Source organism: Coturnix japonica, unplaced genomic scaffold (assembly GCF_054131305.1).
Source record: "Coturnix japonica strain WE unplaced genomic scaffold, WE-NBRP24 Scf098, whole genome shotgun sequence".
NCBI classification, from domain to species: Eukaryota; Metazoa; Chordata; class Aves; order Galliformes; family Phasianidae; genus Coturnix; species Coturnix japonica.
The window spans coordinates 527-72,615 of NW_028189001.1; the positions used below are offsets into that span (position 1 = coordinate 527).

The following is a 72,089-nucleotide window of genomic DNA, read 5'->3' on the forward strand; positions in this document are numbered from 1 at the left end:
CCGGGATGGTGGGGGAGCTCATCAATAGGGTATGGGGGGATATGGGGTCAGTATGGGGGGCTATGGGGGGATATGGGGGGAGATATGGGGGGATATGTGGGGATATGGGGTCAGTATGGGGAGATATGGGGGGATATGGGGTCAGTATGGGGGGCTATGGGGGCAGGATGGGCTCTATGGGGCACCAGAACCCAATGGGTCATGGACCGGGATGGTGGGGGAGCTCATCAATAGGGTATGGGGGATATGGGGGGATATAGGGGGAGATATGGGGGGGTATGGGGTCAGTATGGGGGGATATGGGGGATATGGGGGGGGATATGGGGGGATATGGGGTCAGTATGGGGGGCTATGGGGGCAGGATGGGCTCTATGGGGCACCAGAACCCAATGGGTCATGGACCGGGATGGTGGGGGAGCTCATCAATAGGGTATGGGGGGATATGGGGGATATAGGGGGAGATATGGGGGGATATGGGGTCAGTATGGGGGGATATGGGGGATATAAGGGGAGATATGGGGGAATATGGGGAGATATGGGGCAGTAGGGGGGGATATGGGGGGATATGGGGAGATATGGGGGGATATGGGGGGATATGGGGGCAGGACGGGCTCTATGGGGCACCAGAACCCAATGGGTCATGGACCGGGATGGTGGGGGAGCTCATCAATAGGGTACGGGGGGATATGGGGGGATATGGGGGGAGATATGGGGGGATATGGGGGGAGATGGGGGGATATGGGGGGATATGGGGCAATAGGGGTCTCTCTGCCCCACATCCCCCCTAACCCCCCCTTGCCCCCCAGAAGGCCTCCATTGGGATCCCATGGGGGTCTCTGCCCCATATGTGCCCCATATCTGCCCCATACCTGCCCCATATGTGCCCCACATCCCCCCTAACCCCCCCTTGCCCCCCAGAAGGCCTCCCATTGGGGTCTCTATTGGGGTCTCTGCCCCATATCTGCCCCATATGTGCCCCATATGTGCCCCATATGTGCCCCATATGTGCCCCACACCTGCCCCACATCCCCCCTAACCCCCCCTTGCCCCCCAGAAGGCCTCCATTGGGATCCCATGGGGGTCTCTGCCCCATATGTGCCCCATATGTGCCCCACACCTGCCCCACATCCCCCCTAACCCCCCCTTGCCCCCCAGAAGGCCTCCATTGGGGTCTCTATTGGGGTCCCATGGGGGTCTCTGCCCCACACCTGCCCCATATCCGCCCCATATGTGCCCCACACCTGCCCCACATCCCCCCTAACCCCCCCTTGCCCCCCAGAAGGCCTCCATTGGGGTCCCATTGGGGTCTCTATTGGGGTCTCTGCCCCATATCTGCCCCATACCTGCCCCATATCCCCCCTAACCCCCCCTTGCCCCCCAGAAGGCCTCCATTGGGATCCCATGGGGGTCTCTGCCCCATATGTGCCCCATATCTGCCCCATACCTGCCCCATACCTGCCCCACATCCCCCCTAACCCCCCCTTGCCCCCCAGAAGGCCTCCATTGGGATCCCATGGGGGTCTCTGCCCCACACCTGCCCCACACCTGCCCCATATGTGCCCCACACCCCCCTAGCCCCCCCTTGCCCCCCAGAAGGCCTCCATTGGGGTCTCTATTGGGGTCCCATAGGGGTCTCTGCCCCATATCTGCCCCATATCTCCATTGTGCTCTCCATTGGGATCCCATGGGGGTCTCTGCCCCATATGTGCCCCATATCTGCCCCATACCTGCCCCATATGTGCCCCATACCTGCCCCATATGTGCCCCATATGTGCCCCATACCTGCCCCATATGTGCCCCATACCTGCCCCATATCTGCCCCATATGTGCCCCATATCTGCCCCACACCTGCCCCATATGTGCCCCATATCTGCCCCATATGTGCCCCATATGTGCCCCATACCTGCCCCATATGTGCCCCATATCTGCCCCATATCTGCCCCATATGTGCCCCATATCTGCCCCACACCTGCCCCATATGTGCCCCATATCTGCCCCATATCTGCCCCCTAACCCCCCCTTGCCCCCCAGAAGGCCGACCTGGCGGTGGCCGCCTTCACCATCACGGCGGAGCGTGAGAAAGTCATTGACTTCTCCAAACCCTTCATGACGTTGGGGATCAGCATCTTGTACCGCGTGCACATGGTGAGTGTGGGGCGGGATGTGGGCGGGATGTGGGGCAGGATGTGGGGCAGGATGTGGGGTGGGATATGGGGGGATATGGGGCAGGATATGGGGGGATGTGGGGCGGGATGTGGGGTGGGATATGGGGGGATGTGGGGCAGGATATGGGGGGATGTGGGGCGGGATGTGGGGCGGGATATGGGGCGGGATATGGGGCGGGATGTGGGGCGGGATGTGGGGCGGGGTATGGGGGGATGTGGGGTGGGATATGGGGGATATGGGGCGGGATATGGGGGGATGTGGGGTGGGATGTGGGGGGATATGGGGGGATGTGTGGGGCGGGATGTGGGGCGGGATGTGGGGGGATATGGGGGGATGTGGGGCGGGATGTGGGGCGGGATGTGGGGTGGGATATGGGGGGATATGGGGCAGGATATGGGGGGATGTGGGGCGGGATGTGGGGCGGGATGTGGGGGGTTATGGGGCAGGATGTGGGGCGGGATGTGGGGTGGGATGTGGGGCAGGATATGGGGGGATGTGGGGTGGGATGTGTGGCGGGATGTGGGGCAGGATGTGGGGGGTTATGGGGCAGGATGTGGGGGGATGTGGGGCAGGATATGGGGGGATGTGGGGCAGGATGTGGGGCAGGATATGGGGGGATGTGGGGCGGGGTATGGGGGGATGTGGGGCAGGATGTGGGGCGGGATATGGGGGGTTATGGGGCAGGATATGGGGGGATGTGGGGCGGGATGTGGGGTGGGATGTGGGGGGTTATGGGGCAGGATATGGGGGGATGTGGGGCGGGATGTGGGGGGATATGGGGCAGGATATGGGGGGATGTGGGGCAGGATATGGGGGGATGTGGGGCAGGATGTGGGGGGATGTGGGGCGGGATGTGGGGCGGGATATGGGGGGATGTGGGGCAGGATGTGGGGGGATGTGGGGCAGGATATGGGGGGATGTGGGGCAGGATGTGGGGGGATGTGGGGCAGGATATGGGGGGATGTGGGGCGGGATGTGGGGCGGGATATGGGGGGATGTGGGGCAGGATATGGGGGGATGTGGGGCGGGATGTGGGGGGATATGGGGGGTTATGGGCTATGGGGTGGGCTATGGGGGGCTATGGGCTATGGGGTGGGCTATGGGGTGGGCTATGGGGGGTTATGGGCTATGGGGTGGGATATGGGGGGCTATGGGCTATGGGGTGGGCTATGGGGGGTTATTGTGGTCTATGGGACGGGCTATGGGGTGGGCTATGGGGGGTTATGGGCTATGGGGTGGGATATGGGGGGCTATGGGGGGCTATGGGGTGGGATATGGGGCGGGATATGGGGGGTTATTGTGGTCTATGGGGTGGGATATGGGGTGGGATATGGGGGGCTATGGGCTATGGGGCAGGATATGGGCTATGGGGTGGGCTATGGGGGGTTATTGTGGTCTATGGGGTGGGCTATGTGTGTTATGGGGTGGGTTATGGGGTTCTATGGTGTCTATGGGGTGGTTATAGGGTGGTCTATGGGGTGGGCTCTGACTGGGGGTCCTGGCAGGGCTATGTGTGTTATGGGGTGGGTTATGGGGTTCTATGGGGTTCTATGTGTGTTATGAGCTCTATGGGGTGGTTATGGGGTCTATGGGGTGGTTATGGGGTGGGCTCTGACTGGGGGTCCCGGCAGGGCCGCAAGCCGGGCTATTTCTCATTTTTAGACCCGTTATGGGGCTCTATGGGGCTCTATGGGGCTCTATGGGGTGGTTATGGGGCTCTATGGGGTGGTTATGGGGCTCTATGGGGTGGTTATGGGGCTCTATGGGGCTCTATGTGGTGGTTATGGGGCACTATGGGGCGCTATGGGGTGGTTATGGGGCTCTATGGGGCTCTATGGGGTGGTTATGAGGCGCTATGGGGCAGTTATGGGGCGCTATGGGTCTCTATGGGGCGCTATGGGGTCTATGGGGTGGGCTCTGACTGGGGGTCCCGGCAGGGCCGCAAGCCGGGCTATTTCTCGTTTTTAGACCCGTTATGGGGTGGTTATGGGGCTCTATGGGCTCTATGGGGCTCTATGGGGTGTCTATGGGGCTCTATGGGGCGCTATGGGGTGGTTATGGGGCGCTATGGGGCTCTATGGGGTGGTTATGGGGCTCTATGGGGTGGTTATGGGGCGCTATGGGGCGCTATGGGGTGGGCTCTGACTGGGGGTCCCGGCAGGGCCGCAAGCCGGGCTATTTCTTGTTTTTAGACGCGTTATGTGTGTTATGGGGTTGTTATGGGGCTCTATGGGGTGCTATGGGGCTCTATGGGGTGGTTATGGGGCTCTATGGGGTGGTTATGGGGCTCTATGGGGCGCTATGGGGCGCTATGGGGTGGTTATGGGGCTCTATGGGGCGCTATGGGGTGGTTATGGGGCGCTATGGGGCTCTATGGGGTGGTTATGGGGCTCTATGGGGTGGTTATGGGGCGCTATGGGGCGCTATGGGGTGGGCTCTGACTGGGGGTCCCGGCAGGGCCGCAAGCCGGGCTATTTCTTGTTTTTAGACCCGTTATGGGGTGGTTATGGGGCTCTATGGGGCTCTGTGGGGTGGTTATGGGGCTCTATGGGGTGGTTATGGGGCGCTATGGGGCGCTATGGGGCTCTATGGGGTGGTTATGGGGCTCTATGGGGTTGTTATGGGGCTCTATGGGGTGGTTATGGGGCTCTATGGGGCTCTATGGGGTGGTTATGGGGCTCTATGGGGCGCTATGGGGCTCTATGGGGCGCTATGGGGCGCTATGGGGTGGGCTCTGACTGGGGGTCCCGGCAGGGCCGCAAGCCGGGCTATTTCTTGTTTTTAGACCCGTTATGGGGTGGTTATGGGGTGGTTATGGGGCTCTATGGGGCTCTATGGGGTGGTTATGGGGCTCTATGGGGCTCTATGGGGTGGTTATGGGGCTCTATGGGGCTCTATGGGGTGGTTATGGGGCTCTATGGGGCTCTATGGGGCTCTATGGGGTGGTTATGGGCTCTATGGGGCTCTATGGGGCTCTATGGGGTGGTTATGGGGCTCTATGGGGCGCTATGGGGTGGTTATGGGGCTCTATGGGGCTCTATGGGGCTCTATGGGGCTCTATGGGGTGGTTATGGGGCTCTATGGGGCGCTATGGGGCGCTATGGGGCGCTATGGGGTGGGCTCTGACTGGGGGTCCCGGCAGGGCCGCAAGCCGGGCTATTTCTCGTTTTTAGACCCGTTATGGGGTGGTTATGGGGCGCTATGGGGCTCTATGGGGTGGTTATGGGGCTCTATGGGGCGCTATGGGGCACTATGGGGCTCTATGGGGCGCTATGGGGTGGTTATGGGGCTCTATGGGGCTCTATGGGGCTCTATGGGGCTCTGGTTATGGGGCGCTATGGGGCTCTATGGGGCACTATGGGGTGGCTATGGGGCTCTATGGGGCGCTATGGGGCTCTATGGGGTGGTTATGGGGCGCTATGGGGTGGGCTCTGACTGGGGGTCCCGGCAGGGCCGCAAGCCGGGCTATTTCTCGTTTTTAGACCTGTTATGGGGTGGTTATGGGGTTCTATGGGGCGCTATGGGGTGGTTATGGGGCTCTATGGGGCGCTATGGGGCTCTATGGGGTGGTTATGGGGCTCTATGGGGCGCTATGGAGTTCTATGGGGCTCTATGGGGTGGTTATGGGGCTCTATGGGGCGCTATGGGGCGCTATGGGGCGCTATGGGGTGGGCTCTGACTGGGGGTCCCGGCAGGGCCGCAAGCCGGGCTATTTCTCGTTTTTAGACCCGTTATGGGGCTCTATGGGGTGGTTATGGGGCTCTATGGGGCTCTATGGGGTGGTTATGGGGTTGTTATGGGGCGCTATGGGGCGCTATGGGGTGGGCTCTGACTGGGGGTCCCGGCAGGGCTGCAAGCCGGGCTATTTCTTGTTTTTAGACCCGTTATGGGGCTCTATGGGGCTCTATGGGGTGGTTATGGGGCTCTATGGGGCGCTATGGGGTGGTTATGGGGCGCTATGGGGCTCTATGGGGCGCTATGGGGTGGTTATGGGGCTCTATGGGGTGGTTATGGGGCGCTATGGGGCTCTATGGGGTGGTTATGGGGCTCTATGGGGCTCTATGGGGCTCTATGGGGCTCTATGGGGTGGTTATGGGGCTCTATGGGGCTCTATGGGGTGGTTATGGGGCTCTATGGGGTGGTTATGGGGCTCTATGGGGTGGCTATGGGGCGCTATGGGGCGCTATGGGGCGCTATGGGGTGGGCTCTGACTGGGGGTCCCGGCAGGGCCGCAAGCCGGGCTATTTCTCGTTTTTAGACCTGTTATGGGGTGGTTATGGGGCTCTATGGGGCTCTATGGGGTGGTTATGGGGCTCTATGGGGTGGTTATGGGGCTCTGTGGGGCTCTATGGGGTGGTTATGGGGCGCTATGGGGCGCTATGGGGTGGTTATGGGGCTCTATGGGGCTCTATGGGGTGGTTATGGGGCTCTATGGGGTGGTTATGGGGCTCTATGGGGCTCTATGGGGTGGTTATGGGGCTCTGTGGGGCTCTATGGGGTGGTTATGGGGCGCTATGGGGCGCTATGGGGTGGTTATGGGGCTCTATGGGGCTCTATGGGGTGGTTATGGGGCTCTATGGGGCTCTATGGGGCGCTATGGGGTGCTATGGGGTGGGCTCTGACTGGGGGTCCCGGCAGGGCCGCAAGCCAGGCTATTTCTCGTTTTTAGACCCGTTATGGGGTGGTTATGGGGCTCTATGGGGCTCTATGGGGTGGTTATGGGGCTCTATGGGGTGGTTATGGGGCTCTATGGGGCTCTATGTGGTGGTTATGGGGCTCTATGGGGCTCTATGGGGTGGTTATGGGGTGTTGTGGGGCTCTATGGGGCTCTATGGGGTGGTTATGGGGCTCTATGGGGCTCTATGGGGTGGTTATGGGGCGCTATGGGGTGGTTATGGGGCTCTATGGGGTGGTTATGGGGCTCTATGGGGCTCTATGGGGTGGTTATGGGGCTCTATGGGGTGGTTATGGGGCTCTATGGGGCTCTATGGGGCTCTATGGGGTGGTTATGGGGCTCTATGGGGTGGTTATGGGGTTCTATGGGGTGGTTATGGGGCGCTATGGGGCTCTATGGGGTGGTTATGGGGCTCTATGGGGCTCTATGGGGTGGTTATGGGGCGCTATGGGGCTCTATGGGGCTCTATGGGATGGTTATGGGGCTCTATGGGGCTCTATGGGGTGGTTATGGGGCGCTATGGGGCGCTATGGGGTGGGCTCTGACTGGGGGTCCCGGCAGGGCCGCAAGCCGGGCTATTTCTCGTTTTTAGACCCGTTATGGGGTGGTTATGGGGCTCTATGGGGCTCTATGGGGTGGTTATGGGGCTCTATGGGGCTCTATGGGGTGGTTATGGGGCTCTATGGGGCGCTATGGGGTGGTTATGGGGTTCTATGGGGCGCTATGGGGTGGTTATGGGGCTCTATGGGGCGCTATGGGGTGGTTATGGGGCTCTATGGGGTGGCTATGGGGCGCTATGGGGCTCTATGGGGTGGTTATGGGGCTCTATGGGGCGCTATGGGGCTCTATGGGGCTCTATGGGGCGCTATGGGGTGGTTATGGGGCTCTATGGGTTTCTATGGGGCGCTATGGGGTCTATGGGGTGGGCTCTGACTGGGGGTCCCGGCAGGGCCGCAAGCCGGGCTATTTCTCGTTTTTAGACCCGTTATGGGGTGGTTATGGGGCGCTATGGGGTGGTTATGGGTCTCTATGGGGCGCTATGGGGCGCTATGGGGCTCTATGGGGCGCTATGGGGTGGTTATGGGGCTCTATGGGGTGGTTATGGGGCGCTATGGGGCTCTATGGGGCGCTATGGGGCGCTATGGGGCGCTATGGGTGGTTATGGGGCGCTATGGGGCGCTATGGGGCGCTATGGGGTGGGCTCTGACTGGGGGTCCCGGCAGGGCCGCAAGCCGGGCTATTTCTCGTTTTTAGACCCGTTATGGGGTGGTTATGGGGCTCTATGGGGCTCTATGGGGCTCTATGGGGCGCTATGGGGCGCTATGGGGTCTATGGGGTGGGCTCTGACTGGGGGTCCCGGCAGGGCCGCAAGCCGGGCTATTTCTCGTTTTTAGACCCGTTATGGGGTGGTTGTGGGGCTCTATGGGGCGCTATGGGGCTCTATGGGGTGGTTATGGGGCGCTATGGGGCGCTATGGGGCGCTATGGGGCGCTATGGGGTCTATGGGGTGGGCTCTGACTGGGGGTCCCGGCAGGGCCGCAAGCCGGGCTATTTCTCGTTTTTAGACCCGTTATGGGGCTCTATGGGGCTCTATGGGGTTCTATAGGGTTCTATGGGGCTCTATGGGGTGGTTATGGGGCTCTATGGGGCGCTATGGGGCTCTATGGGTTTCTATGGGGTCTATGGGGTGGGCTCTGACTGGGGGTCCCGGCAGGGCCGCAAGCCGGGCTATTTCTCGTTTTTAGACCCATTATGGGGCTCTATGGGGCTCTATGGGGCGCTATGGGTTTCTATGGGGCTCTATGGGGTGTCTATGGGGCGCTATGGGGCTCTATGGGTTTCTATGGGTCTCTATGGGTCTCTATGGGGCGCTATGGGGTCTATGGGGTGGGCTCTGACTGGGGGTCCCGGCAGGGCCGCAAGCCGGGCTATTTCTCGTTTTTAGACCCGTTATGGGGCTCTATGGGGCTCTATGGGGTTCTATAGGGTTCTATGGGGCTCTATGGGGTGGTTATGGGGCGCTATGGGGCTCTATGGGGTGGTTATTGGGCTCTATGGGGTGGTTATGGGGCTCTATGGGGTGGTTATGGGGCTCTATGGGGCTCTATGGGGTGGTTATGGGGCTCTATGGGGCTCTATGGGGCTCTATGGGGTGGTTATGGGGCTCTATGGGGCGCTATGGGGCTCTATGGGGTGTCTATGGGTTTCTATGGGGCGCTATGGGGCGCTCTGGGGTCTATGGGGTGGGCTCTGACTGGGGGTCCCGGCAGGGCCGCAAGCCGGGCTATTTCTCGTTTTTAGACCCATTTTCTCCGGCCGTTTGGCTCTTCATGTTGTTGGCGTATCTGGCCGTCAGCTGCGTCCTCTTCCTCGCCGCCAGGTGGGGGGGGGTTTAATATGGGGGGGGGGTTTAACATGGGGGGGGGTTAATATGGGGGGGGGCATTAAAGTGGGGGGGGGACATTAATATGGGGAGGGAGTTTGATATGGGGGGGCAGGAAAATGGGGGGGGATTTAATATGGGGAGGGGGCAGATTTAATATGGGGGGGGTTAATATGGGGAGGGGACATTAATATGGGGGGGGCAGATTTAATATGGGGGGGCGGTTTAATATGGGGGGGGGGGACATTAATATAGGGAGGGGGATTTAATATGGGGGGGCTTAATATGGGGGGGGGGGATTTAATATGGGGGGGGACATTAAAATGGGGGGGGACATTAATATGGGGAGGGGGATTTAATATGGGGGGGGGTTAATATGGGGGGGGGATTTAATATGGGGGGGGGCATTAAAATGGGGAATGGGGATTTAATATGGGGGGGTTTAATATGGGGAGGGGGATTTAATATGGGGGGGGGCATTAAAATGGGGGGGCATTAAAATGGGGGGGTTTAATATGAGGGGGATTTAATATGGGGGGGGGGTTTAATATGGGGAGGGGGATTTAATATGGGGGGGTTTAATATGGGGAGGGGGATTTAATATGGGGAGGGGGCATTAATATGGGGAATGGGGATTTAATATGGGGGGTCTAATATGGGGGGGATTTAATATGGGGGGGGTTAATATGGGGAGGGGGCATTAATATGGGGGGGCAATAAAATGGGGAGGGGGGATTTAATATGGGGAGGCATTAATATGGGGGGGGACATTAATATGGGGGGGGCATTAAAATGGGGAATGGGGATTTAATATGGGGGGGGGATTTAATATGGGGAGGGGGCATTAAAGTGGTGGGGGGATTAAAATGGGGGGACAACTTAATATGGGGGGGGCATTAAAATGGGGAATGGGGATTTAATATGGGGGGGGTTTAATATGGGGGGGGCTGTAAAATGGGGGGGGGATTTAATATGGGGGGGGGGTTAATATGGAGGGCCTAGATAATATGGGGGGGATTCCTATGGCCAACAAGACCCTCATTGTCACCACCATCCTGGTCAGATATTGGGGGTCTTATGGGGGTCCTGGGGGTCTTATGGGTGTCCTGAGGGTCTATGGGGGTCCTGGGGGTCTTGTGGGGGTCTCATTGGGGTCCTGGGGAGTCTTATGGGGGTTTTATGGTCCCATTGCCCCCTATCACCCCCCTTAGCCCCCCATACTGAACCCATACCCCCCCCATATCCCCTGATATCCCCCCATATTCCTCCATTGACCCCCATTCTGACCCCATACCCCCCCATATCCCCCCATACTGACCCCATACCCTCCCATATATCCCCCATATCCCCCCCTTATCCCCCCATACCCCCCCATATCCCCCCATACTGACCCCATACCCCCCCATATACTCCCATATTATTCCCACCCTTATTATTTGTGCCCCCCCCCCATAGACCTATGAGTGGTACAACCCCCACCCCTATTTCTATCCCCCCAACCCCTTTATAACCCCATTATAACCCCATTATGACCCCATTATAACCCCATTATAACCCCATTATAACCCCCTATTTCTATTCCCCCCCCCATAGACTCAGCCCCTATGAGTGGTACAACCCCCCCCCTTTATAACCCCCTTTATAACCCCTATTTATGTCCCCCCCCCCATAGACTGAGCCCCTACGAGTGGTACAACCCCCCCCTTTATAACCCCTTTTATAACCCCCTTTATAACCCCCTATTTCTATCCCCCCCCCCATAGACTGAGCCCCTATGAGTGGTACAACCCCCCCCCCCCATTATAACCCCCTATTTGTTGTGCCCCCCCATAGACTGAGCCCCTATGAGTGGTACAACCCCCCCCCCCATTATAACCCCCTATTTGTTGTGCCCCCCCATGGACTCAGCCCCTACGAGTGGTACAACCCCCACCCATATTATTTATTGACCCCCCCCCTATTTATGTCCCCCCCCCCATAGACTCAGCCCCTATGAATGGTACAACCCCCCCATTATAACCCCCTCTATAACCCCCCGCTTTTTATGTCCCCCCCCCATAGATTGAGCCCCTATGAATGGTACAACCCCCCCCCCTTTATAACCCCCTTTATAACCCCATTATAACCCCTATTTCTATCCCCCCCCCATAGACTCAGCCCCTATGAGTGGTACAACCCCCCACTTTATAACCCCCTTTATAACCCCCCCCCTCTATTTATTTCTATCCCCCCCCCCCAGATTAAGCCCCTACGAGTGGTACAACCCCCACCCCATTATAACCCCTATATGTTGTATCCCCCCCATTATAACCCCTATTATTTGTCCCCCCCCCAGACTGAGCCCCTATGAGTGGTACAACCCCCACCCCTATTTCTATCCCCCCAACCCCTTTATAACCCCCTTTATAACCCCCATTATAACCCCCTATTATTTGTCCCCCCCCCCCAGATTAAGCCCCTATGAGTGGTACAACCCCCCCCCTTTATAACCCCTATATGTTGTATCCCCCCCCCATTATAACCCCTATATGTTGTATCCCCCCCCCTTTATAACCCCCTATTTCTTGTGCCCCCCCCCATAGACTCAGCCCCTATGAGTGGTACAACCCCCCCCCCTTTATAACCCCCTTTATAACCCCCCCCTCTATTTATTTCTATCCCCCCCCCATAGATTGAGCCCCTATGAATGGTACAACCCCCACCCCTATTTCTATCCCCCCAACCCCTTTATAACCCCATTATAACCCCATTATAACCCCTATATGTTCTATCCCCCCCCTTTATAACCCCCTATTTCTATCCCCCCCCCCATAGACTCAGCCCCTATGAATGGTACAACCCCCCCCATTATAACCCCTATTTCTATCCCCCCCCCAGATTAAGCCCCTACGAGTGGTACAACCCCCACCCGTGTCTCCGCGAGCGCCGGGAGCTGCTGCTGAATCAATACACGCTGGGGAACAGCCTGTGGTTCCCCGTGGGGGGGTTCATGCAGCAGGGGGCAGAGGTGATGCCCAGAGCCTTATCTACACGGTGTGTCAGTGGGGTCTGGTGAGTAATGGGGGGATATGGGGGGATATGGGGGGATATGGGGGCATATGGGGGGATATGGGGGGGTTCATGCAGCAGGGGGCCGAGGTCATGCCCAGGGCCTTATCTACACGGTGTGTCAGTGGGGTCTGGTGAGTGTATATGGGGTTATATGGGGTTATATGGGGTTATATGGGGGGATATGGGGGGATATGGGGGGGTTCATGCAGCAGGGGGCCGAGGTGATGCCCAGAGCCCTATCAACTAGATGTGTTAGTGGGGTATGGTGAGTAATGGGGGGATATGGGGGGATATGGGGGGATATGGGGTTATATGGGGGGATATGGGGGGATATGGGGTTATATGGGGGGATATGGGGTTATATGGGGGGATATGGGGGGGATATGGGGGGATATGGGGTTATATGGGGGGATATGGGAGGATATGGGGGGGATATGGGGGGATATGGGGTTATATGGGGTTATATGGGGGGATATGGGGTGGATATGGGGGGGTATGGGGGGGATATGGGGTTATATGGGGGGATATGGGGTTATATGGGGGGATATGGGGGGATATGGGGGGATATGGGGTTATATGGGGGGATATGGGGGGATATGGGGGGGTTCATGCAGCAGGGGGCCGAGGTCATGCCCAGGGCCCTATCTACACGGTATGTCAGTGGGGTCTGGTGAGTGTATATGGGGTTATATGGGGGGATATGGGGGGATATGGGGGGATATGGGGGGATATGGGGTTATATGGGGGGATATGGGGTTATATGGGGGGATATGGGGGGATATGGGGTTATATGGGGTTATATGGGGTTATATGGGGTGGATATGGGGTTATATGGGGGGATATGGGGGGATATGGGGGGGTTCATGCAGCAGGGGGCCGAGGTGATGCCAAGGGCCCTATCGACTAGATGTGTTAGTGGGGTATGGTGAGTAATGGGGAGATATAGGGTTATATGGGGGTTATATGGGGGGATATGGGGTTATATGGGGGGATATGGGGGGATATGGGGGGATATGGGGTTATATGGGGGGATATGGGGGGATATGGGGGGATATGGGGAGATATGGGGGGATATGGGGGGATATGGGGGGATATGGGGGGATATGGGGGGGTTCATGCAGCAGGGGGCCGAGGTCATGCCAAGGGCTCTATCAACTAGATGTGTTAGTGGGGTCTGGTGAGTGTATATGGGGAGATATAGGGTTATATGGGGGGATATGGGGGGATATGGGGTTATATGGGGGGATATGGGGGGATATGGGGTTATATGGGGGTTATATGGGGGGATATGGGGGGATATGGGGGGATATGGGGGGATATGGGGTTATATGGGGGTTATATGGGGGGATATGGGGGGATATGGGGGGATATGGGGGGGTTCATGCAGCAGGGGGCCGAGGTCATGCCCAGGGCTCTATCTACATGGTGTGTCAGTGGGGTCTGGTGAGTCTATGGGGAGATATGGGGGGATATGGGGGGATATGGGGTTATATGGGGTTATATGGGGGGCTATGGGGGGATATGGGGTTATATGGGGGGATATGGGGGGTATATGGGGGGATATGGGGTTATATGGGGGGATATGGGGTTATATGGGGGGATATGGGGGGATATGGGGGGATATGGGGGGGTTCATGCAGCAGGGGGCCGAGGTCATGCCCAGGGCCCTATCGACACGGTGTGTCAGTGGGGTCTGGTGAGTGTATATGGGGGGCAATGGGGGGATATGAGGGGTGTGGGGCTGTATGGGGCTGTGGGTCCCTATATGGGTCTCTATGGGTCTCTATGGGTCACAGTGGGTCTCTATGGGTCACAGTGGGTCTCTATGGGGCAGGTGGGCGTTCACGCTGATCATCATCTCGTCGTACACGGCCAACCTGGGTCACTATATGGATCTCTATGGGTCTCTATGTGTCCCTATGGGTCTCTATGTGTCCCTATGGGTCTCTATGGGTCACAGTGGGTCTCTATGGGGCAGGTGGGCGTTCACGCTGATCATCATCTCGTCGTACACGGCCAACCTGGGTCACTATATGTATCTCTATGGGTCTCTATGTGTCCCTATGGGTCTCTATGGGTCTCTATGTGTCCCTATGGGTCTCTATGGGTCTCTATGGGTCTCTATGGGTCTCTATGGGTCACAGTGGGTCTCTATGGGGCAGGTGGGCGTTCACGCTGATCATCATCTCGTCGTACACGGCCAACCTGGGTCACTATATGGGTCTCTATGGGTCTCTATGGATCTCTTTGGGTCTCTATGTGTCCCTATGGGTCTCTATGGGTCTCTGTGGGTTGCTATGGGTCACAGTGGGTCTCTATGGGTCACAGTGGGTCTCTATGGGGCAGGTGGGTGTTTATGCTGATCATCATCTCGTCGTACACGGCCAACCTGGGTCCCTATATGGGGCTGTATGGGGCTGTGGGTCCCTATATGGGTCCCTATATGGATCTCTATGGGTCGCTATGGGTCACAGTGGGTCTTTATGGGGCAGGTGGGCGTTCACGCTGATCATCATCTCGTCGTACACGGCCAACCTGGGTCACTATATGTATCTCTATGGGTCTCTATGTGTCCCTATGGGTCGCTATGGGTCTCTATGGGTCACAGTGGGTCTCTATGGGTCTCTATGGGGCAGGTGGGCGTTCACGCTGATCATCATCTCGTCGTACACGGCCAACCTGGGTCACTATATGGGTCTCTATGGGTCTCTATGTGTCCCTATGGATCTCTATGGGTCTCTATGGGTCTCTATGGGTCTCTATGGATCTCTATGTGTCCCTATGGATCTCTATGGGTCTCTATGGGTCTCTATGGATCTCTATGTGTCCCTATGGATCTCTATGGGTCTCTATGGGTCTCTATGGATCTCTATGTGTCCCTATGGATCTCTATTGATCTCTATGGGTCTCTATGTGTCCCTATGGGTCCCTATGGGTCACAGTGGGTCTCTATGGGTCTCTATGGGGCAGGTGGGCGTTCACGCTGATCATCATCTCGTCGTACACGGCCAACCTGGGTCACTATATGGGTCCCTATATGGGTCTCTATGGGTCTCTATGGATCTCTATGGGTCTCTATGTGTCCCTATGGGTCTCTATGGGTCACAGTGGGTCTCTATGGGTCTCTATGGGTCACAGTGGGTCTCTATGGGTCTCTATGGGTCTCTATGGGTCACAGTGGGTCTCTGAGGGTCTCTATGGGGCAGGTGGGCGTTCATGCTGATCATCATCTCGTCGTACACGGCCAATCTGGGTCCCTATATGGGGCTGTATGGGGCTGTGGGTCCCTATATGGGTCTCTATGTGTCCCTATGGGTCTCTATGGGTCACAGTGGGTCTCTATGGGTCTCTATGGGGCAGGTGGGCGTTCATGCTGATCATCATCTCGTCGTACACGGCCAATCTGGGTCCCTATATGGGGCTGTATGGGGCTGTGGGTCCCTATATGGGTCTCTATGTGTCCCTATGGGTCGCTATGGGTCACAGTGGGTCTCTATGGGTCTCTATGGGGCAGGTGGGCGTTCACGCTGATCATCATCTCGTCGTACACGGCCAACCTGGGTCCCTATATGGGGCTGTATGGGGCTGTGGGTCCCTATATGGGTCTCTATGGGTCTCTATGGATCTCTATGGGTCTCTATGTGTCCCTATGGGTCACAGTGGGTCTCTATGGGTCTCTATGGGGCAGGTGGGCGTTCACGCTGATCATCATCTCGTCGTACACGGCCAACCTGGGTCCCTATATGGGTCCCTATATGGGTCCCTATATGGGTCTCTATGGGTCTCTATGGATCTCTATGGGTCGCTATGGGTCACAGTGGGTCTCTATGGGTCTCTATGGGGCAGGTGGGCGTTCACGCTGATCATCATCTCATCGTACACGGCCAACCTGGGTCCCTATATGTATCTCTATGGGTCACTATGGATCTTTATGGGTCTCTATGTGTCGCTATGGGTCACAGTGGGTCTCTATGGGTCTCTGTGGGTCACAGTGGGTCTCTATGGGGCAGGTGGGCGTTCACGCTGATCATCATCTCGTCGTACACGGCCAACCTGGCGGCGTTCCTGACTGTTCAGCGCATGGAGGCTCCCATTGAGTCGGCCGATGACCTGGCGGATCAGACCGACATCGAGTACGGGACCATCCACGCGGGCTCCACCATGACCTTCTTCCAGGTACCGGCTGTGGGGCTTCTATGGGTCCCACCCGGTTCTATGGGTCCCACCCGGTTCTATGGGGCCCACCCGGTTCTATGGGGCAGGAGTGGGGCCGACACAACCCGACACAAACCGACCCAAAACAACCCAAAACAACTCAACCCAATTGGATTCAACCCAACTCAACTCAACCCAATTCAACTCAATTCAACTCAATTCAACCCAACTCAACCCATCCCAGCCCCACAACCCCACTGACCCCCAACCATCTCCCCATAGAACTCCCGCTACCAGATGTACCAGCCCCTAACCCTAACCCCAATACCCCTAATACCCCCAATACCCCCAATACCCCCAATACCCCCAATACCCCCCATAACCCCATATATAACCCCATATCTCCCCATATCTCCCCATAGAACTCCCGCTACCAGATGTACCAGCCCCTATCCCTAACCCCAATACCCCCAATACCCCCCATAACCCCATATATAACCCCATATATAACCCCATATCTCCCCATATCTCCCCAAAGAACTCCCGTTACCAGACGTACCAGCCCCTAACCCCACACAACCCCCTTAACCCTAACCCCAATACCCCAATACCCCCAATAACCCCATATATAACCCCATACCCCCCATATCTCCCCATAGAACTCCCGTTACCAGACGTACCAGCCCCTAACCTTAACCCCAATACCCCCAATACCCCCCATAACCCCAATACCCCCAATAACCCCAATACCCCCAATACCCCCCATAACCCCATATATCCCCCCATATCTCCCCATAGAACTCCCGTTACCAGACGTGCCAGCCCCTATCCCCAATACCCCCATAACCCCATATATAACCCCATATATAACCCCATATATAACCCCATATATAACCCCATATATAACCCCATACCCCCCATATCTCCCCATAGAACTCCCGCTACCAGACGTACCAGCCCCTAAACCCAATACCCCCATAACCCCAATACCCCCATAACCCCATATATAACCCCATATATAACCCCATATATAACCCCATATATAACCCCATATATAACCCCATATATAACCCCATATATCCCCCCATAACCCCCATATCTCCCCATAGAACTCCCGCTACCAGACGTACCAGCCCCTAACCCCAATACCCCCCATAACCCCATATATAACCCCATAACCCCATATATAACCCCATAACCCCATATATACCCCCATAACCCCAATACCCCCATAACCCCAATACCCCCCATAACCCCAATACCCCCCATAACCCCAATACCCCCCATAACCCCCAATACCCCCCATAACCCCAATACCCCCCATACCCCCAATACCCCCAATACCCCCAATACCCCCAATAACCCCAATACCCCCAATAACCCCAATACCCCAATACCCCCCATAACCCCAATACCCCCAATAACCCCAATACCCCCCATAACCCCAATAACCCCAATACCCCCATAAACCCAATACCCCCATAACCCCAATACCCCCAATACCCCCCATAACCCCATATATAACCCCAATACCCCCAATACCCCCCATAACCCCATATATAACCCAATACCCCCAATACCCCCCATAACCCCAATGCCCCCCATACCCCCAATAACCCCAATACCCCCCATAACCCCATATATAACCCCATATATAACCCCATATATAACCCCATATATAACCCCATATATCTCCCCATATCTCCCCATAGAACTCCCGTTACCAGACATACCAACCCAACCCATCCCAGCCCCACAACCCCACTGACCCCCAACCATCTCCCCATAGAACTCCCGCTACCAGATGTACCAGCCCCTATCCCTAACCCTAATACCCCCAATACCCCCATAACCCCATATATAACCCCATAACCCCATATATAACCCCATAACCCCATATATAACCCCATATATAACCCCATATATAACCCCATATATAACCCCCTATATAACCCCATATCCCCCCATATCTCCCCATATCTCCCCATAGAACTCCCGTTACCAGACGTACCAACCCAACCCCACACAACCCTCTTAACCCTAATCCCAATACCCCCAATACCCCCAATAACCCCAATAACCCCATATATAACCCCATATCTCCCCATAGAACTCCCGCTACCAGACGTACCAGCCCCTAACCCCAATACCCCCCGTAACCCCATATATAACCCCATAACCCTAATAGCCCCAATACCCCCAATAACCCCAATACCCCCATAACCCCAATACCCCAATACCCCCCATAACCCCAATACCCCCATAACCCCAATACCCCATATATAACCCCATATATAACCCCATATATAACCCCATATATAACCCCATAACCCCCATATCTCCCCATAGAACTCCCGCTACCAGACTTACCAGCCCCTAAACCCAGTACCCCCCATGACCCCATATATAACCCCATAACCCCAATAGCCCCAATACCCCCAATAACCCCATATATAACCCCATATCTCCCCATAACCCCATATATAACCCCATATCTCCCCATATCCCCCCATAGAACTCCTGTTACCAGACGTACCAGCCCCTATCCCCAATACCCCATATATAACCCCATATATAACCCCATAACCCCATATATAACCCCATATATACCCCCATAACCCCATATCTCCCCATAGAACTCCCGCTACCAGACGTACCAGCCCCTATCCCTAACCCTAATACCCTCAATACCCCCAATACCCCCAATACCCCCCAATACCCCATATATAACCCCATATATAACCCCATAACCCCCATATCCCCCCATAGAACTCCCGCTACCAGACGTACCAGCGCATGTGGAACTTCATGCATTCCAAGCAGCCGTCGGTGTTTGTCAAGAGCACGGAGGAAGGAATCGCGCGCGTCCTTAATTCCCGTTACGCCTTCCTGCTCGAGTCCACCATGAACGAGTTCCACCGCGCACACAACTGCAACCTGACCCAGATCGGGGGGCGGCTGGACACCAAGGGCTACGGCATCGGGATGCCATTGGGTATGGGGTCATATATGGGGTGTTCTATGGGGTTATGGGGCTGTTATGGGGCGGCTGGACACCAAGGGCTACGGCATCGGGATGCCATTGGGTATGGGGTGTTCTATGGGGTCCTATATGGGGTTATGGGGCTGTTATGGGGCTGTTATGGGGCGGCTGGACACCAAGGGCTACGGCATCGGGATGCCATTGGGTATGGGGTGTTCTATGGGGTCCTATAGGGGGTTATGGGGCTGTTATGGGGCTGTTATGGGGGATGCCATTGGGTATGGGGTGTTCTATGGGGTCCTATATGGGGTTATGGGGCTGCCATTGGGTATGGGGTGTTCTATGGGGTCCTATATGGGGTTATGGGGCTGCCATTGGGTATGGGGTCCTATAGGAGGTTATGGGGGTCCTATATGGGGTTATGGGGGTCCTATAGGAGGTTATGGGGGTCCTATATGGGGTTATGGGGCTGCCATTGGGTATGGGGTCCTATAGGAGGTTATGGGGTTATATATGGGGTTATGGGGCTGTTATGGGGCTGTTATGGGGGATGCCATTGGGTATGGGGTCCTATAGGAGGTTATGGGGGTCCTATATGGGGTTATGGGGCTGTTATGGGGGATGCCATTGGGTATGGGGTCCTATAGGAGGTTATGGGGGTCCTATATGGGGTTATGGGGCTGTTATGGGGGATGCCATTGGGTATGGGGTCCTATAGGGGGTTATGGGGGTCCTATAGGAGGTTATGGGGCTGTTATGGGGCTGTTATGGGGCTGTTATGGGGCTGTTATGGGGCGGCTGGACACCAAGGGCTACGGCATCGGGATGCCATTGGGTATGGGGTGTTCTATGGGGTCCTATATGGGGTTATGGGGCTGCCATTGGGTATGGGGTGTTCTATGGGGTCCTATATGGGGTTATGGGGCTGTTATGGGGCGGCTGGACACCAAGGGCTACGGCATCGGGATGCCATTGGGTATGGGGTGTTCTATGGGGTCCTATATGGGGTTATGGGGCTGCCATTGGGTATGGGGTCCTATAGGGGGTTATGGGGGTCCTATAGGAGGTTATGGGGGTCCTATATGGGGTTATGGGGGTCCTATAGGGGGTTATGGGGGTCCTATATGGGGTTATGGGGGTCCTATAGGAGGTTATGGGGGTCCTATATGGGGTTATGGGGCTGCCATTGGGTATGGGGTCCTATAGGGGGTTATGGGGTTATATATGGGGTTATGGGGTCCTATATGGGGTTATGGGGCTGTTATGGGGCGGCTGGACACCAAGGGCTACGGCATCGGGATGCCATTGGGTATGGGGTGTTCTATGGGGTCCTATATGGGGTTATGGGGCTGTTATGGGGCTGTTATGGGGCTGTTATGGGGCTGTTATGGGGCTGTTATGGGGCTGCTGGACACCAAGGGCTACGGCATCGGGATGCCATTGGGTATGGGGTGTTCTATGGGGTCCTATATGGGGTTATGGGGCTGTTATGGGGCTGTTATGGGGCTGTTATGGGGCTGTTATGGGGCTGTTATGGGGCTGCTGGACACCAAGGGCTACGGCATCGGGATGCCATTGGGTATGGGGTCCTATAGGAGGTTATGGGGTTATATATGGGGTTATGGGGGTCCTATAGGAGGTTATGGGGGTCCTATAGGAGGTTATGGGGGTCCTATATGGGGTTATGGGGCTGTTATGGGGCGGCTGGACACCAAGGGCTACGGCATCGGGATGCCATTGGGTATGGGGTGTTCTATGGGGTTATGGGGGTCCTATAGGAGGTTATGGGGTTATATATGGGGTTATGGGGGTCCTATAGGAGGTTATGGGGGTCCTATAGGAGGTTATGGGGGTCCTATATGGGGTTATGGGGCTGTTATGGGGCTGCTGGACACCAAGGGCTACGTCATCGGGATGCCATTGGGTATGGGGTGTTCTATGGGGTCCTATATAGGGTTATGGGGCTGCCATTGGGTATGGGGTCCTATAGGAGGTTATGGGGGTCCTATATGGGGTTATGGGGCTGCCATTGGGTCTAGGGTCCTATAGGAGGTTATGGGGGTCCTATATGGGGTTATGGGGGTCCTATAGGAGGTTATGGGGGTCCTATATGGGGTTATGGGGGTCCTATAGGAGGTTATGGGGTTATATATGGGGTTATGGGGGTCCTATAGGAGGTTATGGGGGTCCTATATGGGGTTATGGGGATGCCATTGGGTATGGGGTCCTATAGGAGGTTATGGGGGTCCTATATGGGGTTATGGAGCTGTTATGGGGCGGCTGGACACCAAGGGCTACGGGATCGGGATGCCATTGGGTATGGGGTCCTATAGGAGGTTATGGGGGTCCTATATGGGGTTATAGGGCTGTTATGGGGCTGTTATGGGGGATGCCATTGGGTATGGGGTCCTATAGGAGGTTATGGGGTTATATATGGGGTTATGGGGGTCCTATAGGAGGTTATGGGGGTCCTATATGGGGTTATGGGGGTCCTATAGGAGGTTATGGGGGTCCTATATGGGGTTATGGGGCTGCCATTGGGTCTGGGGTCCTATAGGAGGTTATGGGGGTCCTATATGGGGTTATGGGGGTCCTATAGGAGGTTATGGGGGTCCTATATGGGGTTATGGGGCTGTTATGGGGCTGTTATGGGGGATGCCATTGGGTATGGGGTCCTATAGGAGGTTATGGGGTTATATATGGGGTTATGGGGGTCCTATAGGAGGTTATGGGGCTGTTATGGGGGATGCCATTGGGTATGGGGTCCTATAGGAGGTTATGGGGTTATATATGGGGTTATGGGGGTCCTATATGGGGTTATGGGGCTGTTATGGGGGATGCCATTGGGTATGGGGTCCTATAGGAGGTTATGGGGGTCCTATATGGGGTTATGGGGGTCCTATAGGAGGTTATGGGGGTCCTATATGGGGTTATGGGGGTCCTATAGGAGGTTATGGGGGTCCTATATGGGGTTATGGGGCTGTTATGGGGCGGCTGGACACCAAGGGCTACGGCATCGGGATGCCATTGGGTATGGGGTGTTCTATGGGGTCCTATATAGGGTTATGGGGCTGCCATTGGGTATGGGGTCCTATAGGGGGTTATGGGGGTCCTATATGGGGTTATGGGGCTGCCATTGGGTATGGGGTCCTATAGGAGGTTATGGGGGTCCTATATGGGGTTATGGGACTGTTATGGGGCTGTTATGGGGGATGCCATTGGGTATGGGGTCCTATAGGGGGTTATGGGGTTATATATGGGGTTATGGGGGTCCTATAGGAGGTTATGGGGCTGCCATTGGGTATGGGGTCATATAGGAGGTTATGGGGTTATATATGGGGTTATGGGGCTGTTATGGGGCTGTTATGGGGCGGCTGGACACCAAGGGCTACGGCATCGGGATGCCATTGGGTATGGGGTGTTCTATGGGGTCCTATATAGGGTTATGGGGCTGCCATTGGGTATGGGGTCCTATAGGAGGTTATGGGGTTATATATGGGGTTATGGGGGTCCTATAGGAGGTTATGGGGGTCCTATATGGGGTTATGGGGGTCCTATAGGAGGTTATGGGGGTCCTATATGGGGTTATGGGGGTCCTATAGGAGGTTATGGGGGTCCTATATGGGGTTATGGGGCTGTTATGGGGCTGCTGGACACCAAGGGCTACGGCATCGGGATGCCATTGGGTATGGGGTGTTCTATGGGGTCCTATATGGGGTTATAGGGCTGTTATGGGGCTGTTATGGGGGATGCCATTGGGTATGGGGTGTTCTATGGGGTGTTCTATGGGGTTATGGGGCTGTTATGGGGCTGCTGGACACCAAGGGCTACGGCATCGGGATGCCATTGGGTATGGGGTGTTCTATGGGGTCCTATATGGGGTTATGGGGCTGTTATGGGGCTGTTATGGGGCTGCTGGACACCAAGGGCTACGGGATCGGGATGCCATTGGGTATGGGGTGTTCTATGGGGTCCTATATGGGGTTATGGGGCTGCCATTGGGTATGGGGTCCTATAGGAGGTTATGGGGGTCCTATATGGGGTTATGGGGCTGCCATTGGGTCTGGGGTCCTATAGGAGGTTATGGGGGTCCTATATGGGGTTATGGGGGTCCTATAGGAGGTTATGGGGGTCCTATATGGGGATATGGGGCTGTTATGGGGGATGCCATTGGGTATGGGGTCCTATAGGAGGTTATGGGGGTCCTATATGGGGTTATGGGGGTCCTATAGGAGGTTATGGGGGTCCTATATGGGGATATGGGGCTGTTATGGGGGATGCCATTGGGTATGGGGTCCTATAGGAGGTTATGGGGTCCTATATGGGGTTATGGGGGTCCTATAGGAGGTTATGGGGGTCCTATATGGGGTTATGGGGCTGTTATGGGGCTGTTATGGGGGATGCCATTGGGTATGGGGTCCTATAGGAGGTTATGGGGGTCCTATATGGGGATATGGGGCTGTTATGGGGCTGTTATGGGGGATGCCATTGGGTATGGGGTCCTATAGGAGGTTATGGGGTTATATATGGGGTTATGGGGCTGTTATGGGGCTGTTATGGGGGATGCCATTGGGTATGGGGTCCTATAGGAGGTTATGGGGGTCCTATATGGGGTTATGGGGCTGTTATGGGGCTGTTATGGGGGATGCCATTGGGTATGGGGTCCTATAGGAGGTTATGGGGGTCCTATATGGGGTTATGGGGCTGTTATGGGGCTGTTATGGGGGATGCCATTGGGTATGGGGTCCTATAGGAGGTTATGGGGGTCCTATATGGGGTTATGGGGCTGTTATGGGGCTGTTATGGGGGATGCCATTGGGTATGGGGTCCTATAGGAGGTTATGGGGGTCCTATATGGGGTTATGGGGCTGTTATGGGGCTGTTATGGGTGATGCCATTGGGTATGGGGTCCTATAGGGGGTTATGGGGTTATATATGGGGTTATGGGGCTGTTATGGGGCTGTTATGGGGGATGCCATTGGGTATGGGGTCCTATAGGAGGTTATGGGGGTCCTATATGGGGTTATGGGGCTGTTATGGGGCTGTTATGGGGGATGCCATTGGGTATGGGGTCCTATAGGAGGTTATGGGGGTCCTATATGGGGTTATGGGGCTGTTATGGGGCTGTTATGGGGGATGCCATTGGGTATGGGGTCCTATAGGAGGTTATGGGTGTCCTATATGGGGTTATGGGGCTGTTATGGGGCTGTTATGGGGCTGCTGGACACCAAGGGCTACGGGATCGGGATGCCATTGGGTATGGGGTCCTATAGGGGGTTATGGGGTTATATATGGGGTTATGGGGCTGTTATGGGGCTGTTATGGGGGATGCCATTGGGTATGGGGTCCTATAGGAGGTTATGGGGGTCCTATATGGGGTTATGGGGTTGTTATGGGGCTGCTGGACACTGAGGGCTGCTATGGGGCGGTGCTATGGGGCGCTATGGGTCCAATGCTGCCCCATATATTACAGGGTCTCCGTTCCGGGATGAGATCACGTTGGCCATCCTACAACTGCAGGAGAACAACAGGCTGGAAATCCTAAAAAGGAAATGGTGGGAGGGGGGAAAGTGCCCCAAGGAGGAGGATCGGAGGGCGAAAGGTGGGATATGGGGGATATGGGGGGATATGGGGGGGATATGGGGGATATAGGGGGGATATGGGGGATATGGGGGGATATGGGGGGATATAGGGGGGATATGGGGGGATATAGGGGGGATATGGGGGGATATAGGGGGGATATGGGGGGATATAGGGGGGATATGGGGGGGATATGGGGGGGATATGGGGGGATATAGGGGGGATATGGGGGGATATAGGGGGGATATGGGGGGATATAGGGGGATATGGGGGGGATATGGGGGGATATAGGGGGGATATTGGGGGATATGGGGGGATATAGGGGGATATGGGGGATATAGGGGGATATGGGGGGGATATGGGGCAGGGGGGTCTCTATGGGGGGATATATGGGGGATTTGGGGGGATATGGGGGGATATGTGGGGATATGGGGGGATATAGGGGGGATATGGGGGGATATGGGGGGGATATGGGGAGATATGGGGGGGATATGGGGGGATATGGGGGGGATATGGGGGGATATACTGGGATATAGGGGGCTATGGGGGGATATAGGGGGGGTATGGGGGGGATATGGAGGGATATAGGGGGGATATGAGGGGATATGGGGGATATAGGGGGGATACGGGGGGATATGGGGGGGATACGGGGGAATATGGGGGGATATGGGGGATATAGGGGGGATATGGGGGGATATAGGGGGGATATGGGGGGATATAGGGGGGATATGGGGGCATATAGGGGGGATATAGGGGGAATATGGGGGGATATACAGGGGATATGGGTGGATATGGGGCAGGGTGGGCTCTATGGGGGGCTATGTGGGGGTTATGGGGGGATATAGGGGTGATATGGGGGGATATAGGGGGGATATGGGAGCAATATGGGGGGCTGTGTGGTGGGGGAGTCTATGGGGGTTTTATAGGGGATGTGGGGGGTCTATAGGTGGGGGGTCTATGGGGGGCCATTATGGGGCTGCTATGGGGCTGCTATGGGGCCGCTATGGGGTTGCTATGGGGCAGTGGGACCCACACATTGCCCCCTTCTATAGGGCTGGGCATGGAGAACATCGGGGGCATCTTCGTGGTGCTGGTTATGGGGCCGTTGTTATAGGGCCGCTATGGGGCCGCTATGGGGCCGCTATGGGGCCGCTATGGGGCAGTGGGACCCACACATTGCCCCCTATAGGGCTGGGTATGGAGAACATCGGGGGCATCTTCGTGGTGCTGGTTATGGGGCCATTGTTATAGGGCCATTATGGGGCTGCTATGGGGCCGCTATGGGGCCGCTATGGGGCCGCTGTGGGGCTGCTATGGGGCTGCTATGGGGCAGTGGGACCCACACATTGCCCCCTTCTATAGGGCTGGGCATGGAGAACATCGGGGGCATCTTCGTGGTGCTGGTTATGGGGCCGTTGTTATAGGGCCATTATGGGGCCGCTATGGGGCTGCTATGGGGCCGCTATGGGGCTGCTATGGGGCCGCTATGGGGCAGTGGGACCCACACATTGCTCCCTATAGGGCTGGGCATGGAGAACATCAGGGGCATCTTCGTGGTGCTGGTTATGGGGCCGTTGTTATAGGGCCATTATGGGGCTGCTATGGGGCGGTGGGACCCACATTATGGGGTCGCTATGGGGCAGTGGGACCCACACATTGCCCCATTCTATAGGGCTGGGCATGGAGAACATCGGGGGCATCTTCGTGGTGCTGGTTATGGGGCTGGTGCTGGCGGTTCTGGTGGCGCTGATCGAGTTCGTGTGGGCCAGCAGGAGGTCGGCGGAGAGAGAGCAGGTCAGTGGGGGGACATGGGGGGCAATGGGGGGCTACATCCCCTATATACCCCCATATACCCCCTATAACCCCATATCCCCCCCATATCCCCCCATATCCCCCTATATCCCCCCATATCCCCCCTATATATATACCTCATATCCCCTCATATCCCCCCATATCCCCCTATATCCCCCTAATCCCCCCATATCCCCCCATATCCCCCCATAACCCCCATATCCCCCCATAACCCCCATATCCCCCCATATCCCCCCCATATCCCCCCATATCTCCCCTATATCCCCCCCATATCCCCCCTATATCCCCCCCTATATGCCCACATATCCCCCCATATCCCCCATATATCCCCCCATATCCCCCCATATCCCCCCTATATCCCCCAATATCCCCCCATATCCCCCCATATCCCCATATCCCCCCTATATCCCCCCTATATCCCACCATATCCCCCCCATATCCCCCCCATATAACCCCATATCCCCCCATATACCCCATATCCCCCCCATATCCCCCCATATCCCCCCATATTCCCCCCATATCCCCCTATATCCCCCCATATCCCCCCATATCCCCCCCATATCCCCCATATACCCCCATATCCCCCCCATATCCCCCCATATCCCCCCTATATCCCCCATATCCCCCTATATCCCTATCCCCCCCTATATCCCCCCATATCTCCCCCATATCCCCCCATATCCCCCCTATATCCCCCTATATCCCCCCATATCCCCCCATATCCCCCCATATCCCCCATATTCCCCCCATATCCCCCATATCCCCCATATCCCCCCTATATCCCCCATATACCCCATATACCCCCATACCCCCCATATCCCCCCCATACCCCCCCATAGCCCCCCTTTATCCCCCCATATCCCCCCATATTCCCCCCATATCCCCCCATATCCCCCCATTTCCCCCCATATCCGCCCCATATCCCCCCCATATCCCCCCATATCCTTCCTATATACCCCATATAACCCCATATCCCCCCCATATCCCCCCATATCCCCCCATATAACCCCATATCCCCCCATATAACCCCATATAAATCTCCCCATAGCTGTCCCTATGCTCTGAGCTGCTCCGTGAGCTTCACCCCCCCATATCCCCCCATATCCCCCATAATCCCCCCTATATCCCCCCATATCCCCCCCATATCCCCCCTATATCCCCCCTATATCCCCCATATCCCCCATATCCCCCCATATCCCCCCATATAACCCATATGTCCCCATAGCTGTCCCTATGCTCTGAGCTCCTCCGTGAGCTTCACCCTCCCCATATCCCCCCCATATCCCCCCATATACCCCATATCTCCCCTATATCCCCCTATATCCCCCTATATCCCTATATCCCCCCATATCCCCCCATACCCCCCCATATCCCCCCATATCCCCCTATATACCCCATATCCCCCCTATATCCCCCCATATACCCCCTATATCCCCCCATATCCCCCCATATCCCCCCATATCCCCCATATCCCCCCATATAACCCCATATCCCCCTATATCCCCCCATATAACCCCATATCCCCCCATATCCCCCATATCCCCCCTATATACCCCATATCCCCCATATCCCCCCATATCCCCCATATAACCCCCTATAATCTCCCCATAGCTGTCCCTATGCTCTGAGCTGCTCCGCGAGCTCCGTGGGGCAGTTTCATGTCGTCGCCCCCCCCGGAACCGTCGTCGTCGTCGCCCCCCCCGGACCCACCAACAACACGGATCCATCCCCCCCCCCCCCCCCCACTCCCACACCCCCCTTATCCCCCCCCCAAATGAGATTCAGCAACGGGAAGCTTTATTCCGGGACCCCCGATTTGGGGGGGGGGGGGGGGGGCGGGCAACACGGGGGGGGGGGGGGCTACAACCACGACAATGGGGGGAGGGGGGGGGGTCGTTGGGGGGGTGGTGCCCCCCCCTCAATGTACCCACGTCCGCGTGTGTCCCGAGTGTCGTCGGATCCAGGCGCTACGTGGAGCCCCCCCCCCAAATACGGACCCCCCCACACGCAACAGGGACGAGGTGGAGCCCCCCCCACAAATACAACGGCGGCCACAACGGGGGAGGGGGGGGGGGCGACAGAGTGACCCCCCCCCCTTCCCCTTCTCCTCTTCCCCTATCCAAAGGACCCCCCCCCCCCTTTATTATGGACCCCCCCCCTTTATTATGGATCCCCCCCCTTTATTATGGACCCCCCCTCTCTTTATTATGGACCCCCCCTTTATTATGGACCCCCCCCCTTTATTATGGACCCCCCACCTTTATTATGGACCCCCCCTTTATTATGGACCCCCCCCTTTATTATGGACCCCCCCCTTTATTATGGACCCCCCCCCCTTTATTATGGACCCCCCCCCTTTATTATGGACCCCCCCCCTTTATTATGGCCCCTCCCTCTTTATTATGGACCCCCCCTTTATTATGGACCCCCCCCCCTTTATTATGGACCCCCCCCATCCAAAAGACCCTCCCCCCTTTCAAAGAGACCCCCCCTTATTATGCCCCCCCCTTTCAAAGGGACCCCCCCCCCTTATTATGGCCGCCCCCCCCCCCCCCCCATTGGCCCCTGTTTGTACGCCGTGCGTATGGTGGGTGGGGGGAGGGGGGGAAGGAGGAAATGGGGGGGGCACAAATATGGGGGGAGATGGGGGGGGATCAAATATGGGGGGGCAAAGGGGGCAAAGGGGGGGGAATTATGGGGTGGGGGGGCAACGAAGGGGGCAGAAAGAGGGGGTTCAAAAGTGGGGGGCACAAAAAAGGGGGGGGCACAAAAGTGGGGACACTGTGCCCCCCCCCCATCCAAAATGGACTCTACCCCCCTCACCATATATGGACTGTGCCCCCCAATCCAATATGGCCGCCTCCAATTCAATATGGCCACCAATATGGCCGCCAAGCCCCAATATGGACTGTACCCCCAATCCAATATGGCCGCCAATCCAACATGGCCGCCCTCAATCCAATATGGCCGCCCAATCCAACATGGCCGCCTATCCAAGATGGCCGCCAATCCAATATGGCTGCCAATCCAATATGGCCGCCAATCCAAGATGGACCCCAATCCAACATGGCTGCCAATCCAAGATGGACCCCAATCCAACATGGCCGCCCAATCCAACATGGCCGCCCAATCCAACATGGCTGCCATTCCAAGATGGCCGCCATTCTAAGACGGCCGCCCCCAATCCAAGATGGCCGCCGATCCAAGATGGCCGCCGATCCAAGATGGCCGCCCCAAATCCAATATGGCAGCCCAATCCAAGATGGCCACCAATCCAAGATGGCCGACCAATCCAATCCAAGATGGCCGCCAATCCAAGATGGCCACCAATCCAATATGGCTGCCAATCCAAGATGGCCGCCGATCCAAGATGGCTGCCAATCCAATATGGACCCCAATCCAAGATGGCCGCCCCCAATCCAACATGGCCGCCAATCCAATATGGCCACCAATCCAATATGGCCGCCCAATCCAACATGGCCGTCAATCCAAGATGGCCGCCAATCCAACATGGCTGCCAATCCAATATGGACCCCAATCCAACATGGCCGCCCAATCCAACATGGCCGCCGATCCAACATTGCCGCCCAATCCAAGATGGCCGCCCTCAATCCAAGATGGCCGCCGATCCAAGATGGCCGCCGATCCAAGATGGCCGCCATTCCAACATGGCCGCCCTCAATCCAAGATGGTCGCCGATCCAAGATGGCCGCCGCCCCCCCACCCCCGCGCTGTGCCTTTATTGGGGGGGGCTGTGGGACCCCTCCCCAAATCCCGACACTGCGAATTGGGGGGGGGGGGTCCTTTATACGGGGGGGTCCTTTGTATGGGGGGGGTCCGCGGTGCTCCCGATTTTGGGCTGTTTTGCCCCATTATTTTCTTTTATTTATTCCTTTTTTTTTTTAACCCCCCCCCCCCTTAAAAAAAAAATAAAGAAAAAAAACCCGGATGGAATTTTACAAGCGATGCAAATGAGATGCAAACGAGCCGCCCCTTCCAACCAATGGGAGAACAGGGGGAGGGGGGGGGGGGCGTGGCGTCGCGAGTGGGCGGGGCTTCCCCTCAAGGTCACTTCCATATAAGGACACGCCCCCGTGACGTCACTGCGGGGACTCCCCCCCATTGCGGCATCCCGAGGACCCGCAGCACGTTGCTATGGCGACCGCCGGCCCGTTCCCATGGAGACCCTGCAGCCAATCAGCGTGGACCCCCCTTTATCCCGTTGCTATGGAGCCCCGTTGCCATGGCAACGGGCGCAGGGATGCTGCGGCGGGGAATGACTGCAGAGAAACGGGGGGGGGAAATGGGGGAGGGGGGGGAGGGGGATGGGGGTCATTAAGGGGACGTTAATTAATGGGGGGGGTCATTAAGGGGTGTGTTAATTAAGGTCATTGGGGGGGTCGTTAAGGGGGGGGTCATTAAGGGGGTGTGTTAATTAAGGACATTGGGGGGGTCATTGGGTGGGCCCTTAATGGGGGGGTCATTAAGGGGGTCATTAAGGGGGTGTGTTAATTAAGGTCATTGGGGGGGTTATTAAGGGGGGGGTCATTAAGGGGATGTGTTAATTAAGGTCATTAAGGGGGGGGTCATTAAGGGGGTGTATTAATTAAAGCCTTAAAGGGGGGGTCATTGGGTGGGCCCTTAATGGGGGGAGGTCATTAAGGGGGGGTCATTAAGGGGGTGTATTAATTAAGGCCATTAAGGGGGAGGTTCATTAAGGGGGGGGTCATTAAGTGGGGGCACTAATTAAGGTCATTAAGGGGGAGGTTCATTAAGGGGGGGGTCATTAAGGGGGGGCACTAATTAAGGCCATTAAGGGGGGGTTCATTAAGGGGGGGTCATCAAGGGGGGACACTAATTAAGGCCACTAAGGGGGGGTCCTTAAGGGGGGGGTCATTAAGGGGGTGTATTAATTAAGGTCATTAAGGGGGGGTCATTATGGGGGTCATTAAGGGGGGGCACTAATTAAGGCCATTAAGGGGGGTCCTTAAGGGGGGGGTCATTAAGGGGGTGTATTAATTAAAGGCATGAAGGGGAGGGGTCATTAAGGGGGGGGTCATTAAGGGGGTGTATTAATTAAGGTCATTAAGGGGGGGTCATTATGGGGGTCATTAAGGGGAGGCACTAATTAAGGTCATTAAGGGGGGGTCATTAAGTTGCTGCATTGCAGGGGGGGCTAATTAACATGGGATCCTCCTGTATTGGGGGGGGGGGGGGGCACTAATTAGCATCAATTAACGGGGGGCTCACTGTTGGGGTGGGGAAGGTCATTAAGAGGGGGGGCGTTAATTAGTAGTAATTAAAGCGGGGGGGTCATTAAGAGGGGCCTCCCGTTAAGGATATGGGGGGTTATTGGGGGGGGTGGTATTAATTAGTGGTGATTAAGATGGGGGGCTCATTAAGGGGGGGGTCTCATTAAGGGGGTGGTCTAATTAAGGGGGGGGGTCTAATTAAGTTGGAGGGTTATTGGGGTCGTTAATTGGGGGTGTTGATGAAGGGGGTCTCATTAAGGGGGGGGTCTAATTAAGGGTGGGGTTCTAATTAAGCGGGGGGGGTCTCATTAAGGGGGGGGGGTCTCATTAAGGGGGGTGTCTCATTAAGGGGGGGGGTCTAATTAAGGGGGAGGGTCATTGGGGTCGTTAATTAAGGGGGGGGTCGCTAATTGGGGGTGTTAATGAAGGGGGTCTCATTAAGGGGGTCTCATTAAGGGGGTCTAATTAAGGGGGGGATCTCATTAAGGGGGGGTCTCATTAAGGGAGGGGGTCTCATTAAGGGGGGGTATAATTAAGGGGGGGTCTCATTAAGGGGGTCTCATTAAGGGGGTCTCATGAAGGGGTTCTCATTAAGGGGGTCTCATTAAGAAGGGGGTCTCATTAAGAGGGTCTAATTAAGGGCCATTAATTAAGGGGTGGGGGGGCACAAAAGACACCCCCCCCCCCCCAACGAGGAGAATCCGCAGTAAAAGGGGCGTGGCTTCACCGGGCGCGGTGGGCGTGGCCAAGCTCGGAGTCTCTCTCCTATTGGTCAGTTCCATCCCCGAAGCTCCGCCCACTCTGTTAGCCCTGAGCTCCGAGCTCCGATCCGGGCTCAGAACCGAGACGGGACCGAACCGAACCGGAGCCGAATAGGAACGAACCGGAACCGACAGAGCCCATAAAGGGAGCGGGGGGAACCCCGAGGGGAGCCGCAAACATGGGGGTATGTGAGCAATGGGGGGGGGAGTGTGGAAATGGGTGTGTAAATGGGGAATGAGTGTGGAAATGAGTGTGTAAATGGGGGGAAATGGGGTTTGAATGGGGGAATGAGTGTGGAAATGGGGAGATGAGTGTGTAAATGGGGATAAATGGGGTTTAAATGGGGGAATGAGTGTGTAAATGGGTGTAAATGGGGAGATGAGTGTGGAAATGGGTGTGTAAATGGGGTTTAAATGGGGGAATGAGTGTGGAAATGGGGGTAAATGAGTGTAAATGGGGTTTAAATGGGGGTAAATGGGGTTTAAATGGGGGTGAGTGTGTAAATGAGTGTGGAAATGGGGGTAAATAGGTGTAAATGGGGTTTAAATGGGGTTTAAATGGGGGTAAGTGGGGTTTAAATGGGGAATGAGTGTGTAAATGGTGTGTAAATGGATTTAAATGGGGGAATGAGTGTGTAAATGGGGTTTAAATGGGGTTTAAATGGGGTTTAAATGGGGTTTAAATGGGGGTGAATGTGTAAATGGTGTGTAAATGGGGGTGTATGAGGTCTAAATGGGGAGATGAGTGTGTAAATGGGTGTGTAAATGGGTTTAAATATGGTTTAAATGGGGTTTAAGTGGGGGTATGTGTGCAAATGGGGGTGTAAATGGTGTAAATGGGGTCTAAATGGGGTGGAAATGGGGTTTAAATGGGGAATGAGTGTGTAAATGGCGTGTAAATGGGAGTGTATGGGGTTTAAATGGGGTTTAAATGGGGGAATGAGTGTGTAAATGGGGGTGTATGGGGTCTAAATGGGTGTAAATGGGGTCTAAATGGGGAGATGAGTGTGTAAATGGGGTTTAAGTGGGAGTGTATGGGGTTTAAATGGGGGTATGTGTGCAAATGGGGGAATGAGTGTGTAAATGGAGTTTAAATGGGGGGATATGGGGGGTGAGCGTGCAAATGGGGGGTGTGAATGGGGAGTAAATGGGGTGTGAATGGGATGGAGGGGGATGAGTGTGCAAATGGGGGGAGAAAGTGTGAAAGGGGCGTGCAAGGATGGTGCAAATCAATGGGGGGTGTGTGTGTGTGTGCAATGAGTGTACAAGGAGCTGGCGGGGCCGCAGTGCGGCATGAGCGTGCAAGGGGACTGCAGAGGGCTGCGCACTGCGACACCATGCGTGTGCAAGGGGGGAACATAGGGACCCCATTGAGTGTGTAAGGGGGGAATATAGAGACCCCATTGAGTGTGCAAGGGGGGAACATAAGGCCCCCATTGAGTGTGCAAGGGGGAACATAGGGACCCCATTGAGTGTGTAAGGGGGGAACATAGAGACCCCATTGAGTGTGCAAGGGGGAACATAGGGACCCCATTGAGTGTGTAAGGGGGGACACATAGAGACCCCATTGAGTGTGTAAGGGGGGACATAGGGACCCCATTGAGTGTGCAAGGGGTGTGCACATAGAGCCCCCATTAGAGCCCCCATTGCACGTGCAAGGGGCGTGCAAGGAGCTCACAGGGCTCATTGGTGCACTGGGCGTGCACTGGGCGTGCAATGGGCGTGCAATGGGCGTGCAAGGCGCAGTGCGGCGCTGTGCAATGGGGGGGTGTTGCATAATCCCCCCCCCCCCTCGTGTCGCACGCGGCCCCGCGTGTGTCCCCGTGTCCTTGTGCAAATCCTCGTGCAAATCCTAGTGCCCCATAGCCCCTATATGTGTGTGACCCCATATATGTGTGTCCTTGTGCCCTTGTAATTGTGCAAGCCCTATAGATGTCCCCCTATATCCGTGTCCTTGTGCAAACCCTATAGATGTCCCCCCATATCTGTGTCCTTGTGCAAATCCTCGTGCAAATCCTAGTGCCCCATAGCCCCTATATGTGTGTGTGACCCCATATATGTGGGTCCTTGTGGCCGTGCAGACCCTATAGATGTCCCCCTATATCAATGTCCTTGTGCAAACCCTATAGATGTCCCCCTATATCTGTGTCCTCGTGCAAATCCTCGTGCAAATCCTTGTGCCCCATAGCCCCTATGTGTGTCTGTGTGTCCCTATATGTGTGTGTGATCCCATATGTGGGTCCTTGTGGCCATGCAGACCCTATAGATGTCCCCCTATATCCATGTCCTATAGATGTCCCCCTATATCTGTGTCCTCGTGCAAATCCTCGTGCAAATCCTAGTGCCCCATAGCCCCTATATGTGTGTGTGACCCCATATGTGTGTGCCCTTGTAATTGTGCAAGCCCTATAGATGTCCCCTTATATCAATGTCCTTGTGCAAACCCTATAGATGTCCCCCTATATCCGTGTCCTCGTGCAAATCCTCGTGCAAATCCTAGTGCCCCCATAAGTGCCCATATACATCCTATAATCCCATAGATGGCCCCATAGGGGACCCCATAACCCCATAGATGGCCCCATAGGGGACCCCATAACCCCATAGATGGCCCCATAGGGGACATTATGGCCTTGGCTCTATAGGGGACCCTATAACCCCATAGATGGCCCCATAGGGGATCCTATAACCCCATAGATGGCCCCATAGGGGACCTTGTGGCCTTGGCCCTATAGGGGACCCTATAACCCCATAGATGGCCTCATAGGGGACCCTATAACCCCATAGATGGCCCCATAGGGGACCCTATAACCCCATAGATGGCCCCATAGGGGACCCTATAATCCCATACATTGCCCCATAGGGGACCTTGTGGCCTTGGCCCCATAGGGGACCCTATAACCCCATAGATGGCCCCATAGGGGACCTTGTGGCCTTGGCCCCATAGGGGACCCTATAACCCCATAGATGGCCTCATAGGGGACCCTATAACCCCATAGATGGCCCCATAGGGGACCTTGTGGCCTTGGCCCTATAGGGGACCCTATAACCCCATAGATGGCCTCATAGGGGACCCTATAACCCCATAGATGGCCCCATAGGGGACCCTATAACCCCATAGATGGCCCCATAGGGGACCCTATAATCCCATACATTGCCCCATAGGGGACCTTGTGGCCTTGGCCCCATAGGGGACCCTATAACCCCATAGATGGCCCCATAGGGGACCTTGTGGCCTTGGCCCCATAGGGGACCCTATAACCCCATAGATGGCCCCATAGGGGACCCTATAACCCCATAGATGGCCCCATAGGGGACATTATGGCCTTGGCCCCATAGGGGACCTTATAACCCCATAGATGGCCCCATAGGGGACCTTATGGCCTTGGCCCCATAGGGGATCCTATAACCCCATAGATGGCCCCATAAGGGACCCTATAACCCCATAGATGGCCCCATAGGGGACCTTATGGCCTTGGCCCCATAGGAGACCCCATAACCCCATAGATGGCCCCATAGGAGACCCTATAACCCCATAGATGGCCCCATATGTGTCCCCACCCCTATATGTGCTCCCCATAGTGTCCCCATAATGTCCCTATAGGAATCCCCTATATTGTCCCCCCCCATAATACCCCATATGGGGGTCCCTATAATGCCCCTCCCCCCCCACTGATCCTATATGGGATCCCCTATTACCCCCCCCATAATACCCCATATGGGGGTCCCTATTATATCCCCCCATTATTATAGGATCCCCCCCATTATTATAGGGTCCCCCCCATATTATAGGATCCCCCCCATATTATAGGGTCCCCCCCATATTATAGGATCCCCCCATATTATAGGGTCCCCCCCCATATTATAGGATCCCCCCATATTATAGGATCCCCCCCATATTATAGGGTCCCCCCCATATTATAGGATCCCCCCATATTATAGGATCCCCCCCACATTATAGGATCCCCCCATATTATAGGATCCCCCCCCATATTATAGGATCCCCCCATATTATAGGATCCCCCCCATTATTATAGGGTCCCCCCCATATTATAGGATCCCCCCCATATTATAGGGTCCCCCCCATATTATAGGATCCCCCCCATATTATAGGGTCCCCCCCATATTATAGGATCCCCCCCATATTATAGGGTCCCCATCATTATTATAGGACCCCCCCCCATATTATAGGATCCCCCCCATATAAACCCCAAAGCTCTTTGCTATGGGGCAGCCCCCCCACCCCATATAAACCCCAAAGCTCTTTGCTATGGGGCAGACCCCCACCCCATATAAACCCCAAAGCTCTTTGCTATAGGGCAGCCCCCCCACCCCATATAAACCCCAAAGCTCTTTGCTATGGGGCAGCCCCCCCACCCCATATAAACCCCAAAGCCGTTTCCTATGGGGCAGCCCCCCCACCCCATATAAACCCCAAAGCTCTTTGCTATGGGGCAGCCCCCCCACCCCATATAAACCCCAAAGCTCTTTGCTATGGGGCAGCCCCCCCACCCCATATAAACCCCAAAGCTCTTTGCTATGGGGCAGCCCCCCCACCCCATATAAACCCCAAAGCTCTTTGCTATAGGGCAGCCCCCCCACCCCATATAAACCCCAAAGCTCTTTGCTATGGGGCAGCCCCCCCACCCCATATAAACCCCAAAGCTGTTTCCTATGGGGCGGCCCCATATCCCCCCCCCCGACCCCATTAATCCGGATTATCTATAGGGGATTTATGGGGGGGGGGGCAGCAGATGGCGATGGGGGAGGGGCGGCCTATGGGGGGGGGGATGGGGGGATTTTGGGGTCATTTAGGGGTTTTTTGGGGGGGGGGATTTGGGGTCTTTTTGGGGCCGGTTTTGGGGCTTTTTAGGGTGATTTTAATGGGGTTTTGGGGTCGTTTTGGGGCCATTTTGTCCCTTTTAAGTCAATTTCAATGGGGATTTGGGGTCCTTTATGGGGTTTTGGGGTCCTTTATGGGGTCCTTTATGGGGTTTTGGGGGTGGTTATGGGGTTTTGGGGCCATTTTGTCCCTTTTAGGTCAATTTGAATGGGGTTTTGGGGCCCTTTATGGGTTTTTGGGGTCCTTTATGGGGCCCTTTATGGGGTTTTGGGGTCCTTTATGGGGTCCTTTATGGGGCCCTTTATGGGGTTTTGGGGTCCTTTATGGGGTCCTTTATGGGGTTTTGGGGTCATTTTGGTGCCATTTTGTCCCTTTTAGGTCAATTTTAATGGGGTTTTGGTGCCATTTTGTCCCTTTTAGGTCAATTTTAATGGGGTTTTGGGGCCATTTTGTCCCTTTTAGGTCAATTTTAACGGGGTTTTGGGGTCCTTTATGGGTTTATGGGGCCATTTTGTCCCTTTTAGGTCAATTTTAATGGGGTTTTGGGGCCCTTTATGGGGCCCTTTATGGGGTTTGGGGGTCCTTTATGGGTTTTTGGGGTCCCTTATGGGGCCCTTTATGGGGTTTTGAGGCCCTTTATGGGGTTTTGGGGTCATTTTGGCGCCATTTTGTCCCTTTTAGGTCAATTTTAATGGGGTTTTGGTGCTTTTAGGTCAATTTTAATGGGGTTTTGGGGCCTTTTATGGGGTTTTGGGGTCCTTTATGGGGCCCTTTATGGGGTTTTGGGGCCCTTTATGGGGTTTTGGGGTCCTTTATGGTGTTTGGGGGTTCTTTATGGGGCCCTTTATGGGGTTTTGGGGTCCTTTGGGGTCCTTTATGGGGTCCTTTATGGGGTCCTTTATGGGGTTTTGGGGTCCTTTATGGGGCCCTTTATGGGGTCTGGGGGTGGTTATGGGGTTTTGGGGTCCTTTATGGGGTTTTGGGGCCCTTTGGGGTCCTTTATGGGGTCCTTTATGGGGCCCTTTATGGGGTTTTGGGGTCCTTTATGGGGTCCTTTATGGGATTTTGGGGCCATTTTGGTGCCATTTTGTCCCTTTTAGGTCAATTTTAATGGGGTTTTGGGGTCCTTTATGGGGTTTTGGGGTCCTTTATGGGGTCCTTTATGGGGTTTGGGGGTCCTTTATGGGGTCCTTTATGGGGTCCATTATGGGGTTTTGGGGGTGGTTATGGGTCTGGGGTCCTATATAGGGCCTGGGGTGGTTGTGGGTCTGGGGTCCCTTTTCTATCCATTTCTATTCATTTCAATGGATTTCAATGGGGTTTTGGGGCCCTTTATGGGGTTTTGGGGTCCTTTATGGGGTCCTTTATGGGGCCCTTTATGGGGTCTGGGGGTGGTTATGGGGTTTTGGTGCCATTTTGTCCCTTTTAGGTCAATTTTAATGGGGTTTTGGGGCCTTTTATGGGGTTTTGGGGCCTTTTATGGGGTTTTGGGGCCCTTTATGGGGTCCTTTATGGGGTTTTGGGGTCCTTTATGGGGCCCTTTATGGGGTTTTGGGGACATTTATGGGGTTTTGGGGGTGGTTATGGGTCTGGGGTCCTATATAGGGCCTGGGGTGATTGTGGGTCTGGGGTCCCTTTTCTATCCATTTCAATGGATTTCAATGGGGTTTTGGGGTCCTTTATGGGGTTTTGGGGCCCTTTGGGGTCCTTTATAGGGTCTGGGGGTGGTTATGGGGTCTTGGGGGGGGTCTCGTGGTCCGAGCTCACGGTGACTGCCATTGTCAATGCATTTCTATGGGGTTTTGGGGCCATTTTGGTGCCATTTTGTCCCTTTTAGGTCAATTTTAATGGGGTTTTGGGGTCATTTTGGTGCCATTTTGTCCCTTTTAGGTCAATTTTAATGGGGTTTTGGGGGTGGTTATGGGGTTTTGGGTCTATTTTGTCCCTTTTAGGTCAATTTTAATGGGGTTTTGGTGCTTTTAGGTCAATTTTAATGGGGTTTTGGGGCCTTTTATGGGGTTTTGGGGTCCTTTATGGGGTTCTTTATGGGGTTTTGGGTCCATTTTGTCCCTTTTAGGTCAATTTTAATGGGGTTTTGGGTCCATTTTGTCCCTTTTAGGTCAACTTTAATGGGGTTTTGGGTCCATTTTGTCCCTTTTAGGGCAATTTTAATGGGGTTTTGGGGTCTTTTATGGGGTTTTGGAGCCCTTTGGGTCCTTTATGGGGTCCTTTATGGGGTTTTGGTGTCATTTTTGTGCCATTTTGTCCCTTTTAGGTCAATTTTAATGGGGTTTTGGGGGTGGTTATGGGGTTTTGGGGCCATTTTGTCCCTTTTAGGTCAATTTTAATGGGGTTTTGGTGCTTTTAGGTCAATTTTAATGGGGTTTTGGGGGTGGTTATGGGGTTTTGGGGCCCTTTATGGGGTCTGGGGGTGGTTCTGGGTTTGGGGTGGTTATGGGGTTTTGGGGGGGGTCTCGCGGTCCGAGCTCACGGAGACTGTGTCCCTTTTCTATCCATTTCAATGGGGTTTTGGGGTCCTTTATGGGGTCCTTTATGGGGTTTTGGGGTCATTTTGGTGCCATTTTGTCCCTTTTAGGTCAATTTTAATGGGGTTTTGGGGCCTTTTGGGGTCCTTTATGGGGTTCTGGGGTGGTTTGGGGGCCATTTTGGTGCCCTTTTCTCCCTATCTTGTCCATTTCAATGGGGTTTTGGGGCCATTTTGTCCCTTTTAGGTCAATTTTAATGGGTTTTTGGGGTTGGTTATGGGGTTTTGGGGGTGGTTATGGGGTTTTGGGGCCATTTTGTCCCTTTTAGGTCAATTTTAATGGGGTTTTGGGGCCCTTTATGGGGTTTTGGGGTCCTTTATAGGGTCTGGGGGTGGTTATGGGGTTTTGGGTCCATTTTGTCCCCTTTAGGTCAATTTTAATGGGGTTTTGGGGTCCTTTGGGGTCCTTTATGGGGCCCTTTATGGGGTCTGGGGGTGGTTATGGGGTCTGGGGGGGGTCTCGCGGTCCGAGCTCACGGTGACTGTGCGGCGCCGTGCGGGACCCCGCGCCCCCCCCCCGCAGTACGGCGGCTCCGACAGTTACCGGGTGGCCACCACCGCACAGGACAAAGGGGAAAAGGAGTCCCCTAAAAAGGGCAAGGGGAAGAGGGACCTCGACGACCTCAAGAAGGAGGTGGCCATGGTATGGATCCTATACCAGGTTATATGGGGGTATATGGGGGTCTATGGGGTCTATGGGGTCTGAAGGGGGGGTATATGGGCGGTATATGGGGTTATATGGGGGTATATGGGGGGTATATGGGGTCTATAGGGTCTGTATGGGGTCTATGGGGGGTATATGGGGTATATGGGGTTATATGGGGGGTATATGGGGTCTATAGGGTCTGTATGGGGGGTATATGGGGGTTATATGGGCATTATATGGGGCTGTATGGGGGGTATATGGGGTCTATGGGGTCTGAAGGGGGGGTATATGGGGTCTATGGGGGGTTATATGGGGGTATATGGGGGTATATGGGGTCTATGGGGTCTGTATGGGGGTTATATGTATGTATATGGGGGTCTATGGGGTCTGTATGGGCATTATATGGGGGTTATATGGGAGGTATATGGGGTCTATGGGGGGTATATGGGGTCTATGGGGGGTTATATGGGGGTATATGGGGTCTATGGGGTCTGTATGGGGGTTATATGGGAGGTATATGGGGTCTATGGGGGTATATGGGGTCTGTATGGGGTCTGTATGGGGGGTATATGGGGATATATGGGGTTATATGGGAGTTAGGGGGGTATGTGGGGGGTATATGGGGTTATATGGGGTCTATGGGGTCTATGGGGTCTGAAGGGGGGGTATATGGGGTCTATGGGGTATATGGGGTTATATGGGGGATATATGGGGGTATATGGGGTCTATGGGGTCTGTATGGGGGTTATATGGGAGGTATATGGGGTCTATGGGGGGTATATGGGGGGTATATGGGGGTATATGGGGTCTATGGGGGGTTATATGGGGTTATATGGGGGGTATATGGGGTTATATGGGGGTCTATGGGGGTATATGGGGGAAGAGGGACCTCGACGACCTCAAGAAGGAGGTGGCCATGGTATGGATCCTATACCAGGTTATATGGGGGTATATGGGGGTCTATGGGGGTATATGTATGTATATGGGGGTTATATGGGGGTATATGGGGTCTGTATGGGGGGTATATGGGGTCTATGGGGTCTGTATGGGGGTTATATGGGGACTATATGGGGTTATATGGGAGTTAGGGGGGGTATATGGGGTCTATAGGGTCTGTATGGGGTCTGTATGGGGGGTATATGGGAGGTATATGGGGTCTATGGGGGGTATATGGGGGTTATATGGGGTCTATGGGGGGTTATATGGGGTCTATGGGGGGTATATGGGGTCTATGGGGGGTATATGGGGTCTATGGGGTCTGTTTTGGGGGGTATATGGGGTTATATGGGGGTATATGGGGTCTATGGGGTTATATGGGGGGTTATATGGGGGTATATGGGGGGTATATGGGGTTATATGGGGGTCTATGGGGGTATATGGGGGACGAGGGACCTCGACGACCTCAAGAAGGAGGTGGCCATGGTATGGATCCTATACGAGGTTATATGGGGGTATATGGGGGTATATGGGGTCTGTATGGGGGGTATATGGGGGGTGTATGGGGATTAGGGGGGATATATGGGGTTATATGGGGTCTATGGGGTCTGTATGGGGTCTGTATAGGGGTTATATGGGAGTATATGGGGTTATATGGGGGTATATGGGGGTATATGGGGGTTATATGGGGGTCTATGGGGGTTATATGGGGGTATATGGGGGTATATGGGGTCTATGGGGTCTGTATGGGGGTTATATGGGGTCTATGGGGGGTATATGGGGGTATATGGGGGTATATGGGGCTGTATGGGGGGCATATGAGGTCTATGGGGTCTGTATGGGGTCTGAAGGGGGGGTCTATGGGGTCTGTATGGGGGGTATATGGGGTTATATGGGGCTGTATGGGGGGTATATGGGGTCTATGGGGTCTGTATGGGGGGTATATGGGGGGTATATGGGGTCTATGGGGTCTGTATGGGGGTATATGGGGGGTATATGGGGGTATATGGGGTTATATGGGGGTCTATGGGGGTTATATGTATGTATATGGGGGTTATATGGGGGTATATGGGGGTTATATGGGGTTTATGGGGTCTGTATGGGGTCTTTATGGGGGGTATATGGGGTCTATGGGGGGTTATATGGGGCTATATGGGGGTCTATGGGGGTATATGGGGTTATATGGGGGTCTATGGGAGTCTATGGGGGCTATATGGGGTTATATGGGGGTCTATGGGGATCTATGGGGGCTCTATGGGGCTCTATGGGGTTTTATGGGGGTCTATGGGAGTCTGTGGGGGCTCTATGGGGCTCTATGGGGTTTTATGGGGGTCTATGGGGTCTATGGGGGCTCTATGGGGCTCTATGGGGCTCTATGGGGCTCTATGGGGTTTTATGGGGGTCTATGGGGTCTATGGGGGCTCTATGGGGCTCTATGGGGTTATATGGGGGTCTATGGGCTCTATGGGGGCTCTATGGGGCTCTATGGGGTTTTATGGGGGGTGGGCCGATCTATGGGGTGTGTTTGTGTCTGCCCCATAGACAGAGCACAAGATGTCCATCGAGGAGGTGTGCAGGAAGTACAACACCGACTGCGTGCAGGTGGGACCCCCCCCCAATAGGGGCCCTATAAGGCCCTATAGGGTCCCCATGGATCCCTATGGGTCCCCATGGGTCCCCATGTATCCCTATGGGTCCCTATACATCCCTATGTATCCCTATGGGTCCCTATACGTCCCTATGGATCTCTATGTATCCCTATGGGTCCCTATGGGTCCCCATGTATCCCTATGGGGTCTCTGTGTGTCCCTATGGGTTCCTATGGGGGCCCTATAAGTCCCTATAGGGTCCCCATGTATCCCTATGGGTCCCTATACGTCCCTATGGATCTCTATGTATCCCTATGGGCCTCTATGTATCCCTATGGGTCCCTATGGGGTCTCTATGGGTCCCTATGGGTCTCTATGGGGTCTCTATGTATCCCTATGGGCCTCTATGTATCTCTATGGGTCCCTATGGGGTCTCTATGGGTCCCTATGTGTCTCTATGGGTCCCTATGGGTCCCCATGTATCCCTGTGGGGTCTCTATGGGTCCCTATGGGGTCCCTAAGTGTCCCTATGGGTCCCTATGTGTCTCTATGGGTCCCTATGTGTCTCTATGGGTCCCTATGGGTCTCTATGGGTCCCTATGGGTCCCCATGTATCCCTATGGGTCTTTATGGGGTCCCCATGTATCCCTATGTGTCCCTATGGGGTTCCTATGGGGTCTCAATGTATCCCTATGGGTCCCTATGGGGTTTCTATGGGGTCTCTATGTATCTCTATGGGGTCCCCATGTATCCCTATGGGTCCCTATACGTCCCTATGGAACTCTATGTGTCCCTATGGGGCCTCTATGTATCTCTATGGGTCCCTATGGGTCCCCATGTATCCCTGTGGGATCTCTATGGGTCCCTATGGGGTCTCTATGTATCTCTATGGGGTCTCTATGTATCCCTATGGGTCTCTATGTGTCCCTATGGGTTCCTATGGGTCCCCATGTATCCCTATGGGTCTCTATGGGTCCCTATGTATCCCTATGGGTCCTTATGGGTCTCAATGTATCCCTATGGGTCTCTATGGGTCCCTATGGGTTTCTATGGGTCTCAATGTATTTCTATGGGGTCTCTATGTATCCCTATGAGTCCCCATGTATCTCTATGGATCCCTATGGGTTTCTATGGGGTCTCAATGTATCCCTATGGGTCCCTATGGGTTTCTATGGGGTCTCAATGTATCCCTATGTGTCTCCCCCCATAGGGCCTGACCCACAGCAAGGCCCAGGAGATCCTGGGGTCTCTATGGGTCTCTATGGGTCCCCATGTATCCCTATGGGTCTCTATGTGTCCCTATGGGTCCCTATGGGGTCTCAATGTACCTCTATGGGTCTCAATGTATCCCTATGTGTCTCCCCCCATAGGGCCTGACCCACAGCAAGGCCCAGGAGATCCTGGGGTCTCTATGGGTCTCTATGGGTCCCCATGTATCTCTATGGGTCCCTATGGGGTCTCAGTGTATCTCTATGGGCTCCCTATGTATCCCTATGTGTCCCTATGGGTCTCTATGTGTCCCTATGGGTTTCTATGGGGTCTCAATGTATCCCTATGTGTCTCTATGTGTCCCTATGGGTCCCTATGGGGTCTCAATGTATCTCTATGGGGTCTCAATGTATCTCTATGGGTCCCTATGTATCTCTATGGGTCTCAATGTATCCCTATGTGTCTCCCCCCATAGGGCCTGACCCACAGCAAGGCCCAGGAGATCCTGGGGTCTCTATGGGTCCCTATGTGTCCCTATGGGTTTCTATGGGGTCTCTATGTATCCCTATGGGCCTCTATGTATCTCTATGGGTCCCTATGGGGTCTCAATGTATCTCTATGGGTCTCAATGTATCTCTATGGGTCTCAATGTATCTCTATGGGGTCTCAATGTATCTCTATGGGTCTCAATGTATCCCTATGTATCTCCCCCCATAGGGCCTGACCCACAGCAAGGCCCAGGAGATCCTGGGGTCTCTATGGGTCCCTATGTGTCCCTATGGGTCCCTATGGGGTTTCTATGGGGTTTCTATGTATTCCTATGTATCCCTATGTGTCTCCCCCCATAGGGCCTGACCCACAGCAAGGCCCAGGAGATCCTGGCCCGTGACGGCCCCAACGCTTTGACCCCCCCCCCCACGACCCCCGAGTGGGTGAAGTTTTGCCGGCAGCTTTTTGGGGGTTTCTCCATCTTATTGTGGATCGGGGCCATTCTCTGCTTCCTGGCTTATGGGATCCAGGCCGGCACCGAGGATGAGCCCTCCAATGATAACGTATGGGATATGGGGCGGCTATGGGGCAGGATATGGGGCTATGGGGCAGGGGGGTGGCTATGGGGCTGGGATATGGGGCAGGGGGGTGGCTATGGGGCAGGGGGTTGGCTATGGGGCAGGATATGGGGCTATGGGGCTGGGATATGGGGCTATGGGGCTGGATATGGGGCTATGGGGCAGGATATGGGGCAGGGGGGTGGCTATGGGGCTGGGATATGGGGCTATGGGGCTGAGATATGGGGCAGGATATGGGGCTATGGGGCAGGGGGGTGGCTATGAGGCTGGGATATGGGGCAGGGGGGTGGCTATGAGGCAGGATATGGGGCTATGGGGCTGGGATATGGGGCAGGGGGGTGGCTATGAGGCAGGATATGGGGCTATGGGGCTGGGATATGGGGCAGGATATGGGGCTATGGGGCAGGATATGGGGCTATGGGGCAGGATATGGGGCTATGGGGCTGGGATATGGGGCTATGGGGCAGGTTATGGGGCTATGGGGCTGGGATGTGGGGCCATTCTCTGCTTCCTGGCTTATGGGATCCAGGCCGGCACCGAGGACGAGCCCTCCAATGATAATGTATGGGATGTGGGGCAGGATATGGGGCTATGGGGCAGGATATGGGGCTATGGGGCAGGATATGGGGCTATGGGGCAGGGGGGTGGCTATGGGGCAGGATATGGGGCTATGGGGCAGGGATATGGGGCTATGGGGCAGGGGGGTGGCTATGGGGCAGGATATGGGGCAGGATATGGGGCTATGGGGCAGGATATGGGGCTATGGGGCTGGGATATGGGGATATGGGGCGGCTATGGGGCTATGGGGCAGGATATGGGGCTATGGGGCAGGATATGGGGCTATGGGGCAGGGGGTGGCTATGGGGCTGGGATATGGGGCTGGGTTATGGGGCAGGGGGGTGGCTATGGGGCTGGGCTATGGGGCAGGATATGGGGCTATGGGGCTGGGATATGGGGCAGGGGGGTGGCTATGGGGCAGGATATGGGGCTATGGGGCTGGGATATGGGGCTATGGGGCAGGATATGGGGCAGGATATGGGGCTATGGGGCTGGGATATGAGGCTATAGGGGCAGGATATGGGGCTATGGGGCACGATATGGGGCTATGGGGCAGGATATGGGGCGGGATATGGGGCTATGGGGCAGGATATGGGGCTATGAGGCAGGATATGGGGCTATGGGGCTGGGATATGGGGCTATGGGGCAGGATATGGGGCTATGGGGCAGGATATGGGGCGGGATATGGGGCTATGGGGCTGGGATATGGGGCCATTCTCTGCTTCCTGGCTTATGGGATCCAGGCCAGCACCGAGGACGAGCCCTCCAATGATAACGTATGGGATGTGGGGCAGGATATGGGGCAGGATATGGGGCTGGGATATGGGGCTATGGGGCAGGATATGGGGCTATGGGGCTGGGATATGGGGCTATGGGGCTGGATATGGGGCTATGGGGCAGGATATGGGGCGGGATATGGGGCTATGGGGCTGGGATATGGGGCCATTCTCTGCTTCCTGGCTTATGGGATCCAGGCCGGCACCGAGGACGAGCCCTCCAATGATAACGTATGGGATGTGGGGTGGTTATGGGGCAGGATATGGGGCAGGATATGGGGCTATGGGGCAGGATATGGGGCTATGGGGCAGGATATGGGGCTATGGGGCTGGGATATGGGGCTATGGGGCAGGATATGGGGCTATGGGGCGGGATATGGGGCAGGATATGGGGCTATGGGGCAGGATATGGGGCTATGGGGCAGGATATGGGGCTATGGAGCTGGGATATGGGGCCATTCTCTGCTTCCTGGCTTATGGGATCCAGGCCGGCACCGAGGACGAGCCCTCCAATGATAACGTATGGGATGTGGGGCAGGATATGGGGCTATGGGGCAGGATATGGGGCTATGGGGCAGGGGGGTGGCTATGGGGCTGGGATATGGGGCAGGGGGGTGGCTATGGGGCTGGGATATGGGGCTGGGTTATGGGGCAGGGGGGTGGCTATGGGGCTGGGCTATGGGGCAGGCTATGGGGCAGGATATGGGGCTATGGGGCTGGGATATGGGGCCATTCTCTGCTTCCTGGCTTATGGGATCCAGGCCGGCACCGAGGACGAGCCCTCCAATGATAACGTATGGGATATGGGGCTATGGGGCAGGGATATGGGGCTATGGGGCAGGATATGGGGCTATGGGGCAGGGATATGGGGCTATGGGGCAGGATATGGGGCTATGGGGCAGGGGGGTGGCTATGGGGCGGGGATATGGGGCAGATGTTTCTACTTATGGGTCTTGTGTTGTGCCCCACAGCTTTACCTGGGCTCCACTTATGGGGTCAATGGGGCCCCAATATGGGGTCAATGGGGCTCCAATATGGGGTCAATGGGTCTCATCCCCTTCTATGGGGCTGCCCCACATCTCCTGCCCCACACATTGTTGTGCCCCACACATTGTGCCCCACAGCTTTACTTGGGCTCCAATATGGGGTTAATGGGGCTCCAATATGGGGTCAATGGGGCTCCAATATGGGGTCAATGGGTCTCATTCCCTTCTATGGGGCTGCCCCACACATTGTGCCCCACAGCTTTACCTAGGCTCCAATATGGGGTTAATGGGGCTCCAATATGGGGTCAATGGGGCTCCAATATGGGGTTAATGGGTCCCATCCCATTCTATGGGGCTGCCCCACACATTGTGCCCCACAGCTTTACCTGGGCTCCAATATGGGGTTAATGGGGCTCCAATATGAGGTCAATGGGGCTCCAATATGGGGTCAATGGGGCTCCAATATGGGGTCAATGGGTCTCATCCCCTTCTATGGGGTTAATGGGGCTCCAATATGGGGTCAATGGGGCTCCAATATGGGGTCAATGGGTCTCATTCCCTTCTATGGGGCTGCCCCACACATTGTGCCCCACACATTGTGCCCCACAGCTTTACCTGGGCTCCAATATGGGGTTAATGGGGCTCCAGTTATGGGGTTAATGGGTCTCATCCCCTTCTATGGGGTTAATGGGGCTCCAATATGTGGTCAATGGGTCTCATTCCCTTCTATGGGGCTGCCCCACATCTCCTGCCCCACACATTGTGCCCCACAGCTTTACTTGGGCTCCAATATGGGGTTAATGGGGCTCCAATATGGGGTCAATGGGGCTCAAGTTATGGAGTTAATGGGTCTCTGGTTATGGGGTTAATGGGGCTCCAATATGGGGTCAATGGGTCTCATTCCCTTCTATGGGGCTGCCCCACACATTGTGCCCCACAGCTTTACCTGGGCTCCAATATGGGGTTAAAGGGGCTCAAGTTATGGGGTTAATGGGTCTCATCCCCTTCTATGGGGTTAATGGGGCTCCAATATGGGGTCAATGGGGCTCCAATATGGGGTCAATGGGTCTCATTCCCTTCTATGGGGCTGCCCCACACATTGTGCCCCACAGCTTTACCTGGGCATCGTCCTGGCCGCCGTCGTCATCATCACCGGCTGCTTCTCCTACTACCAGGAGGCCAAGAGCTCCAAGATCATGGAGTCCTTCAAGAACATGGTGCCGCAGGTGGGGACGTGTGGGGCGGGATGTGGGGCGGGATGTGGGGCAGGATGTGGGGTGATATGGGGCAGGATGTGGGGCAGGATGTGGGGCAGGATGTGGGGTGATATGGGGCAGGATGTGGGGTGGGATGTGGGGCAGGATGTGGGGTGATATGGGGCAGGATGTGGGGCAGGATGTGGGGTGATATGGGGATGGATGTGGGGCAGGATGTGGGGCAGGATGTGGGGCAGGATGTGGGGCTGGTTATGGGGCTGGTTATGGGGCTGGTTGTGGGGCTGGTTGTGGGGCAGCCATGGGGCTGGTTATGGGGCTGGTTATGGGGCTGGTTATGGGGCAGCCATGGGGCTGGTTATGGGGCAATATGTGGGGCAGCCATGGGGCTGGTTGTGGGGCTGGTTATGGGGCTGGTTATGGGGCAGCCATGGGGCTGGTTATGGGGCTGGTTGTGGGGCAGCCATGGGGCTGGTTATGGGGCTGGTTATGGGGCAGCCATGGGGCAGGTTGTGGGGCAGCCATGGGGCTGGTTGTGGGTCTGGTTGTGGGGCAGCCATGGGGCTGGTTATGGGGCAGGTTATGGGGCAGCCATGGGGCAGGTTGTGGGGCTGGTTATGGGGCTGGTTATGGGGCAGCCTTGGGGCTGGTTATGGGGCTGGTTATGGGGCTGGTTATGGGGCTGGTTATGGGGCAGCCATGGGACAGGTTGTGGGGCAGCTGTGGGGCTGGTTATGGGGCAATATGTGGGGCAGCCATGGGGCTGGTTATGGGGCTGGTTGTGGGGCAGGTTGTGGGGCAGCCATGGGGCTGGTTGTGGGGCAGGTTGTGGGGCAGCCATGGGGCTGGTTATGGGGCTGGTTATGGGGCAGCCATGGGGCAGGTTGTGGGGCAGCCATGGGGCTGGTTATGGGGCTGGTTGTGGGGCTGGTTATGGGGCAGCCATGGGGCAGGTTGTGGGGCAGGTTGTGGGGCAGCCATGGGGCTGGTTATGGGGCTGGTTATGGGGCAGGTTGTGGGGCAGCCCCATAGCGTTCTCCCCACAGCAAGCCCTGGTGATCCGCGAGGGGGAGAAGATGCAGCTGAATGCGGAGGAGGTTGTGGTCGGGGACCTGGTGGAAGTCAAGGGGGGGGACCGAGTCCCGGCCGATCTGCGCATCATTTCTGCCCATGGATGTAAGGTACGGAGCCCCATAGCGCCCCATAGCGCCCCATAGCGCCCCATAGAGACCCATAGCGCCCCATAGAGCCCCATAGAGACCCATAGAGACCCATAGAGCCCCATAGAGACCCATAGAGACCCATAGAGACCCATAGAGCCCCATAGCGCCCCATAGAGACCCTATAGAGCCCCATAGAGGCCCATAGAGCCCCATAGAGACCCATAGAGACCCTATAGAGCCCCATAGTGCCCCATAGCGCCCCATAGCGCCCCATAGAGACCCTATGGAGACCCTATAGAGCCCCATAGCGCCCCATAGCGACCCATAGCGACCCTATAGAGCCCCATAGCGCCCCATAGCGCACCATAGAGCCCCATAGCGCCCCATAGCGACCCATAGCGACCCTATAGAGCCCCATAGCGCCCCATAGCGACCCATAGAGCCCCATTGTGCCCCATAGAGACCCTATAGAGCCCCATAGAGCCCCATAGCGACCCTATAGAGCCCCATAGCGCCCCATAGCGACCCTATAGAGCCCCATAGCGCCCCATAGCGACCCTATAGAGCCCCATAGCGCCCCATAGCGACCCCATAGAGCCCCATAGCGACCCTATAGAGACCAGAGAGACCCATAGCGACCCCATAGAGCCCCATAGACACCCCATAGCGACCCTATAGAGACCCATAGCGCCCCATAGCGACCCATAGCGCCCCATAGCGACCCTATAGAGCCCCATAGCGCCCCATAGCGACCCTATAGAGACCAGAGAGACCCATAGACACCCCATAGAGCCTCATACACACCCCATAGCGAGCCTATAGAGCCCCATAGCGCCCCATAGCGACCCTATAGAGACCCATAGCGACCCTATAGAGCCCCATAGAGACCCACAGCACCCCATAGACACCCCATAGAGCCCCATGGAGCCCCATAGAGCCCCATAGCGACCCTATAGAGACCATAGAGCCCCATAGAGCCCCATAGACACCCCATAGAGCCCCATATCTCCCCATAGACACCCTATAGAGCCCCATAGAGCCCCATAGACACCCCATATCTCCCCATAGACACCCCATATCTCCCCATAGAGCCCCATAGACACCCCATAGAGCCCCATATCTCCCCATAGACACCCCATAGAGCCCCATATCACCCCATTGTGCCCCATAGAGCCCCATAGACACCCTATAGAGCCCCATAGAGCCCCATAGACACCCCATAGAGCCCCATAGACACCCCATAGATCCCCATGGAGCCCCATAGACACCTCATATCTCCCCATATCTCCCCATAGACACCCCATATCTCCCCATATCTCCCCATAGACACCCCATAGAGCCCCATAGACACCCCATAGAGCCCCATAGAGCCCCATAGAGCCCCATAGACACCCCATAGACACCCCATAGAGCCCCATAGAGCCCAATAGACACCCCATAGAGCCCCATAGAGCCCCATAGACACCCCATAGAGCCCCATAGACACCCCATAGAGCCCCATAGACACCCCATAGACACCCCATAGAGCCCCATAGAGCCCCATAGACACCCCATAGAGCCCCATAGAGCCCCATAGACACCCCATAGAGCCCCATAGACACCCCATAGACACCCCATAGAGCCCCATAGAGCCCAATAGAGCCTCATAGAGCCCCATAGACACCCCATATCTCCCCATAGACACCCCATATCTCCCCATAGACACCCCATATCTCCCCATATCACCCCATTGTGCCCCATAGGTGGACAACTCGTCCCTGACGGGTGAATCCGAGCCCCAGACCCGCTCCCCCGACTGCACCCACGACAACCCCCTGGAGACACGGAACATCACCTTCTTCTCCACCAACTGCGTCGAGGGTCAGATGTGGGGCAGGGAGATGTGGGGCGGGGGATGGTTGTGGGGCTGGGGTCTGCTGTGGGGCTATATCCCCCCATATCCCCCCATATCCCCCCATATCCCCCCATATCCCCCCATATCCCCCCATATCCCCCATAACCCCCCATATCTCCCCCATATCCCCCCATATCCCCCCATATACCCCCCATACCCCCCCATTTCCCCCCATATCTGCCTCATATCCCCCCATATCCCCCCATATCTCCCCATAGCCCCCCATATAACCCTCTTAGGACCCCATATACCCCCCATATCCCCCCATATCCCCCCCATAACACCCCCATATCCCCCATATCCCCCCATATCCCCCCATATACCCCCCATATCCCCTCATATCTGCCCCATATCCCGCCATATCCCCCCATATCCCCCCATGTCCCCCCATATACCCCCCATACCCCCCTATATCCCCCCATATCTGCCTCATATCCCCCCATATCCCCCCATATCCCCCTATATACCCCCATATACCCCCATAACCACCCCATGTTCCCCCATATAACCCTCTTAGGACCCCATATCCCCCCTATATCCCCCCATATCCCCCCATATACCCCCCATATCCCCCCTATATCCACCCTTATGACACTTTATGACCCCTTATGGACCTCCATATCCCCCCATATCCCCCCATATACCCCCCATATGCCCCCATATCCCCCTATATCCCCCCATATCCCCCCATAACCCCCCATATCCCCCCATATCCCCCCATATAACCCTATATCCCCCCATATCCCCCCATACCCCCCCATATCCCCCCCATATCCCCCCATATCCCCCCATAACACCCCATATATCTCCCCCCATTCCAGGCACAGCCCGCGGGGTGGTGATATGCCCCCATATCCCCCCATAACAGCCCTATATCCCCCCATATCCCCCCATATCCCCCTATATCCCCCCATAACAGCCCCATATCCCCCCATACCCCCCCATATCCCCCCATATCCCCCCATATCCCCCCATAACACCCCCATATATATCCCCCCATTCCAGGCACAGCCCGCGGGGTGGTGATCGCCACCGGTGACCGCACGGTGATGGGTCGAATCGCGACGTTGGCGTCGGGGCTGGAGGTCGGGAAGACGCCGATCGCGGTGGAGATCGAGCACTTCATCCAACTCATCACCGGCGTCGCCGTCTTCCTCGGCATCTCCTTCTTCGTCCTCTCCCTCATCCTGGGCTACACGTGGCTGGAAGCCGTCATCTTCCTCATTGGAATCATCGTGGCTAATGTACCTGAAGGGCTGCTGGCCACTGTCACTGTAAGGATAATTAATAGTAATTAGGTTAATTGAGGAGCTTTTTGGCTGCAGTTCCTTGAATGGCCACTAGGGGGCGGTGTTGGCTGCAGTTCCATGTATGGCCACTAGGGGGCGATAGGGAGCAATAGGGAGCGATAGGGGGCAACAGAATTCATTGCCTGCAGTTCCCTTAATGGACACCAGGGGGCGATAGGGAGCAATAGGGATCAATAGAATTCATTGCCTGCAGTTCCCTTAATGGACACCAGGGGGCAATAGGGAGCAATGGGGAGCAATAGGAATCAATAGGGATCAATAGGGGGCAATAGGGATCAATAGGGGGCAATAGGGAGCAATGGGGATCAATAGGGGGCAATAGGGATCAATAGGGAGTAATAGGGAGCAATAGGGATCAATAGGGAGCAATGGGAAGACATAGGGAGCACTGGGTTGGGTTTATTAATGACCCCACTGGTCATTAAGGGCCCCACTAATTAGTTGAGGCCGTCATCTTCCTCATCGGGATCATTGTGGCTAATGTACCTGAAGGGCTGCTGGCCACTGTCACCGTAAGGATAATTAATGAGCTATGGGGTTAATTAATGAGCTATTAAGTTTGCAGTTCCATAAATGGCCACCAGGGGGCAGTATAGGTTTGAGTGTAGTTCCATGAATGGCCACAAGGGGGCAGTAGGGAGCAATAGGGATCAATAGGTTGCAGTTCCTTTAATGGCCACCAGGGGGCGGTATTGGTTTGCCTGCAGTTCCATGTATGGCCACAAGGTGGCAGTAGGGAGCAATAGGGATCAATGGGAAGCAATAGGGAGCAATAGGGATCAATGGGAAGCAATAGGAAGCAATAGGGAGCAATAGGGAGCAATAGGGATCAATGGGCCAGGTTTATTAATGACCCCACTGGTCATTAAGGGTCCCACTAATTACTGGAAGCCGTCATCTTCCTCATCGGGATCATTGTGGCCAATGTGCCTGAGGGGCTGCTGGCCACTGTCACCGTAAGGATAATTAATGAGCTATGGGGTTAATTAATGAGCTATTAAGTTTGCTTGCAGTTCCATGAATGGCCACAAGGGGGCGGTATTGGTTTGAGTGCAGTTCCTTGTATGGCCACTAGGGGGCGGTGTTGGCTGCAGTTCCATGTATGGCCACTAGGGGGCAGTAGGGAGCAATGGAAGTAATAGGGAGCAATAGGGATCAATAGGGAGCAATAGGGAGCAATGGGGAGCAGTGCCTGCAGTTCCCTTAATGGCCACCAGGGGGCAGTAGGAAGCAATAGGGAGTAATAGGGATCAATGGGGGGCAATAGGGGCAATAGGGAGCACTGGGTTGGGTTTATTAATGACCCCACTAATTACTGGAGGCCGTCATCTTCCTCATCGGGATCATTGTGGCCAATGTGCCCGAGGGGCTGCTGGCCACTGTCACTGTAAGGATAATTAATAATTAGGTTAATGAGCTATTAAGTTTGCTTGCAGTTCCATGATTGAACACTAGGGGGCAATAGGGAGCAATAGGGATCAATAGGGTGCAGTTCCTTTAATGGCCACTAGGGGGCGGTGTTGCATGCAGTTCCTTGTATGGCCACAAGGGGGCAATAGGGAGCAATAAGGGGCAATAGGGAACAATGGGGAGCAGTGCCTGCAGTTCCCTTAATGGCCACCAGGGGGCAGTAGGGAGCAATAGGGATCAATAGAATTCATTGCCTGCAGTTCCCTTAATGGACACCAGGGGGCAATAGGGAGCAATGGGGAGCAATAGGAATCAATAGGGATCAATAGGGGGCAATAGGGGCAATAGGGGCAATAGGGAGCACTGCCTGCAGTTCCCTTAATGGACACCAGGGGGCAATAGGGGCAATATGGATCAATAGGGGGCAATAGGGATCAATGGGGGCAATAGGGGCAATAGGGAGCAATGGGTTGGGTTTATTAATGACCCCACTAATTACTGGAAGCCGTCATCTTCCTCATCGGGATCATTGTGGCCAATGTGCCCGAGGGGCTGCTGGCCACTGTCACTGTAAGGATAATTAATAGTAATTAGGGTAATTAATGAGCTATTATGTTAATTGAGGAGCTTTTTGGCTGCAGTTCCATGAATGGCCACTAGGGGGCGATAGGGAGCAATAGGGAGCAATGGGGAGCAATGGGGAGTAATGGGGAGCACTCCATCCCATCCCTTCCCTGTCTAATTCTCCCCCTCTCCCATTATACCCCTCATTAATTAACCCTTATACCGCTCCTTAATTAACTCACCCGTTAATTACAACGTTCATTCGCTCCAGGGGGCGATAGAGATACACGGTGGCTGCAGTTCCATATCTGGCCACCAGGGGGCGATAGAGATACACTGTACCTGCAGTTCCATATCTGGCCACCAGGTGGCGATAAAGATACACGGTGGCTGCAGTTCCTTATCTGGCCACCAGGGGGCGATAGAGATACACGGTGGCTGCAGTTCCACATCTGGCCACCAGGTGGCGATAGAGATACACTGTGGCTGCAGTTCCTTATCTGGCCACCAGGGGGCGATAGAGATACACTGTGGTTGCAGTTCCACATCTGGCCACCAGGTGGCGATAGATACACGCGATTCAATGAACACCCCCCCCCCCCCCAATTAGAACCGTATTAATTAATTAACGCCGATGTTAATGAATGAACTAATGACCCCCAGGTGTGCCTGACACTCACGGCCAAACGTATGGCCAGGAAGAACTGCCTGGTGAAGAACCTTGAGGCCGTGGAGACCTTGGGATCCACATCCACCATCTGCTCTGATAAGACCGGGACCCTGACCCAGAACAGGATGACTGTGGCCCATATGTGGTTCGACAACCAGATCCACGAGGCTGATACCACCGAGGATCAGTCCGGTACTTATGGGGTGATATGGGGGGATATGGGGGGATATGGGGTTATATAGGTTGGTTATGGGGTGGGTTAAGGGGTGATATGGGGGGATATGGGGCCATAGGAGGGGGATATGGGGCTATAGGGGGGGATATGGGGTTATATGGGGTCATAGGGGGGGATACGGGGTGGTTATGGAGTGATACGGGGTGGTTATGGGGTGATATGGGGGGGATATGGGGGGATATGGGGTTATATGGGTTGGTTATGGGGTGATATGGGGTGATATAGGGGGGATATGGGGGGATATGGGGCCATAGGAGGGGGATACGGGGTGGTTATGGAGTGATACGGGGTGGTTATGGGGTGATATGGGGGGGATATGGGGTGATATGGGGGGATATGGGGCCATAGGAGGGGGATATGGGGCTATAGGGGGGGATATGGGGTGATATGGGGTCATAGGGGGGGATACGGGGTGGTTATGGAGTGATACGGGGTGGTTATGGGGTGATATGGGGGGGATATGGGGTGATATGGGGGGGATATGGGGTGATATGGGGGGATATGGGGCCACAGGAGGGGGATATGGGGTTATATGGGGTGATATGGGGCCATAGGAGGGGGATATGGGGTGGTTATGGGGTGATATGGGGGGATATGGGGTCATAGGGTGGTGATATGGGGGGATATGGGGCTGATATGGGGGGATATGGGGGGATATGGGGCCACAGGAGGGGGATATGGGGTTATATGGGTTGGTTATGGGGTGATCTGGGGGGATATGGGGTCATAGGGGGGAATATGGGGGGATATGGGGCTGATATGGGGGGATATCGGGCCATAGAGGGGGGATATGGGGTGATATGGGGGGGGTATGGGGATGATATGGGGTCATATGGGGCCATAGGAGGGGGATATGGGGTGGTTATGGGGGGATATGGGGTGATATGGGGGGGATATAGGGCTATATGGGGCTGATATGGGGTGATATGGGGCCATAGTAGGGGGACATGGGGTTATATGGGGTGGTTATGGGGTGATATGGGGGGATATGCGGTCAGAGGGGGGGACATGGGGTGATAGAAGGGGGATATGGGGTGATATAGGGGGGATATGAGGTGGTTATGGGGTGATATGGGGGGATATGGGGCTGATATGGGGTCATAGGGGTGGGTTATGGGGTGATATGGTGAGATATGGGGTCATAGAGGGGGGATATGGGGTGATATGGGGGGGTATATGGGGCTATAGGGGGGGATATGGGGTGGTTATGGGGTGATATGGGGGGCTACAGGGGTGTAATGGGGTGATATGGGGCTGATATGGGGTGGTTATGGGGCTATAGGGGGGGATGTGGGGTGATATGGGGTGGTTATGGGGTGATATGGGGGGTTATAGGGGGGTAATGGGGTGATATAGGGGGGATATGGGGACATATGGGGTCTCTGTGTGTCCCTATGGGTTCCTATGGGGTCTCTATGGGGTCTCTATAGGTCTTTATGGGTCTCTATAGGTCTTTATGGGTCTCTATGGGGTCCCTATGGGTCTCTATGGGTCTCAATGTATCTCTATGGGTCTCTATGGGGTCTCTATGTATTTCTATGGGGTCTCTATGGGTCTCAATGTATCTCTATGGGTCCCTATGGGGTCCCTATGGGGTCTCAATGTATCCCTATGGGTCTCTATGGGTCTCAATGTATCCCTATGGGTCTCTATGGGTCTCAATGTATCCCTATGGTGTCTCTCCGTTTGTTGCAATTCCCCTCCCGTCCGCCGGGTGTCGCTGTGTTGGATCCAGGCACCGCGTTCGATAAGAGCTCGGCCACGTGGGTGGCGTTATCTCATATCGCCGGGCTGTGCAACAGAGCCGTGTTCAAAGGGGGGCAGGAGAACGTGCCCATCCTCAAGGTGGGATATGGGGTCAGAAAGGGGGTCTATGGGGGGATATGGGGGGATATAGGGGGATATGGGGGTTCATAAGGGGTCATAAAGGGGGTCTATGGGGGGATATGGGGGGATATGGGGGTCCATAAGTGGTCATAAAGGGGGTCTATGGGGGGATATGGGGGGATATAGGGGGGATATAGGGGGATATGGGGGTTCATAAGGGGTCATAAAGGGGGTCTATGGGGGGATATGGGGGGATATAGGGGGGATATAGGGGGATATGGGGGTTCATAAGGGGTCATAAAGGGGGTCTATGGGGGGATATTGGGAGATATGGGGGGATATGGGGGTCCATAAGGGGTCATAAAGGGGGTCTATGGGGGGATATAGGGGGGTTATGGGGGGATATAGGGGGGATATGGGGGGATATAGGGGGGATATAGGGTTATATGGGGGGATATGGGGGTCCATAAGGGGTCATAAAGGGGGTCTATGGGGGGATATGGGGGGATATAGGGGGGATATGGGGTTATATGGGGGGATATGGGCCCCTATGACTCCCTATGGGGCTATTTGGTCCCGATATGCCCCTATACATCCCTATACGTTCCCATATAGCGGGACGTGGCCGGCGACGCGTCGGAGTTATGGGGCTGTATGGGTCCCTATGGGGCTGTATGGCTCCATATGGATCCCTATGGGTCCCTATGGGGCTGTATGGCCCCTATATGCCCCTATATGTCCCTATACGCCCCTATACATCCCTATACGTTCCCATCCAGCGGGACGTGGCCGGCGACGCGTCGGAGTCGGCGCTGCTGAAATGCATCGAGTTGTCGTCGGGGTCCGTGAAGGTGATGAGGGAACGGAACAAGAAGGTGGCGGAAATCCCATTCAACTCCACCAACAAGTACCAGGTGGGACCTATAGATCCTATAGATCCTATAGAGACCCCATAGATCCTATAGGGACACGTAGAGACCCTATAGATCCCATAGGGACACATAGAGATCCCATAGATCCCCTTCAACTCCACCAACAAGTACCAGGTACATATAGATCCTATAGATCCTATAGGGACCCCATAGATCCCATAGGGACACATAGAGATCCCATAGATCCCATTCAACTCCACCAACAAGTACCAGGTACATATAGATCCTATAGGGACCCCATAGATCCCATTGGGACACATAGAGATCCCATAGATCCCATTCAACTCCACCAATATCCCCCCTATATCCCCCTATATCCCCCCCATATCCCCCCATATCCCCCCATATCTCCCCATATAACCCCCTTAGGGCCCCATATCCCCCTATATCCCCCCATAACAACCCCATAACCCCCTATATAACCCCCTATATCCCCCCATATCCCAGCTGTCCATCCACGAGACCGAGGACCCCAACGACAACCGTTACCCCATTACCCCCCATAAACCCCTATAACCCCCCTATATCCCCCTATATCCCCCCATAACCTCCCATATCCACCCCATATCCCCCCATAACCCCCCATAACAGCCCCATATCCCCCCATATCCCCCCATATAACCCCCTATATCCCCCCATATCCCAGCTGTCCATCCACGAGACCGAGGACCCCAACGACAACCGTTACCCCATTACCCCCCATATCCCCCCATATCTCCCCATATAACCCCCTTAGGGCCCCATATCTGCCCCATATCCCCCCATATCCCCCCATATTCCCCCATAACAACCCCATATCCCCCCATAACAGCCCTATATCCCCCTATAACCCACTATATCCCCCCATATCCCCCCATATCCCCCCTATAACCCCCCATATCCCCCCATAACCCCCTATAACCCCCCTATATCCCCCCATAACCCCCCTATATCCCCCCATATCCCCCCATAACAGCCCCATATCCCCCCATATCCCCCCATATCCCCCTATATCCCCCCATATCCCCCCTATACCCCCCCATATCCCCCATAACAACCCCATAACCCCCTATATCCCCCCATATCACAGCTCTCCATCCACGAGACCGAGGACCCCAACGACAACCGTTACCCCATTACCCCCCATTACCCCCCATATCCCCCTATATCCCCCCATATCCCCCCATATCTCCCCATATAACCCCCTTAGGGCCCCATATCTGCCCCATATCCCCCCATAACAACCCCATACCCCCCCATAACCACCCCATATCCCCCCTATAACCCCCCTATATCCCCCTATATCCCCCCTATATCCCCCCATATCCCCCTATATCCCCCCATATCCCCCCATAACAACCCCATATCCCCCTATATCCCCCTATATCCACCCATATCCCCCCATAGCCCCCTATATCCCCCTATATCCCCCCATATCCCCTTATATCCCCCCATATCCCCCTATATCCCCCCATAACAACCCCATATCCCCCCATAACCCCCCCATATCCCCCTATATCCCCCCATAACCCCCTATATCCCCCCATATCCCCCCTATAACCCCCCATAACCCCCATAACCCCCCATATAACCCCCCTATATCCCCCTATATCCCCCCATATCCCCCCATATCCCCCCATATCCCCCCATAACCCCCCATATAACCCCCTATATCCCCCCATATCCCCCCATATCCCCCCTATAACCCCCCATATCCCCCCATAACCCCCTATAACCCCCTTATATCCCCCCATATCCCCCCATAACCCCCTATATCCCCCCATATCCCCATATATCCCCCTATATCCCCCCCATATCCCCCCATATCCCCCCATAACAACCCCATATCCCCCCAGCTCTCCATCCACGAGACCGAGGACCCCAACGACAACCGTTACCTGCTGGTGATGAAAGGGGCCCCCGAGCGGATCCTGGATCGTTGCTCCACCATCCTGCTGCAGGGCAAGGAGCAGCCGCTGGACGACGAGATGAAGGAGGCCTTCCAGAACGCGTACCTGGAGCTGGGGGGGCTGGGAGAGAGAGTGCTGGGTATGGGGGGCTACTATGGGGTCCTATGGGGTCCTATGGGGTGGTTATAGGGGGATATAGGGGGTTATGGGGGGATATGGGGGGGCTATGGGGGGATTTGGGGGGTTATGGGGGGATATAGGGGGTTATGGGGGGATATAGAGGTCTATTGGGAGGCTATGGGGGTCTTATGGAGTCCTATGGGGTCCTATGGGGGGATATAGGGGGTTATGGGGCTGTTATGGGGGCTTATAGGGGGTTATAGGGGGGTTATGGGGGGTTATTGAGGCCTTTCAGAACGCGTACCTGGAGCTGGGGGGGCTGGGAGAGAGAGTGCTGGGTATGAGATATGGGGGTCTCTTAGGGGGGCTATGTGGGTCCTATGGGGTCCTATGGGGTGGTTATGGGGGGATATAGGGATCTATGGGGCTGTTATGGGGGGTTATGGGGGGTTATGAGGCTGTTATGGGGGGATATGGGGGCATATCGTGGGATTTGGGGTAGTTATGGGGGGATTTGGGGGTCCTATGGGGGGTTATGGGGGGATATAGGGGGCTATGGGGCTGTTATGGGGGGATTTGGGTGGGATATGGGGTCCTATGGGGGGTTATGGGGCTGTTATGGGGGGTTATGGGGGGTTATTGAGGCCTTCCAGAACGCGTACCTGGAGCTGGGGGGGCTGGGAGAGAGAGTGCTGGGTATGGGGGGCTACTATGGGGTCCTATGGGGGGATATAGGGGGATATAGGGGGCTATGGGGGTCCTATGGGATCCTATGGGGTGGTAATGGGAGGCTATGGGGGAATTTGGGGTGGTTATGGGGGGATATAGGGGGTTATAGGGGGGTTATGGGGGGTTATTGAGGCCTTCCAGAACGCGTACCTGGAGCTGGGGGGGCTGGGAGAGAGAGTGCTGGGTATGGGGGGCTACTATGGGGTCCTATGGGGGGATATGGGGTGGTTATGGGGGGCTATGGGGGGATATGGGGGGTTATTGAGGCCTTCCAGAACGCATACCTGGAGCTGGGGGGGCTCGGAGAGAGAGTGCTGGGTATGAGATATGGGGGTCTATGGGGGGATATAGGTGTCTATGGGGGGTCTATGGGGGTCCTATGGGGTCCTATGGGGGGATATAGGGGTCTATGAGGCTGTTATGGGGGGTTATGGGGGGTTATTGAGGCCTTCCAGAACGCATACCTGGAGCTGGGGGGGCTGGGAGAGAGAGTGCTGGGTATGGGGGGCTACTATGGGGTCCTATGGGGGGATATAGGGGGCTATGGGGGTCCTATGGGGTCCTATGGGGTGGTAATGGGAGGCTATGGGGGGATTTGGGGTGGTTATGGGGGGATATAGGGGGTTATAGGGGGATATAGGGGGATATGGGGTTGTTATGGGGGGATTTGGGGTGGTTATGGGGGGATATAGGGGTCTATGGGGTGGATATAGGGGGGTTATGGGGGGTTATTGAGGCCTTCCAGAATGCCTACCTGGAGCTGGGGGGGCTGGGAGAGAGAGTGCTGGGTATGGGGGGCTACTATGGGGTCCTATGGGGTCCTATGGGGTGGTTATAGGGGGATATAGGGGGTTATGGGGGGATATGGGGGGGCTATGGGGGGATTTGGGGGGTTATGGGGGGATATAGAGGTCTATTGGGAGGCTATGGGGGTCTTATGGAGTCCTATGGGGTCCTATGGGGGGATATAGGGGTCTATGGGGCCGTTATGGGGTCCTAGGGGGGGTTATAGGGGGGTTATGGGGGGTTATTGAGGCCTTCCAGAACGCATACCTGGAGCTGGGGGGGCTGGGAGAGAGAGTGCTGGGTATCTATGGGGGGATATGGGGGGATATAGGGGGCTATGGGGCTGTTATGGGGGGTTATGAGGCTGTTATGGGGGGTTATGGGGGTCCTATGGGGGGTTATGGGGCTGTTATAGGGGGTTATGGGGCTGTTATGGGGGGATATGGGGTGGTTATGGGGGGATATAGGGGTCTATTGGGAGGCTATGGGGGTCCTATGGAGTCCTATGGGGTCCTATGGGGGGATATAGGGGTCTATGGGGCTGTTATGGGGTCCTAGGGGGGGTTTTAGGGGGGTTATGGGGGGTTATTGAGGCCTTCCAGAACGCATACCTGGAGCTGGGGGGGCTCGGAGAGAGAGTGCTGGGTATGGGGGCTTCCTATGGGGGGATATAGGGTGGTTATAGGGGGATATAGAGGGCTATGGGGGTCCTATGGTGTCCTATGGGATCCTATGGGGGGATAGGAGGCTCTTATGGGGGGTTATGGGGGTCCTATGGGTGGTTATGGGGCTGTTATGGGGGGTTATAGGGGGATTTGGGATGGTAATGGGGGGTTATGGGGTGTTATGGGGATATTTGGGGTGGTTATGGGGGGTTATAGGGCTGTTATGGGGGGATTTGGGGCGGTTATAGGGGGATATGGGGGTTCTATGGGGGGTTATGGGGGATTTGGGGTGGTTATGGGGGATATAGGGTGGTTATGGGGTGGTTATGGGGATCTTTGGTGGTCTCTGGGGCTCTTCAGCGCTGTTCCTTTGGGGGGGTGTTATCCCATTTATGGCCACTAGATGGCGCTATATGCCTGCAGTTCCATTAGTGGCCACTAGATGGCGCTATATACCTGCAGTTCCATTAGTGGCCACTAAATGGCGCTATATACCTGCAGTTCCATTAGTGGCCACTAGAAGGCGCTATATACCTGCAGTACCATTAGTGGCCACTAGATGACGCTACATGCCTGCCGTTCCATTAGTGGCCACTAGATGGCGCTATATACCTGCAGTTCCATTAGTGGCCACTAGATGGCGCTGCAGTAGCGCAGTTTAATATATAGAGTTTAATATGGGGAGGGGTCTCACCTCGCCCCCCTCCCCATTTTCTTCTTACAGGGTTCTGCCACTTCTACCTCCCCGAGGATCAATACCCCAAAGGTTTCGCTTTCGATTGCGACGACGTCAATTTCGCCACCGACAATTTGTGTTTCGTGGGGCTCATGTCCATGATCGACCCCCCCCGGGCTGCGGTGCCGGACGCTGTTGGGAAGTGTCGGAGTGCTGGGATTAAGGTGGGGGGCTGCCCCATAGAGACCCATAGAGACCCCATAGGGAACCATAGAGACCCCATAGAAACCCATAGGGACCCATAGAGACCCATAGAGACACATAGAGACACATAGAGACCCATAGAGACACATAGGGACCCATAGAGACCCATAGAGACCCCATAGAAACCCATAGAGACCCATAGAGACCCCATAGAGACCTATAGAGACCCCATAGGGAACCATAGAGACACATAGGGACCCCATAGAAACCCATAGGGACCCATAGAGACCCATAGAGACACATAGAGACCCCATAGAGACACATAGAGACCCATAGAGACCCATAGGGAACCATAGAGACCATAGAGACATATAGGGACACATAGAGACACATAGGGACCCCATAGAAACACATAGGGACCCATAGAGACACATAGAGACCCCATAGAGACCCCATAGAGACCCATAGAGACACATAGAGACCCCATAGAGACCCATAGAAACCCCATAGAAACCCATAGGGACCGATAGTGACCCATATAGACCCATAAGGATCCATAGGGACCCATAGAGACCCCATAGAGACCCCATAGAAACCCCATAGAGACCCATAGAAACCCCATAGAAACCCCATAGAGACACATAGGGACCCATAGAAACCCCATAGAGACCCCATAGGGACACATAGAGACACATAGAGACCCATAGGGACCCCATAGGGACACATAGAGACACATAGAGACCCATAGAGACCCCATAGAGACCCATAGGGACCCCATAGAGACACATAGGGACCCATAGAGACCCATAGAGACCCATAGGGACCCCATAGAGACACATAGGGACCCATAGAGACCCATAGAGACCCATTGAGACACATAGAGACACATAGAGACCCCATAGAAACCCATAGGGACCCATAGAGACCCTATAGAAACCCATAGGGACCCATAGAGACCCCATAGGGACACATAGAGACCCATAGAGACACATAGAGACACATAGAGACCTATAGAGACACATAGAGACCCCATAGAGACCCATAGGGACCCCATAGAGACCCATAGAGACCCATAGAGCCCCACAGAGCTTCATAGAGCCGCATAGAACACCATAGACACCCTATAGAGCCCCATATAAATCCATATAACCCCATATCCCCCCCACATACCCCCCTTATACCCCAATAGCCCCCATTTAATCCCAGATATACCCCCATATAACCCCATATACCCCCATTTAACCCCATATCCCCCCCATATACCCCCATATAACCCCATATCCCCCCCATATCCCCCCATATAACCCCATATAACCCCCATATCCCCCCATATAACCCCATATAACCCTATGGGGTCCCATAGGTGATCATGGTGACTGGGGACCACCCCATAACGGCCAAAGCCATCGCAAAGGGGGTACCCCCATATCCCCCCCATATAACCCCATATCCCCCCATATCCCCCCATATAACCCCATATCCCCCCATATCCCCCCATATCCCCCCATATAACCCCATATCCCCCCATATAACCCCATATCCCCCCTATATCCCCCCCATATAACCCCATATCCCCCCCATATCCCCCCATATAACCCCATATCCCCCCATATAACCCCATATCCCCCCCATATAATTCCATATAACCCCATATCCCCCCCATATAACCCCATATAACCCCATATCCCCCCCATATAACCCCATATCCCCCCATATAACCCCATATAACCCCATATCCCCCCATATAACCCCATATCCCCCCATATAACACCCTATAACCCCATATAACCCCATATAACCCCATATCCCCCCATATAACCCCATATAACCCCATATCCCCCCATATAACCCCATATAACCCCATATCCCCCCATATAACCCCATATCCCCCCCATATAACACTTTATAACCCCATATAACCCTATGGGGTCCCATAGGTGATCATGGTGACTGGGGACCACCCCATAACGGCCAAAGCCATCGCTAAAGGGGTCGGGATCATCTCGGAGGGCAACGAGACCGTGGAGGACATCGCGGCCCGGCTCAACATCCCCGTCAGCCAGGTCAACCCACGGTGAGATGTGGGGTTATATGGGGTTATATGGGGGGATATGGGGGGATATGGGGTTATATGGGGTTATATGGGGGGATATGGGGTTATATGGGGGGATATGGGGGGGATATGGGGGAGATATGGGGGGATATGGGGTTATATGGGGGGGATATGGGGTTATATTGGGGTTTTATGGGGTTATATGGGGGGATATGGGGTTATATGGGGGGATATGGGGGGATATGGGGTTATATGGGGGGGATATGGGGGCCTCAACATCCCCGTCAGCCAGGTCAACCCACGGTGAGATATGGGGTTATATGGGGTTATATGGGGGGATATGGGGTTATATGGGGTTATATGGGGGGATATGGGGTTATATGGGGGGATATGGGGGGATATGGGGAGATATGGGGGAGATATGGGGTTATATGGGGGGATATGGGGGTTATATGGGGGGATATGGGGGGATATGGGGAGATATGGGGTTATATGGGGGGATATGGGGTTATATGGGGGGATATGGGGTTATATGACAGATATAGTGGGTTATATGGGGGGATATGGGGGGATATGGGGTTATATTGGGGTTATATGGGGGGGATATGGGGTTATATTGGGGTTTTATGGGGTTATATGGGGGGGATATGGGGTTATATGGGGGGATATGGGGTTATATGGGGTTATATGGGGGGATATGGGGTTATATGGGGTTATATGGGGGGATATGGGGGGATATGGGGTTATATGGGGGGATATGGGGGGATATGGGGTTATATGGGGGGATATGGGGGGATATGGGGTTATATGGGGGGATATGGGGGGATATGGGGTTATATGGGGGGATATAGGGTTATATGGGGAGATATGGGGGGGATATGGGGTTATATGGGGTTATATGGGGTTTATATGGGGGGATATGGGGGGATATGGGGTTATATAGGGGGATATGGGGTTATATGGGGGGGATATGGGGTTATATGGGGGGATATGGGGTTATATGGGGGGATATGGGGTTATATGGGGTTATATGGGGGGATATGGGGTTATATGGGGGGGATATGGGGAGATTAGGGTTATATGGGGTTTATAGGGTTATATGGGGGGGATATGGGGTTATATAGGGTTATATGGGGGGGATATGGGGTTATATAGGGTTATATGGGGGGGGATATGGGGAGATATGGGGGGATATGGGGGTTATATGAGGGATATGGGGTTCTATGGGGTTCCATTGTGTTCTATGGGGTGCTATGGGGTCCCATTGTGTCCTATAGGGACGCCAAGGCGTGTGTGATCCATGGGACGGACCTGAAGGACATGAGCTCAGAGCAGATCGACGAGATCCTCCAGAATCACACCGAGATCGTGTTCGCAAGGACGTCACCACAGCAGAAACTCATCATCGTCGAGGGCTGTCAGAGACAGGTGGGAAAATGGGCCGAAAATGGGCAGAAATGGGCAAAAATGGGCCGAAAATGGGTAAAAATAGAGCAAAAGTGAGCAAAAATGGGCAAATATTGACCAAAAATGACCCTAAATGGGCCCCAAATGGCCCCAGAATGAGCCTAAATGGGTCCAAAATAGCCCCAGAATGAGCCTAAATGGGTCCAAAATGGGCTAAAATGGGCAGAAATGGGCTAAAAATGGGGAAAAATGGGCCAAAAATGTCCCATAATGGGCCCCAAATGGGCAAATATTGACCCTAAATGACCCTAAATGAGCCCAAAATGGCCCCAGAATGACCCAAAATGGGTCCAAAATGGGCTAAAATGGGCTAAAAATGGGGAAAAATAGAGCAAAAGTGAGCAAAAATGGGCAAAAATAGAACAAGAATGGGGAGAAATAAGGGAAAATGGGCAAATTGGACCCAAAATGAGCCTAAAATGGGCAAATATTGACCAAAAATGACCCTAAATGAGCCCAAAATGGCCCCAGAATGAGCCTAAATGGGTCCAAAATGGAAAGAAATGGACCAAAAATGGGGGAAAATGGCCCTAAATTGATCCCAAAATGGGCAAAAATGGACCAAAAATGACCCCAAATGGGGAAAATTGGCCCCAGAATGACCCAAATTGGGCCAAAAATGGGCAAAATTGGACCCAAATGGACCCAAAATGACCCAAAATGGACCCAAACAGATCAGAACTGACCCAAATGGGCCCAAAAATGGCCCCAAAATGGCCCTAAATGGCCCCAAAATGGCCCCAAATCAGAGAATCTCACCCCATTCATTCACCCCATTCATTCATTCACCCCATTCACCCCATTCACCCCATTCATTCATTCACCCCATTCACCCCATTCATTCACCTCAGCCCATTCATTCATTCACCCCATTGGCCTCACCCCATTCATCCACTTCACCTCATTCATTCACTTCATTGACCCCATTGCCCCCATTCATCCCATTCACCCCAATAACCCCATTCACCCCAATGTCCCCATTCACCCCATAGACCCCATTGACCCCATTGACCCCAATACCCCCATTCACCCCATAGACCCCATTGACCCCATTGAGCCCAATACCCCCATTCACCCCACTGAGTCCAATACTCCCATTGACCCCCATGGCCCCATTGACCCCATTGACTTTAATGTCCCAATTGACCCCAATACCCCCATTCACCCCATTGAGTCCAATACTCCCATTGAGCCCAATACCCCCATTGACCCCATAGACCCCATTGACCCCAATACCCCCATAGACCCCATAGACCCCATAGACCCCATTAAGCCCAGTACCCCCATAGACCCCATAGACCCCATTGATCCCAATACCCCCATTGACCCCATAGACCCCATAGACCCCATTGATCCCAATACTCCCATAGCCCCCATTGACCCCATTGACCCCACTGACCCCATTGACCCCAATACCCCCATTGACCCCATAGACCCCATTGATCCCAATACACCCATTGACCCCAATACCCCCATTCACCCCATAGACCCCATTGATCCCAATACCCCCATTCACCCCCATAGACCCCATTGACCCCAATACCCCATTGACCCCATAGACCCCATTGATCCCAATACCCCATTGACCCCATAGACCCCATTGAGCCCATAGACCCCATTGCCCCCATTGATCCCATTGATCCCAATACCCCCATTCACCCCAATACCCCCACTGATCCCATTGAGCCCAATACCCCCACTGACCCCATAGACCCCATTGAGCCCAATACCCCCATTGACCCCATAGACCCCATTGATCCCAATACCCCCATAGACCCCATTGAGCCCAATACCCCCATTGACCCCATTGACCCCATTGATCCCAATACCCCCATTGACCCCATAGACCCCATTGATCCCAATACCCCATTGACCCCATAGACCCCATTGAGCCCATAGACCCCATTGCCCCCATTGATCCCAATACCCCCATTGACCCCATTGACCCCATTGATCCCAATACCCCCATTGACCCCATAGACCCCATTGATCCCAATACCCCATTGACCCCATAGACCCCATTGAGCCCATAGACCCCATTGCCCCCATTGATCCCAATACCCCCATTGACCCCATAGACCCCATTGACCCCAATACCCCCATTGACCCCATAGACCCCATTGAGCCCAATACCCCCATAGACCCCATTGACCCCAATACCCCCATTGACCCCAATACCCCCATTGATCCTATAGGGCGCCATAGTGGCCGTGACGGGTGATGGGGTGAATGACTCCCCGGCCCTAAAGAAGGCCGACATTGGGGTTGTGATGGGACCCCATTGATCCCAATACCCCCATTCACCCCATAGACCCCATTGACCCCAATACCCCCATTGACCCCATAGACCCCATTGACCCCAATACCCCCATAGCCCCCATTGACCCCATTGACCCCATTGACCCCATTGACCCCATAGACCCCATAGACCCCATAGACCCCATTGATCCCAATACCCCCATTGACCCCATTGATCCCAATACCCCCATTGACCCCATAGACCCCAATACCCCCACTGACCCCATTGACCCCATTGACCCCAATACCCCCACTGACCCCACTGAGTCCAATACCCCCATAGACCCCATTGACCCCATTGAGCCCAATACCCCCATTGACCCCATAGACCCCATAGACCCCATTGACCCCAATACCCCCATTGACCCCATAGACCCCATTGACCCCAATACCCCCATTCACCCCATAGACCCCATTGATCCCAATACCCCCATTCACCCCATAGACCCCATTGATCCCAATACCCCCATTGACCCCATAGACCCCATTGAGCCCAATACCCCCATAGACCCCATAGACCCCATTGACCCCAATACCCCCATTGACCCCATAGACCCCATTGATCCCAATACCCCATTGACCCCATAGACCCCATTGAGCCCATAGACCCCATTGCCCCCACTGATCCCAATACCCCCATTGACCCCATAGACCCCATTGACCCCACTGATCCCAATACCCCCATTGACCCCATAGACCCCATTGACCCCAATACCCCCATTGACCCCAATACCCCCATTCACCCCATAGACCCCATTGATCCCAATACCCCCATAGACCCCATTGACCCCATTGAGCCCAATACCCCCACTGACCCCATTGACCCCATTGACCCCAATACCCCCATTGACCCCATTGATCCCAATACCCCCATTCACCCCAATACCCCCATTCACCCCATAGACCCCATAGACCCCATAGACCCCATTGACCCCAATACCCCCATAGACCCCATAGACCCCATTGACCCCAATACCCCCATAGACCCCATAGACCCCATTGACCCCAATACCCCCATTGACCCCATAGACCCCATTGACCCCAATACCCCCACTGACCCCATAGACCCCATTGATCCCAATACCCCCATTCACCCCATAGACCCCATTGATCCCAATACCCCCATAGCCCCCATTGACCCCAATACCCCCATTCACCCCATAGACCCCATTGACCCCAATACCCCCATTGACCCCAATACCCCCATTGATCCTATAGGGCGCCATAGTGGCTGTGACGGGTGATGGGGTCAATGACTCCCCGGCCCTAAAGAAGGCCGACATTGGGGTCGCGATGGGAATCGCTGGCTCCGACGTGTCCAAGCAGGCGGCCGACATGATCCTATTGGACGACAACTTCGCATCCATCGTCACCGGCGTCGAGGAAGGTGGGGGGATCTATGGGGCAGGGGGGGAGCTATGGGGCAGGGATGTGGGGCAGGGGGGGATCTGTGGGGCAGGGGGGGAGCTATGGGGCAGGGGGGGAGCTATGGGGCAGGGATGTGGGGCAGGGGGGGATCTGTGGGGCAGGGGGGGAGCTATGGGGCAGGGGGGGAGCTATGGGGCAGAGATGTGGGGCAGGGGGGGATCTATGGGGCAGGGGGGGAGCTATGGGGCAGGGGGGGAGCTATGGGGCAGGGATGTGGGGCAGGGGGGGATCTGTGGGGCAGGGGGGGAGCTATGGGGCAGGGGGGGAGCTATGGGGCAGGGATGTGGGGCAGGGGGGGATCTGTGGGGCAGGGGGGGAGCTATGGGGCAGGGGGGGAGCTATGGGGCAGAGATGTGGGGCAGGGGGGGATCTATGGGGCAGGGGGGGAGCTATGGGGCAGGGGGGGAGCTATGGGGCAGGGATGGGGGGCAGGGATGGGGGGCAGGGGGGGATCTATGGGGCAGGGAATGGGGGCAGGGGGGATCTATGGGGCAGGGATGGGGGGCAGGGGGGGATCTATGAGGCAGGTATGGGGGGCAGAGCTATGGGGCAGAGGTGGGGGGAAGAGATGGAGAGCAGGGGGGG

General features: G+C 55.3%; 3 protein-coding genes across 14 annotated transcripts in view; all 3 read left to right on the forward strand.

The window, feature by feature from the left end:
• Positions 1 to 599: 599 nt before the first annotated feature.
• On the forward strand, positions 600 to 28,555 carry LOC146751323 (glutamate receptor ionotropic, kainate 5-like; the record flags this gene model as incomplete). Its single annotated transcript, XM_085534736.1, is given in 10 exon segments — positions 600 to 674; positions 2,032 to 2,145; positions 9,112 to 9,221; positions 12,102 to 12,275; positions 16,286 to 16,451; positions 19,200 to 19,425; positions 24,887 to 25,015; positions 26,666 to 26,787; positions 28,417 to 28,502; positions 28,504 to 28,555. Coding segments are annotated over 10 exon segments (1,203 nt in total), but the record flags the coding sequence as incomplete, so codon positions are not given.
• Positions 28,556 to 29,322: 767 nt separating this feature from the next.
• Positions 29,323 to 30,788, forward strand: LOC146751324 (uncharacterized). The gene is made up of 2 exons (XM_085534756.1): positions 29,323 to 30,148; positions 30,200 to 30,788. Exons 1-2 carry the CDS (start codon positions 29,422 to 29,424, stop codon positions 30,709 to 30,711), a joined length of 1,239 nt encoding a protein of 412 aa, XP_085390882.1. The 5' UTR covers positions 29,323 to 29,421; the 3' UTR covers positions 30,712 to 30,788.
• A 2,106-nt stretch (positions 30,789 to 32,894) lies between these two features.
• The window catches only part of ATP1A3 (ATPase Na+/K+ transporting subunit alpha 3), a 60,182-nt gene continuing 20,987 nt past the window's right edge, over positions 32,895 to 72,089 (forward strand). For 2 of the 12 annotated variants that reach the window (XM_085534757.1, XM_085534762.1), the window contains exons 1-16: positions 32,895 to 33,003; positions 40,727 to 40,846; positions 43,328 to 43,387; positions 45,432 to 45,635; positions 49,083 to 49,196; positions 50,231 to 50,365; positions 52,090 to 52,207; positions 53,247 to 53,515; positions 56,189 to 56,387; positions 58,166 to 58,275; positions 59,037 to 59,171; positions 61,025 to 61,217; positions 64,103 to 64,278; positions 66,196 to 66,332; positions 67,589 to 67,739; positions 71,295 to 71,463. In XM_085534757.1, coding sequence (XP_085390883.1) covers positions 32,998 to 33,003; positions 40,727 to 40,846; positions 43,328 to 43,387; positions 45,432 to 45,635; positions 49,083 to 49,196; positions 50,231 to 50,365; positions 52,090 to 52,207; positions 53,247 to 53,515; positions 56,189 to 56,387; positions 58,166 to 58,275; positions 59,037 to 59,171; positions 61,025 to 61,217; positions 64,103 to 64,278; positions 66,196 to 66,332; positions 67,589 to 67,739; positions 71,295 to 71,463 — 2,296 coding nt within the window. In that variant the 5' untranslated portion in view covers positions 32,895 to 32,997. Of the gene's footprint in view, positions 33,004 to 40,726; positions 40,847 to 43,327; positions 43,388 to 45,431; positions 45,636 to 49,082; positions 49,197 to 50,230; positions 50,366 to 52,089; positions 52,208 to 53,246; positions 53,516 to 53,997; positions 54,064 to 54,420; positions 54,508 to 54,872; positions 54,939 to 55,439; positions 55,532 to 56,188; positions 56,388 to 58,165; positions 58,276 to 59,036; positions 59,172 to 59,359; positions 59,403 to 59,636; positions 59,732 to 61,024; positions 61,218 to 64,102; positions 64,279 to 66,195; positions 66,333 to 67,588; positions 67,740 to 69,973; positions 70,031 to 71,294; positions 71,464 to 72,089 lie in introns of those variants that run through there. The other 10 variants (XM_085534758.1, XM_085534760.1, XM_085534761.1 and 7 more) reach the window with 10 other exon arrangements.

What these genes read in the sequence shown, in the direction of transcription:
- LOC146751324 (XM_085534756.1), top strand. Translation starts at nt 29,422, where the DNA reads ATGGGGGGGGCACAAATATGGGGGGAGATGGGGGGGGATCAAATATGG. An exon ending in CCACCAATCCAATATGGCTG is followed by an intron (nt 30,149 to 30,199) that starts CCAATCCAAGAT and finishes CCAATATGGACC; the next exon opens with CCAATCCAAGATGGCCGCCC.